We start from the raw sequence: 72,089 nt of genomic DNA, 5'->3' as shown, positions 1-72,089 counted from the left end.
CCATGTTGGAACCCATTGTGTCAATCCATACTGCAGAAGCCCTTCCTTTCTCACTGTCCCTCTTCTTTGCCATACTTGATGTTCTACTCCATGGCCAGGTCTCCCCCGAGAACATATCTAAAGCATGCGAGAGGAAGTCTCACTATCCTTGCTTCTAAGGAGCACTCTGCCTTTACTCTTCCCGAGAAGAAATTTTTTTGGTCTACTTTGCAGTCCATGATACATTCAATATCCATCACCAGCACAATAATTTGAATGCGTGATCTTTTTTTTTCTTAGTTATTCAATGCTCAACTTTCACATGCAGATGACATGAAGGAAAACCCCCTGAGTGTAGCAGGTATAACTCAGTTCTTAAAATGGCATCCTAGATCATCGCACTTTACAGAAGACTTGTGCAGGAAAATTTCCCTGTACAATATAAGTTCTTTGATATCTTGACAACTGTTCTCATAAGCACTAATTACGGATCCAAGCAAAATTAAATCCTTGACAACTTCACATTCTCTCCATTTATTATGATATTATTTATTGGGCCACTTCAGAAGGTTTGGGATTTCTTTATAATAAATTGCAATTCATATAGAAGGCAACTATCTTTTATTTTCATCAGCAAGCACTCAGGCCCTTCTCAGAATATGAGGTTTGGTAATCTGTGTATTTCAGTTGTTACTAAGCCTTCCTTCAATCCTGCAGTCTTACACTTCTTCATATTAGTCCATCATGGGGATTATATGCTCATTGTACAGATTGAATAAATACAGTGAAAAGGATCCGATGCTAACACACACTTCTCCTGATTTTGATTCACAAATTATACTTTTGTGTGGTTGTGTTCAAACTATTGCCTCTTCGTCTGTTTACGGCTTTCAGAGGAACACAATGAAAATTCTCTAGAATCCCCATTCTTCACAATGCTGTTCACATAATTTGGTATAGTCCATATAGTGCAATGACTTTGGACAGTCAATGTTACCTATAAATTGTGATGGTCCGTATAATTGAACGCCTTTGTATCATCAATGAAATAAAAGTAAATAAATATTGTTTTAGAATTTTCTACAATCAGCTAAGTTTCATCTAATGTCAGCTATGGTATGCTTTGTTTCACATCTTCTGAAGCTGGCTTGCATTTCTTCTAGATTCTTGTTGATGTACTATTACAACTGCCATTAAAATGTTCTGAGTAAGCTTTTACTTACATATGATATTGTTAGATAATTTCTGCATTCTGATTGGACACTTTTCTTTGAAATGGGCACAGATATGAATGTCTTCTAATGACTTGGCCAGATAGCTGTCTTACAGATTTCTTGGCATAAACACAGTGAGCGCTTACAGTACTTCAGCAGCTTGCTGGAACTTTTTACTTGTATTCCCTGAATTTCTGGAACCTTGTTTTTTGCTAAGCCCTCTGTGTAGCTTCTTCCGTCAATGCCGCTCATCCTTGACCTCTTGGAATTGTCGATGGTCCACACTGATTCTTTTTGGGAACTCTTCTGTGTATTCCTTCCATTTTCTTTTGATGCTTCCTGCATTGTTTCACAATTTCCCATAACATATTTCACTATTGCAACTAGAGGCTTGAACTTTTTCTTCAATTTTTCTTTTTTCTTCAATACTTAGTGTTTTCTTCCTTTATGAATTCCTAACTCTAGGTGTTTGCACAGTTCATTATAATACTTAACTGTCTTCTTAAACTGCCATTTAAATCTATTTCCATCCATTTTACTTCATCATTTCTTCCACTTGATTTGTTTAAAAGCAAGTTTTAATTCTGATATGTTTTTTCGTCTTTTCTTCTTTTTGTCCTTTTAAATGACTGTTATGTTCTGTATGTTTGGGGTTCTTCTCAGTGCACTTCCGAAGCCTTTTGTCATTATGGTTCAATATATCAAGTCTGCTCTTTAGAAAGTCTCAAATTCAGGCAGGATATGCTCAAGGCTTTATTTTTGTTGTTGGGGAGTATTTTAATTTTTCAACTTCATCCTGAACTTACATATGAGAAATTGACATTTTTACCCACAACCTTTGCCTTGTATTAGATTAGGTTAGGGTATTTAGCATCTCCATTGTCTGTTATGCAGTTAATTTGATTCCTCTGCATTCCACTCAGATAAATCCATGTCCATAATGGCTGCGTATGCTGTTGATATCTTTTTATTTTGTTGTTATATTTTCGTTCCAAGTTAGAATTCTAATAACCATAGTTATCAGTGCATCTGCACCACATATTTGATCAACATAGACTACAAATGCGAGTACAATCCTTCAATTTCTTGTCACTAACTTTTGTGGTTGTTGGACAAATTTGAATAATGGTAGGATTAACTGTACTTTCTTGTAATTGTATAGATATTATCCTATCATTGATAGCATTGTACTTCAAGATCAATATAAAACTATTCATTTTGATAAAACCAGTCCTCTTGAATTTCTCATTTTCAGCACAATTATTTATATACTTGCCCAACTCAAAATGACCAACACTAGTTGATTTCTGCTCACTAATGCCTAGATATATGTCTTTTATGCATTCTATCTCATTTTTATTATTTTCTAATTTTCCTGCATTCATATTTCTCACATTATACATTCTGATTATTAATAAAAATTATAGCTGATTTTTCTAAGTTTGGATCATGATCAATATTTAAATGAGGGTTCCAAAGGCTTTACACTATTCCTATCACTAAGGTTAACTCTAATTAAGGTCACTCTAAATCTGTTGTTCTGTTGACGTTCACAAATACTTCTGTAGCTAATCCTTCAGAAGTGTATGCCCAATTTCTTTTTGTAGTCTGCTATTAGTTTGGAATTTCCTATGAAACCTGTTCACATGGGTGACCTGATTGATAGTTAAAATACAAGTGACATACATTTGAAATGCATAGGGATTCTATAGTACAAGGCAGAACTGCCCTTGTGAGTTTCAAAGACTTTACATTAGTCTGGTAGTAGAAAGCCCTGTCTCTCTCCCTGGCAGTGGGTATTGAAATCAAACCTTGCTGTAAGCAGCACAAAGTATAATCAGACCCACCTACCCCCCTTTTTGCTCTTGTTAATCCCTCAGAAGTGGATGACCTGTTTCTTCTTCCGCTTGGACTCTCCTATAAAATCTAATTAAGAGAGTGACTCAGTTTGAATTCAGGTGGCACAGCTTCCAGCATAACAGTAATAGGGAAAGCAGCAAAGTATGACCCACTGGAGGATTAGTGGTAAAGCATTTTACATACAGATGAATAACTAAATAAATAAATACCTGAAGTGTCTCACAATGAAACACTTAATTAAAAATTTTTAAATACAAAAATTTTAGAATGCATCTAGTTGACATTTTAAAATTTCCTTTCTGTCTTCTAAATTTGGTCAGAGGTCAGGAGAACTCCTAGTATGTACAGAAAGAAAGATTCTAATTCTTGGAAATAATTATATTTGTAAAAAGCATCATACTTGATTTTGAAGATATTCAACAATTTAAAAGAAAAACTGTAGCAACTTAGTTATCAATTTGTTTTTGCATGTTTTTTTCCCAGAACATCATAACGAAATCATGATATCAAGTTAAATGGATTTTTAAAACACTTCAAGTCTTCATTTCTAAAACTTCCCTCTTGCTAAAGCACAGATCGGCAATTATAATTTCAGATTTTCCAGAATAATTTGAGATATTCAAATATGTGATCTGTAATTATTTTTTAATCTGTTCATTTTAAGCCCACTGAACAAAAGCCAAAAAAGTTACATTATTTTACTAATAGAGTGATGAATCAGATCTCATTTCTGCGAGTAGAGGTCTTGCTCTGGGAATGAGTATAAAGAAATACACTTGAAAAGTGAAATATGTAAGTACCAAAGAGGGCATCTAATTATTTGTGTGTAAAGAAATGATATACTGAAAGTCACTGAGTAAGATCAAAAATCAAGGTCATAGGCAGCCTAATCTTAATTACCAAGTCAAGGACAGAAGTGTAGAAGAAGAGAAATAATTGTAAAGCAGAGCTTAGCTAGAGAAGTGGAACAATTGTATCATGATTATTTTTTTATGAAGGTCAGTTTGAATCTACTCATCAAGGACCCTCAGGATGCTAGAGGAAGGTTTTTAGAACAAATTCACTGTCACCTAGGCATTTTAAGTAATAGTGACCCCACAGAACAGGACAGAACTACCCTGTGGATTTCTGAAACTGTACAGTCTTAAACACACAGAAAGCTTCATCTTTCAATAGCAGATTGACTGGGGGATTCAAACTGCTAAAATTATGATCAGCACCCAACTTGCAACACACAATGACACTTCCTCTCAGGAAGATTAGTCAACAAATGAAGTAATATATGAATAAAGGTAGATTACTCTGACTTAGTTGAGCAAAGAAGGACACATTTTAAAAGAAATCTTGATTTTTTTGTAAGAGACCAATGGGAGATACTTCTAATAGCATTGCAAAATATTTTCAATTAAAAGAGATGCACATAAGCGAATAAAATAATGAAAAGACACTGTCAAAAGCGAAGAAGCTAATAAATGAATTTGGTGAATGCATCCTTCTAGGCAGTAGGAGGATTAAGTTGGGGTAAAAGTTGCCTTGAATGAAGGACCCATTCATGATAGTAAAAAATGTGAGATGTTTGGTGTACATAAATAAATGTGTAGATTAAGGTGTAATCTTGCCTGTATCTTATTTATATCCTTGAGTAATGTTTGTGTTTACTTGGGACTATCATATTCTAGCTGCCAGTTGGGCAGTTTCATAAGCCCCACGTGTCTGGCACCATTTGTCTGACAGTTTGCTGTTTTGTGGTGATTGGAGTATTGCTGTGATGGTGAAATCTATGTCATTGGAATTCAAATACCGGCAAGCTTCAGCAGAGCTTCTGTACTAAAAACAAACTATCAGAAAGGAATAAACTATCCATGATAGAGAAAGTAGCTGTTGAAAATTTTATTGATAACATTGAAGAATTGTCAGATACTAAAAGCCTAATCAATAAAAGTAGAAAATTAGTAGAGCTGGTGCTAGGAGATGAGCGCCTAAGGTCACAAGACACTCAGAATATGACTGAGAAAGAGCTGTCTTCTCAATGTAGAATCAATCAGAATGACATGCACAGAGTAAGGCCTGTGTAGGGGAAGAAGTAAGCCTCCAGGACCTTTTTTTGCTGATGGGGCACAACTCAAAATGAGGACAAACAGGTGAAACTTGGAAAGTACTATGCATGCATCTAGGAAAAATGGAAGTTGTCAAAATTAAATGGAATGCATAAATTGGCATTCCAGATGTTAGTGAGCTAAAATTGATTGGTATTGGTCATTTTGATTCAGAAAATCATCTGACTTCCTGTGCTGGGAATAACGCAATCAAAAGGAATGACATGCCATTCATTTTTAAAAAGGACATTACAAGATCAATCACGAAGAACAATGTTCTCTGTAATAGGGTTATATCTATTGGTATTTAAGGATTATCTAATTGACATTATTATTTAAATTTATACACCAACAACCCAAACCAATAATACAAAAATCAAACAAATATACCAAATTATTCAGTATGATATTGAACAAATACACAATCAAGATGAATTCATCATTATTGGTGATTGGTATAGAAAATATGAAAACAAATAGGAAGTAAGAGTAGTTGGAAGACAGAGCCTGGTGATAGAAATGAAGCTGGAGAACTCATGATATAATTTTGCAAGACCAACAGTCTGTTCATTGCAAATTTTTTTTTAAACAACACAAATAGCTGCTATACACATGCCCTTCTCCACGGAGAAAACGTAGAAACCAATTCAACTGTGTACATGGCTAAAGAGGGAGTTCTGGTTGCACAGTGGTTAAGCATTGGGCTTCTAACTGGAGGGTCAGCAGTTCAAAAACAGGAGAAAGATGCCACTTTCTATGCCTGTAAACAGTCTCAGAAAGTCTCAGGGAAGTTTTATCCTGTCCTCTAGGGTCACTATAATTCCACCTAACTTGATAGCCATTGGGCTTGGCTTTCGTTTATGTGTTATGGGATTGTTTGGTAGGAAAAAAAAGGAGAAGCTTAAAAGCAGCAGCTAAAACGAGGCTAGGGGGTGCTTGGGGAACAGACTACTGCCAGATCAAATGTAAGATCAGGTTGAAGCTGGAGAAAATTAAAACAAGTGCATGAGAGTGAAAATATGACCTGGAGTGTACCCACCGGAATTTCAAGGACAGATTCCCTGCCTTGAACATTATTGACAGAACACCTGGTGAGCTGTGAATTTACAGCCTATTTAGAGAGATCATTTTAAAGAATTACAACACAGAACTTACTATTGAAGTTAAAAAAACTTGTGGAAGCCATTTACAACCCCTCCCAGATTGTGGGAAGGAATAGCGCCAAAGCACAGTATTTGAGACTGAAATCATACAATGAGGTAATTCCACTCATTTCACCATAAATTCACTTTTGATGACACTCAAAGCTTAAGTTCTGTTGCTAAGGTCGTAAGTGTGAAAGGAACAGTGGAATGGTTAAGGGCGTTGTCCAGAAATTTCCTAGCTTTTTTCCTTCCTGTTAAATAGTTGGAGGCAAGTGTGAGATTGCACATAGGGACTGTAAGAAAGAAGCCACTCTTTGTACCCTAGGACTACTCGACCTGTGTCTTTCCAAATCGGTGCTCCTTTGGAAAGGCGAGGCACTCATCCCGTGTAAGCATTAGGTGCTTTGCTCACAAAGACAGAGAACTACAGTTCAGTACACATTTTCATCTCAAAGCAGGACAATGAACAAGGCAGGGGAAACACAGGTAACGATACTGGGGAAACAAGTATATTAAAACACTCTTGAAAATAACAGTGTGTTGAGAGCGTAATTTGAGCAATTTGACAATCAAAATTAATGAACTAGTAATTAGGCAGTGATCAGATTCAAATAAAGCAACCACAGGTTCCAGTGTTAATGATCATTTCAACTAGATATAAAAAAGGTTATAAAATAATTATTTTATTATTTTATACAGTTAATACTTAAATGAATGAAAAAATAAACGATATCTGGCAAGTACCATAAAACTGTTATTTAAGACATTGCTTCTGATAGGCATCCTCACTTGCAACATTCTTCGCTTTTATTAGCATCATTGGCTATGGGATTTATCTTTAACCATTTTTCACTGTAGGAATAGGCTCCCATTCCTTTAGAGGTAGGCCAATTAGAGAATTAGACAATAGTCACTGTGTTTGACATGTTAGAAACAGGCTGTTTCTCTTCTCAATATTATGTTCATAAAAGAACCCCTTTCCCTTCTGCTGAACTTACAGCAATTGCTCTGACAATATTCTTAGTTCTTTGAACACTCAGGGATTACATAAGTCACTCATACTGTCTCATGGGAATCTGGAACATAACCAAAATCCCAAACGAATGACAAAGTGTCTCCTTCTGGGTTTTTTTGGTCATGTTTTTATGTTATATATTTGTTTAAAGTGAAGGAATAAAAATGTAATATTTCATCATAAGTATAATAATTTGATGAAATAAACATTACCAACATAATCCCATCTAACTTTTGATAACTCTTTAGGGAATAAAGTATTACTATGAGCGCTTGGAATACACTGTTGAGCAGATGAACTATGAACAACGGATCAAGGAAAGTCAACTTGTGATTTCCACACAGAGCAGTTGACCAGGCACCTGCTTCACAAAGAAACCTGATTACAATTGTGCTGTTTTAACAACCAGCTCACTGTGCTCATCAAAAAAAAAAAAAGATACCAGTTCTGCCAAACTACTGCTAACTGCCTGAATCCTATGACTCGTAAGAGGTCACAAAAAATATACTTAATAGGTCACTGGTTGAAGGAAATAGTTACATGTTCAACTAGTAACCCACAAGTCAGCAGTTCAAATCACCTAGAGGTATCTTAGAGGAAAGTCCTGCTGGTCTGCTTCTTCAGGGCATCACCTTGAAAAGTTTATGGGGCATTTCTATGCCACAAACACACGTTGTCCGGACTAGGAATGAACTCAACAGCAACTGGACTCAACTGCTACATAACAACAGTACATGCAAAATATGAAGCCACTGTACGTTGAGAGAACATTAGGTTCAACATCGTGCCTGAGCCTCATTGACTTCTATGCATTTGAGATTATCTCAATAGTTGGAAACAGATTTAACTTATATCTTTTTATATTTTAGAATATCCCCAACTCATAATCGCATTCTTTTGTTGTGTTTCACATTTGCCTATATAGTTTGAGGCATTATTATCCTTAGGGGAAGTCCACTTTCAAGTAACCAGGAGGACACTTCTTACACTGACATCCCTCTGAGATAAACGATCAAACCCTTCAAACAGGAAGATGGGATGCATTATGTCCCAATGTCAGTCGAGGTCATTGAGGGAAAAGAGAATCATCAGTTAATAGTGTAGCAAAGACTTAGCATCTCAAATGAAATAATATTTGAGTTTGGAAAGATATATTATTCCCATAGCTCTGCCAAACATGGTATCTACACAAATTATTATCTCTCTCTGAAGTGTCAGCCTTGTAACTTACAGTTCTCTAAGGGCAGCTTTAACTGCTCTCTTTTACTTAGAAATTTTCTCTATTTTACTTCCCTCGATCAAAATGACTTCAATTCTTACAATGACATGTCCTTACATTTCAGGAACTTGTGCTGAACAGCAGAATTTTCATCTGAGTATTTCAATTCTCTGCCTTCTCAGAAAATATAGGCACAGAACGAGTACCTTACATATAACATGTTAAAAATGGATGTTAAGTGTCAGTTACTACTGCATTCCAAAATTCTTTGTACAAAAATCTGATATCTTCTCTTTTAAAACTGTAAGTTTGCTGAATGCAACAAAAGTTTACTACATAGTAGATGCTGCTAACTGGTTTCCTTAGTACCATTGAGTTGACTCCCACTGATAGTGACCTATGTAGGAGGAGGGCTCCTGGGGGTTTCTGAGACTGTAACACTTCACCAGAGTAGAAACCTTCATCTTCTTCCCATGAAGCAGCTGGTGGTTTTCAAATGCAGATGTTGTAGTTAGCAATCCAACATATAACCAGGGCAATACCAGGACTCAGTCCCGCTAACTGGTACTAATCAATACTTAACATAAAATGTTATATGTGATATTTATTTCCTAGAATAAAAGAACAGTATTTATGATTCTTGTACTCTTATTTTATAAGGTCTGTTGATACTGTCCAGTAAGTACTGGACAGCTAATTGCAAGGTTTTTGGTTCAAAGCCATCAGCTGCCTGAGGAAGAAAGAGGGGTTTATCTGCTCTGTAAAGACACAATTTTAGCAACCCAGGACTTTTTTACTTCACAAATCATAAACTTCAATCTCTCAGTTATATTAACAGAATGTGTGCAGTCATACCACATTCAATTCAGAACAGTTTCTTCCCGTGTTCATTGTCATTAGTCTCTTATCTCCCTCGATGCCCCTACCATGATCCTAAGGGTCTTATCAATCTAGTTACTGTCTCTATAGATCTACCTGTCCTGGGATTCATATGGGGGGAGATCTTAGAACACATAAAAGGAAAGCAAACAAATAAACCAAAAAAATAGTGTAAGCACCAATAATGACTAGAAAAAAAACTGAATAAAATATAAAGCAGAAAATGTACAAACTGAAACAACTAAAATATGTCAAAGGGGACATTTGGTGACATTATCAAATGATAAAGTATTCCATTTTCTCCTAACTGCTTCTGCCATAATCAACTTCACACTGCTCTCTGTCTGATAACAAGGCTATTCACAGCTCTGTACTCTGGTCAGGGGTTCATCAAAGGGTTAATCCATCTGAAAATCCTGTAATGGACTCGGGACTTCTGTCATCCAAGCCTTCTGCAAACAGGGTGTTCACATTTTAACCTCTGATACTGTTCACTCATTCAGGTTTGGATTTTATGATTTACAGTCTTTAGATCACACAGGCTAATGCATCTCTCCCATGTGGGTTTAGCTGATGCCTCACTTCAGAAATTATTTTTTTCTGATAGACAGGCACTCTCTGGTTTCTTCACCGCACTCTGCTACAGCAAATAACTCCAGTAATTTCTTCATGAGGATAAGAATTGAGTAGGGCAATTGTGTTAGACAGAGTTCTCTAGAGAAACAAACCAGGAACTTATGAACATACAGAGAGAGAGAGAGAGAGAGAGAGAGAGAGAGACAGAGAGACAGAGAGACAGAGAGAGACAGAGGTTTATACAGTGAGAAGGAATTTAACAGCTAATTAGTCCACATAGCAATACAGAGGGCTCAGTTCAACTCACTTTTGTGGAACAGTTAATATATACTGAAGGTCCTTCAACTCATGGAGGGGTCAAGGAATCAGACAGCAAGGCTTCCCTCACGGAAAACAGGCAGAGTCTGCCCACATGGAGCATACAACCTGGTGGGTCAGCAACAGTTAGTAAAACAGGAGTTTAGCACAGCAGGCAGGGATGGGTTATCAAATTGACCTCCTACCCAACTGTGAGTGGATTAATCTCCACCCACATGTCCCTAATGGCTAGGTGGGCTAGAAATAATTGTGAACCCCAAATCCACTCTTTAAGTTTACATATGTCTGATTTCATATTAGAGATATTCTATCATTTTATGATAGAGAACATTATAAAACATCACGTTGGGGCATAAAGTATATTTATTCATAGATCATTAATTTAGCCAATGGTACAGAATTAAAAAAACTATTGAGGAAAGTAAATTACACACATACAGGCTGACATTAGAGAACAATACATGAATTGTTGGCTTCTACAGATTAAACTCTTAAGTAAACTACTTACACATAAAATTGGGGGTTGGTGATAGGGCAAAATATTCAAAAAACCCTCATGTACAAAGATAGAACCATGCCTACCAGATTAAAATGTTATAAGAAAACAAAGAGGGCATTAAAATAACAAATATATGGTAGTCCCTAGCAACTATTCATTGGAATGCCTTAAGTAAGAAATTCAAACCAAAGTTCAAAACCCACCAATTCCATGACCTTGAAATAACAGCAATCTGCTTCTTCTCACGCTAGGGTAAGAGGTCCAAGGTAGTATGTCAGTTCCTTAATTCTGTTACACGGGAGTTTGAAGTAAAGCCCATCCCATTCAGTCTGGTTTCCACATGGAATCTCTTAGATGCCTGTAGGTGGGCGCTTTGATATATGGATTATTGATCCTGTTTCACTGGTCTATGATTTTTTTTATTTATACCACTACCTGGCTATTTTGACTAGTGTAGTTGTGAATAGGTTTTGAGGAAGGGCAGGGCAAGATCCCCTGCTTAGTTTTTTTTTTTTTTTTGAAGGGAGGGGCAGGGGGCAAGTTCTTTGCTTGTTCTTGGAATTTTCCCTCTCCAAAAATGTTGGTACTTAATTTAGCCATTTCTTTAAAAATCTGGTTAGGATTTGGATCTAAATTGTTTTGTTTATAGATTGCTTTAAGTAGTATTGACTTTCCACAATATTAAGTCTTTGTATCCATAAACACAGTATATTCTTCTTTTTGTTTAAGTCTCGTTTGATTACTTGTAATAATATTCTGTAGTTTTCTTTGTACATGTCGTTTGTTTCTTTGGTTAAGTTATTTGCTGGGTAATTCATCTTTTGTGGTGCTTTTGTAAATGGTATTGTTTTCTTGATTTTTAGTTTGAAACTCACTTCACTGTTGTACAGGATTCTGACTAATTTCTGCATGTTAATCTATTTTGCTACTTTACCAAATCAATTCCTCAATTGTTTCAGATAGTTTGCACAAGAGTGTGTATTTATTGGAGTTCTCCCTATATAAAATCCTGTCACCTGGAAATAATGAGAGTTTCATTTCACTTTGTCAAATTTTATTTTACTTTCTTTTCCCCTGCTCTCTAATGGTTCTGGCTGTGACTTCCAGCATGCTGTGGAATAAGAATGGTGAAATGGGGCATGCTTGTCTAGTTCCCATTTTCAGAGGAAATATTTTCTGATTTTCCCCGTTGAGTGTATTGTTGAGGGATTTCCCTTATATTACTATTTTATTTAGTTTTTTAGTTAGAAATGACTATTGGGTATTGTAAAATGCTTTTATGCATCTATTGATATGATCATGTGGTTCTTATTCTTTTCTTGCTTGTGTGGTGAATTATATTGATTGTATCCTGTTATAAATATCATTTATAACTTTTTCTATCAACTATGCAAAAATTATCCAAAGGAAACAATCTATTAAATTCAGCCCAGGAATACTGGTGAATTTATTGAGAATACAATATGATTTCTATAAGAGTGCAGTTATATCTATTATGCACACACACATATACACATATATATATTTAGTATATATATTCTTAGTGTGTGTTAGCAGAATAGGTATGTTATTTGTTTAAATTTATATAAAATCCTTATATATTAACTAGATATGAGATCTAAGAAAACTCTTAAACAAATTTTCAAAACTACATCCAAAGTGACTTCACAAAGTCCAAAATATTGGGAGGCGCTCAAACCCAGACACCAGCATACATTTTACTTATCTTCATATAGGAAAAAGTTAACTTAGTGACAACTTATTAGTAAAAGAGTTGCTGGATTAAAATTACAAATTTATAATCCATTTCTGATATGACATGAAGATGGGGCTATCTATTAATTTAGTATTTCTCCCCTTTAAGTTTTGGAATTTGATTAACTTCTTCCATGTTTCAGAGATTCCTCGTAATTGTTACTTCACTGAGTGTTTTCAACATAAAAACTCTCAACATACCTAACTTGTGGTAGTTACATAACCTCATGTCAATTTGAGAAGATTAAAAGTGAATGGGTGGAGTCTGGCATGTCAATCAAGTTATAACCAATGAGATTTCTGTGTGGACATGACCTTCTCCTGATAATTCTGTGAATTCCAGAATTTTCCTCCTTGGAGAGATGGAAGACACTTCTCACTCTTGGCTCACTTCTTTGGAGACTCTCTTCTGACAAGGTTCTCCCACTTGGAGATGCTCTGCTGACAAGACACAAGGCACTATGCTGATAGATCCGTGCACTGGCAACAGGAGGAGCCATGTGGAGACCCCTGCCAATGCTGGGATGCTTACAACACCACTGGATCCAAAGACTTTCTACCCACTGGCCTGTGATGGACCTGAATTCAGGGTCATTGCATGTGTTTCATGAGTCTGAAGAGGAATTTACAGATTGGTATGGGACATGTGGACTAATATTAGACTTATGGGCTTTGACTGGACTGGGTTAGGGTGCTTTCTTAATGAACAATTACCCTTTATATAAGACACTCTTATATATACATCTGAATGATTATGATTTGTTTCTCTAGTCCAACCAGGCTAACACACTACCATCAATCATCAAAAATGAAGCAGTGTTGCATGAATGTTCAATTGCTGTTAGGTGCCCGTGAGTCAGGTCTGAGTCACAACAATCCTACGTACAAAGCAGAATGAATTATTTCCCTGTCATGTGCCACTCCCAATTGTTTTTATTTTTTACCTCATTGCTGCAGCCACAATGCCAGTCCATCTTCCTCCTTTCTGCTTTCTTTCTAGTATACCAAAACTGAAGTCCTTCTCCAGGGACTGGTCTTTCAAGGCAACATGTCCAAACTAAATAAGAACTCTTGCTTTCTTGCCTCTAAGGAGTCTGGTTATATGTCATACAACATAGATTTGTTTCTCTTTTGGCAGTCTATATTTCCTTCAATATTCATTACAAGCACCATAATTCAAATACATTGTTTTTACTTTGGTGTTTCTTACAACATGTCCAACTTCCTGAGTACAGGAGGTGATGGAAAATATCATGACTTGGGTCAGGTGCGCCTTAGTTCTCAGAGTAACAACCTTGCTTTTCAACACTTTAAAGAAATGTTTAAAAAGAGGGAGAGAGAGATCTTTTGAATCAAATTTACCCAGTGCAATGTTTGGTTTGATCTCTTGAGTGCTGCATCCACAAGCAGTGATTGTAGATACAAGCAAGACATAATTCTTGACAACATCAAACTTTACTCTATTTATCATGATGTTACTTATTGATTCAGTTGTGAGGATATTGGTCTTTATATTAAGTTGTAATCCATATTGAAGGCTGAAATCCTTGATGTTCATTAGCAAGCGACTTGAGTCCTTTTCACTTTCATCAGCCAAGATTTTGTCATCTGCATATCAAAGGCTGTTAATAAACCTTCCTCTAAGCTTGATGCCTCATTCCTCTTCATATAATCCAGTTTCTTTACTTGCTCAACATGCAGATTGAGTAAGTATGTTTAAAGGATACGACCCTGATGCACATCTTTCTTGATTTTACATCATGCAATATTCCCTCATCCATTTGATAAATGTACCTCCTAGTGTGTGGGTTATTGCCACATAAGTATAATGAAATTTGTCCGAATTTCCATTATTCTCAGAGCCATCCAAAGTTTACTATGATCCACACAGTCAATGAAACACAAGTAAACACCTCTGTGGAATTCTCTACTTTTAGCTAAGACATATCTGAGCTCAGCAACATTGTCCTTTGTTCCATGTCCCCTTCTGCATCGGGCCGAACATCTGGCAACTCCTTATCAATGTACTGCTGAAATTCTTGTTGGATGATCTTCAGCAGCATTTTACTGCTGTGTAATATGGATGGTATCTTCTGTAATTTGAGCATTCTCTTGCATCATCTTGCTTTGGAATTGTCCAAATATGTATCTCTTCCAGTCAGCTCGTCACGTAGCTGTTTTCCAAATTCTTGGCATAGAGGAGAGAATGCGTACAGAGCATTTTAGTTGGTAGTCCATCAGTCCCGGGAGCTTTGTTTTTGGCTAATGCTTTCAGTTAAGCTCGATCTTCTTTTAGTGTAGTTGGTTCTTGCTGATATGCTACTTCTTGATATGGTTGAATGTCGACTAGTTATTTGCGTAGAGTGACTCTATGCATTGTTTGATGCCCCCCGCATTGTTTAATATGTTACCCATCGACTCTATCAACCTTGCAACTCAAAGTTCATCTACAGCATTTCTTTAATCAAGCAAATGTGTGAAATCAAAGTTAAATGAAACTAATTTTGTTTTCTAAGACTTGTCCCATTTCATTTTAATTTGTTATTTTATTTACAGTACTTTGCTTAAATAAAAAAATATTATATTGAGTCCATTTAAATTTATACAAACCCCATGAGATAGAATAGAACTGCTCCCATGTTTTCTGACATTGAAAATATTTTGTCAAGCATCAGAAAGCCTCATCTTTCACCCAACAAACAGCTGGTGCATTAGAACTGTTACCTTTCAGTTAGCAACCCAATTCTTATCAAAAATAAATGTAAAAGGCATAAAATAAACTGTACAACACTCAGGTTTCTATTTCTGTGTATCTATTATCTTTTATAGTGAATATTTAAGAATGGATGAAACAAATCAAAATTGTAAAGCTGAAATTATTTGGTAGATAAAAGGTAAATGTTTTAAAATTTTATTTCCACGTTGACAGTTTTATTGTCACATAATTTAAATATCATTTGAATATAAAATTTAATAGTTAAATTATGTTAAGAAGAGTTATGAAGTCATCAGCACACTAGATTGTACTTGGTTATCAGAAGGACTAGTGTCTGGGATTTGAAAGGCTTATCTTCAAACAAGCATTCATCAAAGTGAGGTGTCAACAAAGTTCACATGGTAGAAGCACACCATCCTCTGTGACCTGGGGATGTAAATAATAAAATACAAATCTGAAGGAAGGAAATGTATCATAACTTAAATTGTGAACACTTCATTTACAGAAGGCTATAGATGACAGTAGAAGCCACAAACCCATTGTCAGTGTCTACTCATGGGTGACATTTAAGCAATATTTAGGAGAATAAACCACACCAGAAGGACTCAGTGTAGTGGGAACTAAATGAACCTGACTCTATGTCAAACCCACTGGTAGTCATTGAACTTAAGTGGGGAAACTCCCTTTTTATTATATGAACAGTGAGCAGAAGCAGTTGACTACTAGCTCAAGGGCAGAGAACTGACAGATTTTGGACTTTGGTTCAAATCTCTCTTTTCTTGAGGATTCTCAATGAATTTGAGGGTAGACTGGAACTACCATATAGTTACTATTTGAATGACTTCCTTGTTTCATTATGGCATGTTATGTGAGGTTCTATTATTGTGAATTAATATTTGCCCTATCACCAACCCTCCCCCATTTGTATAAATAGTGTCCAGCTACTTAAGAATTCAAACTATACAAATCCACAATTCACATATTGTGGTTCATAACTGGCTAATACTCATATAATCTTTTCTCAACAGTGTTATAAATTCGACACCATTGGCTAAACTAATCACACTAGTACCAAAAGAAGTATTGATTACCTTGGGCTGCTAACCACAAGGTCAGCAGTTCGAAATTACTAGGCAACTCTCTGGAGAAAGGGTGAGGTTTCCCACTCCTTTGAAGATTGGTAGGCTCAGAGACTCACAGAAACAGTTGCATCTTGCCCTATAGGGTTGCTGTGAGCCAGCATTGACTTAATGGCAGCGGAAGTGATGCCCCAAGGGGATTATTGATACTGTTTTCTAACATAGGTGACAATGAAACCTCTAAGGTGAAACAGCGCCAAAATAAACCATAGATGCGTGAGTGGATTTTGGACTAGCACTTATTTCTAGGCCCAATTTAAGAACAATTAGTTCTTATGACATGGCCATGCTTGATGCTCACACACATGAGATCACTGAAGATATGGCAATGCATGGTTAGGAAACTAGATGATGTCCAGCTATCCAAAATAAAAATGGCTGGGCTCTTAAAGATGTGTTTTCAAACATGCAGGCATCGAAGTAATGCAGTGTGTTAGATGGGTTGACTACAGAAAAATATACAGGGACACTCATATATGTATAAGAAAGAGCTTTATATCAAGAAGTAATTGTGTATTAAAAACCCAATCCAGTTCAAATCAAGTCCATAAGTTCAACATGAGGTCATAAATTTGATATTAAATCCCTCTTCGGACTCATGTCATCATATCCAATGACGCAGAATGCCAGAAGATCACAGGCATCGGCTGTGGTGCAAAGTTTTGTAGAGACATGGCAATGGCTGCATCTCCAGGGTGCTGACTGCTTCCCACGTGGCTCTGAGTAGCTCTTCAACAGGAAGGAGAAGCAGAGAGTGAAAGTGGCCATCCTTCAGTGAGCCGTTTATCTTGGTCTCCCTCCAATCAAGCTGTGACTTGATTAACAGGCTACACTCCACCCATATGTTCCTATAGGAGCCATGTTGATACAAAAAAATTATCACAATCATCAGCTAAATCCACATGGAAGAAGCATATGAGTATGTGTGTGTGATTCAAGGATTGAGGTTAATATAATTCTAGTCTAAAGTGGGAAATGAAATCAGAGGTTAAATTGTAAGCACCTGGTTTGTAGAAGACTGTGGATGACATTGGAAGCCAACAATCCATTTCCAGGATGCACACACGGATTAAGCCTTTGGCAGAAATAGTTAGTTCAAAATATAATAGCATCTCATCTGAGCTCTCTTTTGACCCAATTTTAAAGTTGCTTCATTTTTTTCCCATTATATTATTTTAAGTGAATGGGTAAATACATGCGAATTAAGATCCTGATAAATTCCCTCTGACCATGGGCCAGGGATGTGAATAACCTTTCTATCACAGTTAAGATAATATTTATCACCATACCATTTGATCTCCTCTATTATCCACTTAAATTTATTCTAGTTTTTTTTTCATGTTTTCTGCTTTCTTTCCAATTCAGGCTTTTACCTGAATTACTTTGTTAATGTTGTTAGTTTTTTAATATATTTTTTCTGTGTATAAAATCCAGGGAAGGTAAATCTATAAAGACAGTAACTAGAGTTATATGCCCTTGCAGGCATGGCAAAGAAGGTTGGAGGTAAATAGCGAGTTAATAATGATGAGTAAAACAGTGAAGAAAATGTTCGAAAACTGATTATGTTGATGATTGTAAAACTCTTCTTCATGTGTTTGTAAAATTGAATTGTATGTGATGTGAATTATATGACAGTAAAACTGTTAAAAATATAGATAAATATATATATGATCCATAGATATTCTAAGTATTTGAACATGTGAAAAGAAAGAGTGTGATAAGAAAAGTAATTTCTTTAACTTAAGAGGAAGCCAGAATCGTGTAGGTGAGGTCCTTATTGAGGAATGAATTTTAACAACCTTCTCAAAAGAATAGAGGAATAAATTCCATTGTTCTTATTTTCATGAAGGCTTTATACTACATGCAAGAAAGAATGAATACTTTAAAATATGCTTTACAAGAGCTTGAGTTTTGAAAAAAATCATAAAACATGTACTTGGTATTCACAACTGAGAATTCTTGGCAAATTTTAGTCTTTTTGAAGAAACATGTTTACAAACCATTTTTCCGAAGCTTGCAACGTGTTGTGCATATGGTGAAATGTCAACACGATCTCATGGATTAAGTTGGTGCATTGGAAACTGGAGTAGAGGATAGATATGGATGTTAAAGTCTGAATGTTGATTATATCAATAAGTTATCAGATTTTGCATACAATTTTGATTAGAAAAATAAATTATTTTATTGTATGTGTCCACTTCTATAAGGATGAACACCAATGTCGGCATTGTTTTGTTGTTTGCTTCCTGTTTGTTCTTTTTGATTTGATGTGTAGTATGAAATCCAGCAGAGTTAAAGTCTATAGACAATAGCTGGATTGATAATTACCTAGGGGTGTTGCAACAGAGGATGAGGGGAAATGAATAACTAATAGCGATGGGATTTTGTTGTTAGGCGGCATCTAGTCAATTTCAACCCATCGCCACCCTATGCACAACAGAGGGAAAGATTGCCTAGTGCTGCACTAGCTTCCCAGATGCTCTGCGTCATCCCACTGTTGTAACTGTGATGTCAATCCATCCCTTGAGGGCTTTCCTCTTTCTCACTGTCCCTCTACTTTAGAAAGCTTTATTTTACTTCTCTAGGGTCTGCTCGCTCTTGACAGTATGCCCAAAGTACATAAGACGAGGTATAATTCAATAGCTCATTTATTCAATCATATCAAGGAGACTCGTATGATAACCCCCACATCAATTTGATAGCATTAACACACAGTACTTGCCTATAAGAAGCAGTTTGAGAAGAACTCTGGCCTTACTCATTTCAAGATAGGTCAGTTTGTCAATATACATCTGCAGCACCACAATTAAAATCCATCCAGTCTTCTATAATTTTCTTTATTCAAATATCCACTTTTCCCATGCATATGAGGCAATTAAAAATACCATGGCTTGAATGGGTTTGGGGCTTGCATTAAATCCTAGCTCCAAATTAAGAACAATCAGTTTTTACATCATGGTTCTTCTTGATACTCACCTTCATTAAATGACCACTGAAGATAAGAGTGCTACAGCAAAGTGTGGTGAAGGAAGCATATGGTGCCTGGCTATCAATCAGAATAGTGTCTGGGATCTTAAAGCCTTGTATTCAAACAGACAGTCCTCTAAGCAAGCACATAGGCTGTGTGATCCAAAGAAGACAATTGAAAAATTCAAATATAGTGAGGAGAAAATCATCAGAGAAAAAATTATCAGCACCCAATTTGTGGAGGGCTATGGGGGACGGTGGGAACCCAAAACTCATCTGCAGAGTAACTAGTCAGACTGAGATACTGGCAGATCTGCTCTAGCCACAGGCAAGGGTGTCAAACAACCTGTTGTCAGACAAAGACCATTATAATTTTGATTATTCTGGATCAAATTCTATATTGGCCAGTTGAAACAACAATGCTGTTCTATAGTGTGAACATCCTGTTGGGCCACCGAGCTTTGGGATGGGTAAAAATGTGGATCCCTTCTAGTTCCTAAGTCACTATTGTCCAAACTTCCTGGCACATAGGAGTGAATGCGTCCAGTGCATGATAACTTGTTAAAATAATTGGTATTCCCTCAATTCTTGAAGCCTGATTTTATACTAAAGCTTTCATTAATGATACAGAAGACCTAATTCACGGTGGGAGGACATCAAAAACACAATTCCTGTAAAAATAATGGCCATTAACAAGGCAGAATAGAGGGAAACAATCAAATTCTACATCATAGGAGACACAGAAGCTTGCTCTGTAATCCTAGAACAGCCAAAACAAATGGAAGGAGAAATTTAGTCAAAGGACTGACTAGGTCTCATAGGGCAGCTCAAGAAGACAAAGTCAAATAGTATAAGAAAATGTGCAAAAACCTTGAGTTAGTAACCACTGTCCCCCCCAAAAAACATGCTTTAATATTGAAAGATTCTATGGAGAAAATATTGATGATTCAGGAAACAACAAAAGGAGATAGAAAGAATATTCTGTGTCATTATATCAAAAATAACTTGTTGCTATTCTAATAACAGAAGGTTATATATGAGCAGAAACCTATGTTGCAAATGGAAGAAGTTTCATATTTCAAGGTGCAATGAAAACAACAGGCAAGAGATTAAAATGCTCTGAAATTTATTGTGATACTTGTATAATTCTTCAAATAATTGACTGATTAAATTGTATGGCATGTGAATTATACAAACTTATCTAAAAAATAAGTAACATAATAGAATTGACCTGTTTAAGAATATTATATGAACCTTAATACTGTTGCCAAGGAAGAAGGAATCCTGAATTTAACTCTTCATCATGCATTATTCTGAAGACTAGTTTAAATGATTTTTCCTTGACATTCTTATTTTCTTATTCAGTGAAATGAATTTTAGCAGCATAAGTTTATTATTTAAATCCATAATAAGCCAGTAATCAGACCTCTTAAAGTGAGTTATGGCATTTAGGATCTCACGTGACTGAATCCACCACACATATTTTTATATTTTCAGCACTTATTTTGTCCTGCTGCCTAGGCAGCCAATAATGTTAGGGAATCATCACAGTAAAGATATTGTTCTTTAGGCCTCTCAAGTTCCTAATTTGTTCATTTTATGTGCTTTGGTCTTTAAAACTTTTTGCATGTCTCTATGGTCTATAGATATTTAAGGTAAAGCTACGATTTAGAAACACTGACAAACTCTTTTATGTCTTTTTTTTAGAATTGACAGTGACATATATTTGCAATATAATATACAGGATATATGAGAGCATGTCAAATATTACAATAGGATTTCAGTTCATACGTGCATGAGCTTATTAAAAATAAAAGCAAACACAGAACAAAAACCAGTGATGAAGAAGTTCAAGCATGGCTTGTGATGGATGATGACCACAGTCAAGTTGCCTCAGTAAAACTAACTTCTCTTCAAACAACAAGCTACATTATGTTCCTGTGGGCATGTGGGATATATGGGGAGAGGGGGTACGCCTATGATCAATTTTTAACAGAATTAAGTTAGTATCTTTTCAAATGATAGAAGTGTTTCAGGAAGATTACAGGACTGCTTTTCAACCAAAACCAGCATTGTTAGCTGGATCCAGGCATTCAGGAGCTCAGGACAAGCTCTGAGGTTTTCAGGCAAAGAGATCAGCCATTCAGCTGGGAGTCTAGAGTACTGCTGACACACTACCTTAAAGGATGCAGCAGGGCCTTCCTGGGGCTTCTTGGGAAGAAGTTAAAATGATATCTGTAGGAATATGATACCAAGTCTCTCTCTCTCTCTCTCTCTCTCGCCCATCACTGCAAAGAATCTGCTCAGTCTTTGAGGATGGCAAGGGTCCTACAAGAATTTAAATAAGAAACCCTACCCCCTCCAACCTATAGCTCTGATTTTGTCTTTTAGGATTTAGTTTTGTTCATAAAACCAAAAGAATGTTTCAAATAGGCATGTCAAGTCCCTAGAGGATGCTAAAACTCTTGTTTTGATGCACTGTAAATTAAAATGTAGCAGATTCTGCAAGTAAGGAAAATATATGGAAACAACATCTTTAAAAGTATATAGAATTGAATGATATGTTGAGATACAGTAACTTCATGTTCTGATGTTTTTGTTTAAGGAAAGTTTCTATATTTTACAGAAATTATTGCCTATTTACTTTTATATGGAAAATAATCTATGCTTTTATGTAATTAAAAATTCATGTCATTAGTTGGCTCTTGATATTAGTATAAGTATTATATTTTCTTTAATAATTACCCATGCTGCCTTAGTATGTTAGTCTGGGTACATTAGAGAAACAAATCCACAGAAATTCATATGTGTAAGGGAGAGTTTTATATAAAGGATAAGTATGCATTCAGAAAGCCCACAAATCCAACATTAGCCCATATGTCCAACACGAATCTACAAAGTCCTCCTTAGCCTTAATCTCACAAAACACACACAATGACGCAGACTGCAGGAGGAAATCCCAATCAATGAACATGTAAGCATCTCATTGTTGGCAGGGGTCTCCACATGGCCGCTCCAGCACCCAGGGCTGCATTGGGGTAGGTCCATGTTGATAGATGATAGATAGATAGAAATATATCAGTACAATTAGCTTATATTTGGGAAATAAAAATAATTTTCCAGATGAAAAGACATATTTATAGCTAGAATGTTTATAGGAAAGCTCACCCTCCACCTACCTAGAGGTTTTCCCTCTTGCTTTACAACATTTTCTTCATATTCATTAGTGCATATACTTTCAATGCATTGGTTTTAACTCTGGTCTCATCAAAAATTCGAAATCTACTTGAACAAAAGGTGGAAAAAGAGCAGCAGAGTTACTCTGTTTCCTCTTTCAGATGTGTTTTAAAGCGTACCCACGAGCGACTTGTTACATATTGTAATAGACAGGTTTTGCTTCACAGGGTGATTACTTTTATTGATTAACACTACAGTTGATTTACGGGCTTTTGCCTGCCTAGAGCAGGCTGACGATTTCTGGAATCAGGTGAAGCTTGTTGAAAAAGCACTCGGCAAGCTGTGTCCATTAGAGCATAGCCGGAAAGGGGCTGCTTTTCTTCTAGCTGAATAAAATTGAATGAACAGTTGGAGAAACAGCAATAAAAAAATTCTGCTCTGTATTTAGTGACTAAAGCAAAAGCTTAACCACGAGGTAATGAAAGAAGGAAAGGCTGTGTTAGTGATGCTTAGGGAGTTTGAAACAAAATCAATACCTGTGATAAATTGGGAAAATAACTATGTACATAAATGGCAGGTATTTTCTTCTATTTCTTGTTGCCAAAATTGCAGCTTCTATTGTTTTAAGTTCTTACATACTTTTCATTACATATTTTTAAAAAGAAGTATATACAATGATAACAACTTTTAAAATTTGATATTCTAATGCACCAATCAAATTTGCAATGATGTAATTACTATAAAACAAACTACACATTTCCGTCTAAAATAATTTTGGAAAAGGATATTAATTTTAGGAATACTACAGTAGTTTGGAAAAAGTCATAGAGATAGTAAATATATTGTTAATTAATGTTGACTTGGCTGGAACAGGATTCTCATTGGTTTGTACATGGTTGTCCCCAATGATGAGCTCTAGCATGATGAAATCACCGCTATGATGGGATCTGTGATAGCATGGGATCAATTGAAAGACATTTGGATGCGTTGCTTGCTTCCAATATGGAAACAACCTGATATTATACTGGATCTACATCCTACATCTGGTCGTGGTCCTATGTATGCCAATCATGGAAGTCAGCAGCAGCCTGCCATCTTTCCAGCCAACATTAGATTAAATTACTTCTGCCACCAATTTTGGATGAAATTACTTCTGACTTGCCAACTTCGGTTCAGCAAGTCCTGCATTTACTTTAGTCAAGAGAAACCTCCAGCTTGACATCTGCTTAACTGACTTGGAATTGTCTTCCTCCACCATTGTGTGAGTCCTCTCTCTCTCTCTCTCAATTTGCATCTGTAGATAACTCAGCCAAAGACCACCATGAAGCAATCTTCAAACATGGAAAGAAGCCTGGTTGCTAAAGCAGTTCTCTTGCAACAAAGCAGATTATTTTTGAAAGTGGTGTCATCCTCATATCTACACCTAACTTACCACTAGATAGGTACATGGTTGGAACTTTTTGCCTATTTTCTGGAGTAGTCGTTATTCATTTCTTTGTATTTGAGGAGCCCTGGTGGTGTAGTGGTTAAGTGCTGGGCTGTGGTCTACATGATCAGCAGTTCAAAACCACCAGTAGCTCTTCAGGAGAAAGATAGGGCTTTCGAATTCAGTAAACAGTTACAGCCTGTGAAACACACAAGGATTCCCCATGAGTCAGCATTCACCCAATGGCAGTGAGAATAGTACTTCTTTGCATTTAGTTTAATTACAAATCTGAAAAAAATCTAATTGATCAATAGAAACACATGAATGACAATATCATCTTCAAGTATATATTAAACGTGAAAGCCCTGGTAAGTGTGCTGAGGCAAATTGATTTAGAAGAAACTACATTCAGAAGGAGGGTGATATATAGTTATTTGGACGTGTAAGACTTTAGCCTGTGGCTAGAAGAAACAAATGATTACCTTCAGAAATTTTGGCACTGTGATTTTTGAAGAGGCTCATACTTTTAGAACTTTTTTTAACTACTATAATTTTCTAGATAGATGATGGTGGGGCTGAGTGCAAAGCGTATTTTTTAAATTATAATTCCCCTTAATTTTAAAATATTCTATTGAAATCATCTCATTCACTTATGTTGTCTAGAATTTCTATAATACGTTGCATAAAAGCTAATAAGGTTTTATTCTAATGAGTTGTTATAACTTTATTGTCTTAAATTGAATTTTAAAAAATATTTCAACAATAAATAACACACTTGCTAGAAGTTTTAGGTAGATTTTGTTCATTACAAAAATTCTAATATTTATTATCTAGAGAATTTTAACCATAGATATATATATTGTTGTTGCTAGGTGTCATTGAGTTGACTCTGACCCATCGTGACCCCACGCACAACAGAAGGAAACACTGCACGGTCCTGTGCCATCACCACAATGATCCCTGTGTCTGAGCCCAGTGATGTAGTCGCTGCGTCAGCCCATTTCCCTGAGGACCTTCCTCTCTTTGCTGCCTTTCCACTTTAATAAACATAATGACCTTGTGCAGGGATTGATCTCTCCTGACAATATGTCCAGAGTTTGTAACATGAAGTCCTGCTACCTTTGCCTCCAAGAAGCACCCTGACCTTACTTCTTCCGAAACAGATGTTTGTCCTTTTAGCTGTCCATGGTCCTTGCAATATTCTTCTCTAGCACCTCAATTCAAATGCATCTGTTCTTCCATGGTTTCCTTGTTCAATGTCCAACTTTCACATGCATAAGATGCAATAGATTTACCTAATGTAATATGTCTTTAATCTCTTGACTACTGTTTCCATGAGCATTGGTTGTGGATCCAAGCAAGACGAAATCCTTGGCAGCCTTTTTCAACCTTTTTTCCATTTAGCTACCTATTGGCTGAGTTGTGAGGATTTTGGTCTTCTTTTCATTGATTTGTAATCCATCCTGAAGGCTACAATCCTTGACCTTAATCAGCAAGTGCTTCACGTCCTCCCCTCTTTCAGCAAATGAGGCTGTGTCATTTGCAAATCTCAGGTGATTAATAAGTCTTCCTCCTATCCTGATACCACATTCTTCTTTAAGTAATTCAGTTTCTCTGATTATTCGTTCAGCATACAGGTTGATAACTATGGTGAAAGGACACAACGCTGACACACACCTTCCCTGAATTTAAACCTTACAGTATTCCCTACTTATCCTCCCCCAACCGCCTTTTGATCCATATGCAAGTTTCAAATGAGCACAATAATGTACTCTGCATCATTTCCGTTCTTTTCAAGATTATCCATTTTTATTATGGTCCACACAGGGAATGCCTTTGAAACACCAGTGAACACAATCTGGCTTGTTCTTCGGCAGCTCTGCTGCAACTCTTATCGGATGATCTTAATCAAATCTTAATATATATAGTAACATTAATTTAATGTTATATATAACTTATTATTTTCTTCAGGATTTTTTGGTTAATATTTTACTTGGAAATAACCTATGATTTAATTTACGCATAGATGAATGAAATAGTATTACCTCAGCAGCCACAGTGGTTGCAGCAACATTTTCACAGGGAACTGCTGGAAATTCGTGCTAGAATCAGAATACATCATGGAATAAGGGATATTGCTGCTGATATCAGGGGATCTCGGCTCAAAGTGGAGAATTCTAGAAAGATGTTTATTTGTGTTTCCTTGGCTATGAAAATGTAAAGTGTGTGGACCATAATAAATTGCATAATCATGAAAAGAATGGGAATTTTGGAACATTTCATTGTGTTCATTCGGAACTTGTATATAGATCAGGATGCAGTTGTAAGGACAAAACAAGGGAATACCATAAGTTTTAAAAATCAGGAAATGGGTGCATCGTGGTTGTATAATTCTACCATATTTGCTCAATCCATATGCTGAGCAAATCACCAGGAAATCTGGATTCTACAAAGAAGAATGGGGCATCAGAATTGGACAAAGACTTATTAACAACCTGTTGTATTTATATGACGCAGACTTGTTTACTGAGAGTGAGGAATTTTCCTTGGACCCACAGTCAATGTTCATGGAAGCAGCAGTCAAAAGAAGAGGTCCATTAGGTAAAACTGCTGTACAAGACATTTTTAGAGTATTTAAGAGCAAAGTTGTTACTTTGAGGATTACTGTGTGTCTGACCCAAACCAAGATATTCTCCATTATGTAATATCCACATTAAAGTTATGCATCGAATAAGGAAGACCATAGAATTATAGATGCATTTGAATTGTTCTGGAGAAGGATAGTGATATTACTATGGACTGCTAAAAGGACAAACAGATCTTGAACGGAAGAAGGAAAGTCAGAGTGATTCTTAGAGGCAAGGATGGCAAGACTTTTTCTGATGTACTTTGGTTATATTGTTATGTGAGAGCAGTTCCTGTAGAAAGATACCATGTTTGGCAAAGTGGAGGACAGAGAAAAAGAGGAAGGCCCTCGGGGAGATGGAGTGACACGGTGGACACAATAATGGGCGCAGGCATAAAAACAATTGTGGGGATGGCACAGGCTGTGTGTTGTTAGGGGTTGAATCGACTCAATGGTCTCGAACGAGAGCAGCCACAGCACCATTTCCCTGCGTCACTGTGATTCCCATGCACGGTTATTCTATGTGCACAGAGAGAGCGCTCCCTGGGGTTTCCAGGGTCTGATCTTCTGGAACCAGAATATCAGTATTGTCTTAGGAGGCACCCCTAGATACGTTTGAGCCTGCAACCATTCAGTTAGCAGTGAAGCACTAAACTGCTTGTACCACCCAGGAGACACCAATTTAAGCACACATATTTAAGTAAAGCACACATATAGATTTTTAACAGATATTTTGTGTAGATATTTTTGGGGAATTGATAATATTTCAAAAGATTTGGAGGATTTTTACCTTTCTTTAATCTTGGGGAAAAGGGTATTAGATAAAGTATATAACATATTTGAAGAATGGTGAAATTCACTGTAAAAGTATGACTCGTGTTCTTTGGGTGAACAAGTTTTATATCTCTCTAAACTACTTGATTGGTTAAAATTATTAATGTAATTTTGCTTTAATTTGGATGAATATATAGTTTCTTCTGTAAAATGTTTTTAATTGTTTTCACATATTATTCTGAAAATTAAGACTGTGATGTGTCAGCAAGTCATAGGCTAGCCACCCCTGCTTTAGGGAAAAAGTGTGAGGATGACCTTGAGGAAGTCACGAAGTGCTGGCAAAATGTAAGTATGTTTTAAGAAAAGAAAACCAACAAACACTCTCAGAGGATAGTTTCAGTGCATTTCTCGCTGGGACATTGTGGAAGCACATGCTAAAGGTTTTATTAATGATGTTGTGGGGACAAAAGTAAGAAAACATTTTATCGCAAGGCCATTGTTCATTAACATTAAAGAGTGAATTTACAATGTAAACACTCTCATTCTTTTCATTCTAAATTTAATACATAAAGATAGCATTTATTTGATTCTCTGTGAGTTATGTTTTAAAAGATATTACAATGTATTTTTAACTAAAAATTGTTTTTCTCAAAATATCTTTCATTTTTGCTAATGGCAGAAGAATGGCTTGCCCTTTTCCCATTATATGATTCATAACATTATCAATGGAAAATAAATAAGCCTTTTATCTTAAAACATTCTTTTAAGTAATTTTGAGCCACTGCATGGTTTACTCTTTAAGCAATAGTTCATCTAAAGATAATAGAAAATTTAATAAAATGCAAATCTTTACCAACATGCAAATATTTACTCACTTTTTAAAAATCTTATAGTTATTATATTTGCTGTTAAATCAGAACAAAAAGATAATGAAGATTTTAAAATTATATTAAACTATATTTTGACTATATTATAAAAAGATGTTTATTAAAAACTAACAAATTGTATTTTAAAATTCTGAGCATTGTGAGAATTGAATTATATGTTGTTAACCTTATTGTGCTTATAAGAAATGACACACAAATTATTAATAAAATATAGACATGACACAGTTAGAAATAAAAATATCTAAAATAATTCATTATTTAAAAATTGCTTTAGTGAATGTGTAGTTTGTATTAAATTCTGTACATGATGAATAGCTAAGCAATCTAAAAATATTTTCTAAGGTGATATTTTGGGACATTCATCAGTCTTATATAAAATATTTATTTTTTATCCCATTTCCCACCAACATGGGACCTGATTTTTACTATTATATCAAAATTCAGCTTTTGTCACTGGTGGGAAATCCTTGGACTGTTAACCATGAATTGGATGGCTTAAACCAGCTACTCGTGGGGCGACAGTAAGCCTGTTTGCACCACAGTAACCCAGAATAGGGTTGCTATGAATTGAAATGAATACAATAGCAGTCGGTTGGACTAGTATATAGATTTGGGAAGTTCATTTTGAAAGTTAACAATACAGTTTTATTTTATTCCTATATCATTGAACAATATAAGCAGTGATTTATAAATATCTAAGAAGTGATGTTTACACAAAAATCAGAAAAAATTTCTTTTTCGTAAGCCAATGAATTTATTTAAATATCTCAATAAAAATTACTGTAGACTATTTTGAGGTCACAAAAACATCTCACTGAAGTTGCTATTATTGTATAGAGATACTAAAAATAAAAGTTAATAATTTTAATATTTTGCTATAAAATGTATATTTACTGTTAATAAAATTTAAAATGATACTGCCATAGTTATCTACTGTTGTTAAAATACAAATCCCACAAGTGAATTACTTTAACAGAAATTTATTTTCTCTAAGTTTAAGGAAGATTGAATGCAAATCACGTGTTCGGAAGACTTTCTCTGGCAGTTAGTTCTAGTAGAGTCCTTACCTCTACAGTTTCACTTCCTGGCTCCTTGAGGATCTCCATGGATTTTCACATGTACTATGCCCAATCTCTCTCAGCTTGCTTGTTTGTCATTTTATACCTCAAAATGGATTGACTAAAATTTTGTTGCTAGGCATGTGTGTTAGACTGGGTTTTCTAGAGAAACATAAATATAAATGGAGAGACATTTATGTCAAGAAATTAACTCATACAAGTCTATGGATCTGAGATTGATAAGGTTTATTGTGCAAACCTGGCTGATAAACACATGTGGGATTAATTGAAGGGTGGAGAGATAAATGGCTCAGTGAGCCTCGCCTTTCTAGTTCTCAGGTCTCTTGCTTTCTGATGGTCTGACCAGGGTGCAGCTTCCTTAGCTAGTTCCCTGTTTCAGCTGGCAAGGCTCAGTTCCTGCAAAACATCCCTGAGGAGAAGCCACATGGACCTACCCTGATGAAGCCCTGGGTGCTGGAGCAGCCATGTGGAGACCTCTGCCAGTGCTGAGATGCTCACATATTCATTGATTTGGCTTTTCTCCTGAATTTGGCATTATTGCATATGTTTTATGTGATAGAGGAGGACTTTGTGGATTGGTGTTGGACATATGGGCTAACATTGGACTTTTGGACTTGGACAGCACTGGGTTGGGATGCTTTCCCTAATTTACCCAGGCTGACACAGGGTCAGAAGTTAAGCTGTGGGGCTGATGAAGCAGGAAGATGAAGTAGAGCGATCATGGACTGATGGATGTCAGCAGATCAGTCTTGTGGTTACAGAGTCTAGTGAATCAATGGTCACACTGTAGGTCAGGTGCAGGACACTCATTGACAAGTGACATGGTAGATTGCTGGATCCATAGAAGTATAGGTTAATGAAGTAGATGTAGGATCTGTATTCCATAGAAAACGGAACCTCTTCATAGTATCTACTTAAGTAGGCACAGGACACAGTACTAAATAAATTACATAATCTTTTTACAACTTGTTTTCTACTCACAACAAATCTAACTATGGAGTTAATTGTGTTATGTTAGATCACATGAAGGTAGAATTCTCACTTGCCAAATTATTGATGACTCTAGCGATTCCAGCCAAGTTGACAGAAAACCTAACTCTCACAGTCCATTTCTTTCTGACTTCACCCCTGTACACATCTCCTTAAATCACCAGTCTCCAAACAAAAGCAACAATGAGGTCATACTTGTGTCTAACATAATAAATTAACACACATATAACTGAAAGCATATTAACCCATTTAAATTTTATATCTCATATGTGAAAATATGAAAATATTTGATGCAAGCATAATAGAGGAAATGTTCACAGAAGTTACAGTCCTCATTTCTGCAGATGATCACATGTCCATGTTGTTGTCAAGTGCCATTGAGTCAGTTATGACCCATAGAGATTCTATGCACAACAGCACAAAACACTTCAGAGTTCTGCCTCCCCCTTAAAATTGTTCCTATGCCTGATCCTCTTGTTGCAGCAATCATATCAATCTATTTCATTGAGGGCCTTCCTCTTTTTCACTGCCTTTCCACTTTACCAAACATGATGTCCTTCTTCATGGATGGTCTCTCCTGACAATCTGTTAAAAATATGAAAAATGGAGTCTTTCCATTCTTGACTCTAAGTATCTTTCAGGCCATACTTCTTCCAAGACATATTTGTTTGTTTTTTAAGGATCCTTGGTCCTCTCACATGGCTATAGCTTGGATCTAGACATACCTTCATCCATAACTCGTTCCACACTCTCTTTTCCTTCACCTTTCTCTGGCATGGGCACAAATACAACTCGCTTTCAGTTTCTTGGCAAGGTGACTGTCACCCAAATTTCTTGAATTACAAGTGAATACTTCAACAGTGTTTGAGTTGATAAAAACATTTTAATTAATATTCCATCAATTACTGGAGCCTTGTTTTTCATTAATGCCTTCAATGAAGCTCATGTATCTTGAATTCAATCAGTTTTCTTTTTTAATTAGCTGTTTATAGTGAATTAGGTTAGAGTTTACAGAACAGATCATCCTTTTTGCAATCAATATATAACTAGATTTTTATTCAACTCATTCATTACAGTCCCTTCAACCTTCTCTTATCCTTTCCAACTTCAATATTTTCTCTCTTTCGTGATGTTGATTTTTATCCCAGCTGTGCAGATTTTTGTCCTCTTTTTATTGAGGCATAATCTATACTGAAGATTGTAGTCTTTGATCTCTTACGGCATCATTGCTCCAAGTCTTGCATCCATTGTGAAGTACGTCAATGGTATTCTACTAATACCTGGAACCTTGATTTTGATACCGCATACAGTGTAGTCTGAACTTCTTTCAATACCATTGGATCTTGAATATATTGTACTTCCTAAAGTGCTTGAACATTGACCAGTTTTTTTGGTGCAGTGACTGTGTATTTTTTCCATCTTTCCTTGATCTTCTTCGTAGAATCCTTCAATATTGGGACTGAAGAGTTGAGGGCTTTTCTCACTGTTTTACTGATTATGATATGTTGACTGTTCTCTTACTTTGTGGTTTCCTAACTTAGGTGTTTTCACATTTCAGTATAAAATTTGACTTTGTATTCTCAAGCTTCCCTTTGAAATAATATATCAAATTTTAATAATTTGTTTCCTTTCCCAAAGAATTTCTCATTATACATGTTTCATGAATATGTAAAATAAATGATTTATTTTAATTAATTCTGATAATTTCTTACTCCATTGTGTATCTTGTGAATTTCCACTGAAAATCATGCCATCTGCGTTAGGCCGGATTGGCTATAGAAACGGATCCAGTGACACTCATATATGTATAAGAAATAACTTCATATCAAGATGGTATCCCTGCCCAATCTAATTTAAGCCCATGGGCTCTGTGCTAGCTGGGGCCCTCTTCAGACTCCCATACTTACAGGCCAATGACGCAAAAATTAAAAACATGATGCTGGGAGATGACAGCCTGGTGGCTGTATAGTCACAGGGATCCAAAGTTGTAGGAATAACGACAGGGCACCAACAGCTCCTCGGTCGGCTCCTAGAATTAGTAGGCCACATGGGACCACCTGTGGAGACAGATACAGAATCCCAGCAAGGAAGAAGACAAAAAGGCACAGGGGAAGGAGAAGTTAGCATTGCTTTTATTATAGAAAAGGCCACACCAATAGAAATACCTTAGAAACCGCCCAAATCCCCATCAGTAGAAGAATGGATATATGAAAAACACTAATTTGTGTATAAACACACAATGGATATTATGCATCGCTAAAATCCAGTGGGGAAGCCATGGAACACCTCGTGGCATGGCAGGATCTGGAACCCCTTCTGCTGAGTGAAGCTAGTCGATCATACAAGGACAACTACTGTGTGAGTCCACTGCTGTAGCAGGTGCACCAGGACGAACTGGCTCAGGCTTTCAGCCTATCCGGGCTGCTTGCTGTGTAGACCGGCAAGCTTGGTCGCAAGCCAGGCTGGTGCCCACTAACTGTACATGATCCCCTCAACGTGGGCATCTTGAAGGCCACATTGGCAGAGGGGTCCTTAAGTCAGCCAGGATCTTTTTGGTAGATTTTCAAGAGAGTGCAAGATGAGAATGACAGACATTCTATCATAGTGGTGAGGGATACTGATGGGAAAATCAAGTCGGGAGGTGGGAACATGAGCATACACATCTTGGAAAACACAAGTTAATGTCTGTTGGTGGAGAAAGGGGGAGGAACAAATTCCTAGAAAGGGAGAACAAAGACTAATAATATTTTTAAAGATCCTAATGGTATTTACCAGGTATGCCTGGTAAAACATTTGTAATAAACCACATTGGTCCCAGTTTCTGTTCCCCCGTGGGGACCCATGCCATGTGTTAGGGAACACTGGGACATTTAGCCCTGGATCTTCAAGGCACACAACACACTGCAAAGGCCATATCAGAAGGATGCGATGTGGAATCCTCATTAACTGAACTAGACTCTACCTCAAACGCACCTGTAACCCGAGGGAGACAGTTGTACCAATGGTATTGCAAAATAACACCCACTTACTCCATGTCCTACTTCCTGTATTAGGATATGCATTATTCTGGCAGACATGTGGCTGATATTGTCCATGAAAATTAATTGTAAGTTTTGCCTGATCATCAACTCCTATTGGTTGTGCAAATAGCACGCAGTCACAAGGATTTATTCTGTACAAGTGAATAAGTCAAGTGTTATGACATGTAGTTGGCCTACACTGGTTCAATGACACCATACACAGAAGGTCTTCTTGCTGCAGGGAGATGGTCAGTCAGATTCTGCACCATAAAGTAACAAGGAAATCTCTATGGTGAACCAGAGGCAGATGAAAAACATAGATTCAGGAATGGATTTGGGACTCACCCTTAATCCTAGCTCCAATCTAAGAACAATCAGTTCTTACAACATGGCCCTGCTCAATACCTGCCCCTATGAAGGAAATACAGAAGATTGTTATCTATAACAAAGTGTAGTGAAGAAAATAGATGGTTCCCAGGTATCAGATATCAATAGCATCTGGGCTCTTACAGGTGTGTATCTAAACAAGCAGCCATTTACGTGAGACATCAACTAAACCCACATGGAAAAAGCACATCAACATCTGTGACCCAAGGATTGTAAATTACATAAATAAAATACAAAGGAGGGATTAGTATCAGATTTTGGAATGTGAAATTGTGGTGTACAGAAAGCTGTGGATAAAGTGGAAGTCCAAAATCCTTTTGTAGGATCTACACAGGTAATAAGCCTGTAATAATTCTCCTCAAACTATACTTGAGGGATGAAAATAACCTGGTTATCAGGCAGAGAGTATTAGAGAGATGACTACAGTAGATTAAAATGATAAATCTGACTTGAATGGTTAAAACTTTGTCGCTTGATCTCCCTTCTGATAAACTTTTAACTTGATTGGGTTTTTAATGTTTTCTGGGATTTTTTGTGTTTGTTTAGTTTTGTTTTTGCCTACTGAAGTTTTCTCTGTTTTAATTTGTCCTTGTGGGTAGACTTCTTGGCTCTCTTTTATGAATTTTTTATGTGTTTTGTGGTGTATGAAATCCAGGGAAGGTGAGTCTATAGAGAATAAAGATTCCTGGTGGGACAGTAAGTGTGAGCTGATATAAAAAAATTCACAAAGGGGAAAATGTTCTGAAACTGACTATGGTAACAATTGCACAATACTATGTGATAGGATTGGATTATGGAATGGTATGATGTGGATTATCTCCTCATAAAATCGTTGGGGGGAAAGAGAAATTAAGAAAGGCCACACTTTCAAGAGGCATCATCAGACTGTGATCTGATTGACAGTATGGGCTTCATGCCTTCCCTTCACACAGCTTCAAGTTCATGAAAACAAAGCACAAAGCACATAGTGCTAACCGTCACACCATCTCAGCATATGTGTAGCTTACTTCATCCACAGGTTCAACTTAAATAGTTTATGAAGCTCTCCTTTTAATCCATGTTTCTTGATAATCACTTGCCACTAGATGGTTTTTCCTGAAAAATTAAAAACAAAAAAATTGACCTGAAATCCATAATGCTTTTAAAGTTTTCTTGGGCAATTTTATTGTTACAAAATTATTGTTAATCAAATAAATCTACTTAGGTAGAATTTTTTTCACTGTCTTCATATTTAACAGAATATTCTATATTTGAAATATTTCTTTTTAGTGTTCCATCATATATATTCTAACCCATTGCCAATTTTGATTCTTGAAAATCCCTCCACAAACTTGCCAATATTTTCATCTTTTGGAAACATATTGTCACATATTTCTGTCATGGAATTATTGGTTGATTCAATATTTCTGATAACAGTCAAGCACTTAAGCACTGCATTACTAAAATTCATATACAATCTAGTTTACTTTTGTCATTGCTAATTTTGTTATGAATAGAAACCTATGTTTGAAAGTCAAAATGAAGGTTTTATGTGTAGTTTATTTGTCCATAAACTGTAGAGTTTGGTTCAATCCTTAGTCAGTATTTTCTTCCACCTCTAGATTGTCGGTGTGCCAGACTGTGGTGGATTTCATGTTCTTATGAGCCTGGAAGGTATGCTATTTAAATGCCAGCAGTTAGTGGTTTCAGCATTGCTTCTAGACAAAGGCAGACTAGGAAAAGGAACTTGGGGCTCAGCTTTTGAATACAGACAGCAGTGTAAGCCTTTGCATATAATAGCAGAGTATCGTCTTACATCGTGTCTTCAGATGCGCCATGCAGGTTGGACAACTGTCTAAATATGACCGAGGAAGCGCTTCTTCCTCAAATTAGCGTTGGCTTTAATGGCATGGAAGAGTAAAACTTTGAGGACCTTTATTACTGATGTGGCATTACTCAAACTAATGGGGTGAGAGTGGGGAAACTGAACATCTATTAGTAATCTAAATGGAAAGCATAAATCTAGGAAAATTGGAAGTTGTAAAAATTTGACTGGAATGCATAATTATTAATATTATATATCATTTAGCTGTAATGAAATGGTAATCATATGCCAAGAATGACAAATAGAAGAGGAATTGTGACATATTGTCAAAAGAACATTTCAAGATCTATATGGAAATATTTTATTTTCAGAGATAAGATTATATCCATATTCATAACAAAGAATACCAATTAATATAATCATTATTCATATTTATTCATGAACAAAAAAATGTCCGAGATGAAGAAAATGAAAACAATTTCCCAACTTCTCTCATCTGGAATTCATCACACATGCTATTAAGATGTATTTTTAATTACTGTTAATTAAGATGTGAAAGTTGGAAAAAAAAGGTAAGTAGTATTAGTAGATGAGAAATACTGCCTTAATGCTATAAAATATTCCAGAGATCAAATTATATACTTGCCATTGAAGCAGAATAAAATGAAAATCCATCCAAGAAAGTGAAAAAATGACCTCAAGCATGAACTACCTGAATTTACAGATATTATTAAAAATGAATTTGATAACTTGAATAGTAATGACTGAAAACCAACCAAATTATAGGATGTTATCAATGACCTCATACTTGAAGAAAGCAACCAACTCATCTTATTGTCAGTGAGCCTACTCTGACCCATACTGACCCTATAGGACAGAGTGGAACTGCCCCTATTGGGTTTTCAAGGCTGTAACTCTTCCTGGGAACTGACAGTCTCATACTTTTCCTGTGGAGTGGCTGTGGATTCAAACTGATACTGCTCATTATAAACAAAAACAAACAACCTTCTCCCATGGAAGAAAGAAGATGGAAAGAGGAAAAGACCAAGCAGATGACAGAAGAGACGCTGAACCTTCTCTTGAAAGCAGACTACCTAATTTGAATGGAAGAAATGAAAGAGTAAAATCAAATGATTAGAAAACTTTACACAAAATAATAATTTATAAATTTTCAAGGGTTCGTGAGGTGGTAGGAGTGAGGAGGGAGGGGGAAAATGAGGGGCTGATGCCAGGATCTTACATGGAGATCAAATGTTTTGATAAAATGAATGTACAAATGTGCTTTTTTTACAATTGATGTATGGATTGTGATAGAGTTGTATGAGTTCCCAATAAAATGATTTTTAAAAATAGTTAATAAATAAAAAAGAAAGAAAGAAATCTTTACAGGGCTTTTCTTGAAATGTATCTAGGAATGATGGACCGAGAAACAAGAAGACTCTTAAGTTGTCAGAGGTTAGGCAGATGAACCCAAAGAGAGCACCTCGGGCTGGTGACTTCTGTAGCTGCGCTGGATGATAAACCAGGAGGTAGGAAGAAGAGCCAGGCAGCAAATCAGACTTGAGGCTGCAGACTTGGATCCAGACCAGCTAGAGAGAGAGCCGAATGCCTCACACCATCAATGTAAGATTATGCCACTCCCTGGTGAAATGTTCTTCCGATTCTTTCATGGCTGTGACGATTAATGGGGTAGTAATTTACCCAAATTCCCACAAATACTTGGGCTGCTCACAGTAAAGTCTATTATGAAGCTGATGATATTATATTAAATCATATTGTGAGACAGACTCCAATGACCAATTTTAGCTTCCTGACCCAGACAATTTGGCACAAACCTAAATATCATAATATTATTAGCATTATATGCAAACAAATTTTGCTGCAGATAATTAAAAGAAATTATTTCAACGCAACAACAGAAAACTGCCAGAAATACAAGCAAGACTCAAATGAGGACAAAAAAAGTAGAGTACCATGGATGATATGAGGTTAGTGTGGCTGAAAGCAAGGACGATTAGGGGAAAAGGGTGTTGACTTGTGTATTTAAGAATAACAGGTATTCAGCTGTTTGGATCTTAAGATATTTTAAGTAACATTATGAAGAATTGAATTTCCTGAAATCTTAACTGTGCTCATGTGGAACTTTTACATGGATTAAGATACACTTAACCACACAGAAGAAAGAAAGGAGGTAAGTTATGTCAGTGTGAATTCTTTCATCACACATATTCAGTGTGTATGCACAGCAAATGATCCAAGAAATTGGATTCTATGAAGACACCAGCATCAATAGCTACCAGTGATATGTGGATGACACAATCTTACTTGCTGAAAGTGGAAAGAACTTGAAACATTTCCTAATGAAAATAAAATATTCAAGGCTTCATTATGAATTCATCAACATAAGGAAAACAAAACCTTCAAAACATAACCAATAAGGAGAAGGCTTCAGGATGGCACCCAGGTAAGAAGCCCATACGGGAGCTCTGGGGAGTCTGGTGTCTGGGAGGTCAGGTGTTCTGGTGAGGGGAAAAATCCCCACGAGAGACCCTTCCTGTCCGTAAGGTAGCCCTGCCCCCATCTGCTTTGTCTCAAGCCCCGGAGATCTGGGTCCATATACCAGGGATTTCCCACTGGCTGTGAGACCTCTGCGCCTAGGTCTCCACCAGCCAGTGCCCTTCCAATCCACACCCTGGCCTGGTCCCCAGGAACAGGACAGCTATCGTGTAGAGCTCCTCAAGGCCGGACCTGACCACCTCATAGCAGCTGTCCACTCGTAGCTCCCACATGGGGGAACTGCACCCGTCTCCCACGGCCCCCTCTATCCACCGGGCTGCTGGTCTCTCTCCATCCATGGGGCTAGCAACGGTTCTGCCTACAAGCTCTGGTCCCTCCCGGCAGCTTCCCAGCCCCACCCCCACCCCCAGCAAGTTTGACCACCTGCAACTGGGGGCACCCAGCACCAGCCCTGGGTCGCCTCCACCATCCACAAAATCGTTTCTGCCATGTCAATGGGGCATTGTCCCCGCCACTTCCAAGGCACTTAAGCTCATCACAAACCCAGCATCTCCCAGTTTACATGGAGTGGCACCCGAACTTCCCGCCCACCAGTTCCCCAGCACTGTGGCTTCTGGCAGCACCTACACCTCCTAGCCGGGGACACTGCACCACGTCCTACATCAACCTGAGCTGTGAGCAGTTGGAGTCACTGACCTGGGCCTTGAGGGCTCACCCAGGGAGCGCCCAGTCCCTGGGGCCTTGGATAGGTGCTGCCTGGGTCTATCCCAGTTCGGGGATCATCGCTGCATAGTCGCCTCCCAGCCCACGCAGTGAGTGAGCAGTGAAGATCACATCCCTGGTCCAGAGGGCATCGTTCTCCCAAATCTAGCCAAGCTCCGGAGCCCAGGGGACCAGAGATCCAGTTCTGAGAGCTCACCAGCTCACGCCAGTCACACCACCTTAGAACCCAATGGGGCCACCAGTCACCTATTGGCCCCTCTATACCCCTATCACTACCGGGAGCTATCCACCAGTCAAAATTAGTCCCCCACAGCTGTCCAAACAGTGCTTGCAACCTCTCATTGCTGTTGACCGCTGAGTCTCCCGGCACCTGCCTATGCAGCAGCCTGACCCACCTCCATAGTAGACCACAGGCAGCCCTTGAAATACACCGTTGCCTGTCATACCGACAACGAACACAGGGTCTCTTAGTCTCCCAGAAATATGGTGCCCGGCTCTTCAAAATCATCACGCAAACAACAGGACACTGTAACCCTCCCAACAAGAAATCAGGAAAGACAAACCACAAGAGTAGAGCTAAGGACACTTAGAGGAAGACTCTGATGTGGATGTGCCACAAAAAGAAATTTTCAGAAAACTGCTGGGAGTGATACAGGAGATGACTGAAGCTACTCAGACTAAGGATGCAATGATAGAGCGGATGAAGGCCACGTAAGGGAATGAAGTCTATGCAGCAGTGAGCATAACAAATAGATATGTGCCAAATGAGAGACCCACAAAACTCAGAAACTATTCAAAACATGAAAAAAGTTATCATAGATTCAACAAGTATAGTAGGGGAGTTTAATACACCACTTTCACAGAAAGGTAGACCATTGGGAAGGAAGCTCAGTAAAGAGACTATAGAACTGAACACTACAATTAGACAACTAGATCTGATAGACATTTTTAGAGCTTTCCATCCAAATGCAAATCTGGATTCACATTCTTCTTAAGCACATATGGTTCATTTTCAAAAATAGTCCACAAGATGGGACACAAGTCAAGCCTGAGTAAATTCAAAGACATGGAGACTACGCAGATGTCCTTCTCAGATTACCATGCCATAAAACTGGAGATCAAAGGACGAGCATAAAAACAAGGGAAAACTATTGGAGGATGATGAATAATAATCTTCTGAGTCATGAGTGGGCACTGACCCAGATTAGAGAGGAGATCAGAAAGTTTCTAGAAGCTAATGAGAATGAGAATACAACTATCAAAACCGATGAGATATGGCAAAAGCAGTCATCAGAGGTCGCTTAATAGCAAGAAGGGTATATATGAAAAAAGAAGAGAGACTTACGATGGATACACTCTCACAAAACCTTCAGCAACTAGAACAGAGTCAACAGAACAATCACTCCAATAGCAACAGAAAAGAAATAATAAAAATCAGGGCAGAGTCAAACCACTGGGAAGACAAAAGAACAAAGCTGAAGATTAACACAGCAAAAAGCTGGTTCTTTGAAAGGATCAAAGAATCAGCAGATCACTGGAAAGAAATGAAAGAACAAACAACAATACTCAGGATGAGGAATGAAATACGGGGCATCACAGCAGATCTTAATGAGAGTAAAAGGATAATCACAGAGTACTATGAAAGTCTGTACTCTAATGAAATCAACAATGTGGAAGACATGGACAAATACTTGGAAAAACAATCCCTCCCTAGAGTATCCCAGGTAGGGGGTCAAGAACCTAAACAAACCCATAGCAAAAGAAGAAATAGATATTATTATCAAGAAGCTACCAACAGTAAAAGCTCCTGGACCAGACAGCTTCACAGGAGAATTCCACAAAGCATTCAGGGAAGAGCTGACACTGATCCTCCACAAAATATTCCAGATTGTAGAAAAGGATGGCAAACTCCCAAACTTGTTTTACAAATCCGGGATAACTTTGATGCCCAAAGAGGGCAAGGATCCCACAGGAATAGAGAACTATAGACCGATATCTCTAGTGTACATAGATTCAAATATCTTCAACATGATATTGGCTAATTGAATACAAAAGTATATAAAATGCATCATCCATCAGGATCAGGTAGGATTCATCCCAGGGATGCAAGGATGGTTTAACATCTGAAAATCTATCAATATTATACACCACATTGATAAGAAAAATATAAGAACTACATAATAATATCTATAGATGCAGAAAAAGCATTTGACAACACCCAACACTTATTCCTAATTAAGATGCTCAAGAGGACAGGAATGGAAGGTCAATTCCTCAAGTAAATACAAGCTATCTATGACAGCTGTCAGCTAACATCATAGTCAATGGAGAAAAGATGAATATCAACTCCACTGAAAAAAGGGACCAGAAAGGATGTCCCTTGTCCCCACTTCTATTCAATATCATTCTGTAGATCCTAGCTAATAACATAAGACAATAGAAGGACTTCAAAGGTATCCAACTTGAAGAGGAGGAGGTGAAATTATTGCTATTTGCAGATGACTTGATTCTGTACATTGAAAATTCCAAAAGCTGGTTTTATATATATATATATATATATATATCTCGGACAAGACCATGGAAGAGGAGATCAAGAAGGCAGTACCCTTCACAATAGCCAAGAACAAAGTGAAATATCTACAGGAAACCAAAAGCAACCTCCACAAATGGAGGAATGCCCCATGCTCATGGACCACAAGACTCAATATAGTTAGGTTGTCTATCCTACCCAGGTTACTGTGTTAGTTTAATTCTATCCTGATTCAAAAAACCAACAACCTTCTTCAAAGAACTGGAAAAACTGACCACCAATTTCACGTGGAAAGGGAAGAAGCAGAATTAGCAGATAACTCGTCAAGAAGGACAAAGTCGGAGGATTCACTTTACCTGATTTTCACACCTATTACACAGCCACGGTGGTCTAAACAGTGTGGTGCTGGTTAATGACAGATACACAGACCAATGGAAAAGAACAGAAAACCCAGAAATAAAACCTTCAGTTTATGGGCAACTGATCTTCAACAAGAGTCCCAAAAACAGCAAGTGGGAGGGCAATGCCCTATTTAACAAGTGGTGCTGGAAACAATGGAAATCCACATGTAGAAAAATGAAATAGCATGTCTACCTCACCCCATGCACTAAGAACAAATCAAGGTAGATCATGGACCTATAAGTAAAACCCAAACCATCAGGACCATAAGCGAAGGAATGAGGACAAACATAAGAACTTTGGCCCAGGGAATACAATGCTAAGTACAATAGGGCAGGGTACATACACAGGGGAACCTGAAATCCGCAAGTGGGTTTTACTAAGGACAAAACACCTGTGTGGGTCAAAAGACTTTACCAAGAGGGTAACAGGCAACCCACAGACTGGGAGAGGATTTTATCAACAACACATCAGACAAAGAGCTTATTACAAAAATCTGTGACACCCTCCTTGTCTGCAAAAAGAGGAAAACAGTTAACCCCTTGAAGATGTGGGCAAAATAACTGAAAAGAAGTTTCACTAGCGAGGAGACCTGTGTGGCCAATAAAATTACGAGAAAATGCTCCAGATCATTAGCCATCAGTGAAATGCAAATCAAAACAACCATGAGATACCAACTAACACCCTTGAGGTTAGCCCAAATCAGCAAATCAGAGAGCAACAAATGCTGGAGGGGATGTGGCAAGATAGGAACTCCCCAATATTGCTGGGGGTCTTGTAGGTATGTACAGTCACTGCGGAAAATGATATGGAGATACTTTAAAAAAATGGAAATTGATCTACCTTATGACCCAGCCATCCTTCTACTGGGTATATTCCCAGAAGAGGTAAGAAATAAACCATCACCAGTCGTATGCACTCCCATGTTTATTGCAGTGCAATTCACAATCTCAAAGAGTTGGAAACAACCTAAATCTCCATCGGTAGATGATTGGATCAGTAGACTCTGGCACATACACACAATGGAGTACTATGCATCACTAAAAAGTACTGAGGAGCATATGCAACACATCTATTCATGCAATGAGTTAGAGGAAATTATGCTAAGCGAAGTCAGCCAATCACAAAAGGAGAAGTACAGCATGAATTCCCTCAGGTAACTATAATCAGCGTGGTAGCTATAGAAGAGAAGCCACCTGTATCACAACATTTGGGTTGAGGTACAGGGAGTTGGGAGGAGTTAGACCAAACCTCATTTTGGTACAACACAAAAATGGGGAAATGAAGGAGAGAGGAGGGAGAAATAGAAATAGAGTGAAATGATGACAGAGGGAGCAGGGCACTAATCCACCCAGGAGGAGAGTACTGGTCTTGTCTCCACAGGATTGGGAGTGGGGCACGCAGACCCTACCACGGTGCACCAAACCATAAGGACGTGGCCATGTGGAAGAACGCATGAAACGAGAGAGCCACAGACCTGGCCCCCACCAGAGCCAAACTGACCCACTCCCAGGAAGTGAGTGTGGCAGAGAGCAGCACTGAGATTACAGGTTGGGGAGAGGGTCAGCATGCTACGCCCACATGGAAGTAGACTGGGAGTGAAGAAGAGAAAGAGAGAGCCAGACTACACCCCATGCTGGGTCACCAGGCCCGGAGGATGACGTCCCTCCATGGAGCTAATGGGACACAGAAGGTACTGGTTGGATGACAATAGCTCGTGTCATTGTCCCCTTACTGGAGCAGACTGCGACAGAGAACATTTCTGGGGTCACATGTGGGGAGGTAGTGCAGTCTGAACCCCCCACAGTGGAGCGAACTAAGAAGAGAGTATACCAGACCAACAGTTGGAGCAAGGCAGAGCTACGAAGCCCCTGTGGGTGCTCCAGGCTGGGAGAGGCAGCTCCTGGACAGTCATGAAGGCCAGCGAACAGATATTGTATATTTATTTTTCTTTTTTCCCCTTTATTTTCTTTTCTCCGTTTTCTTTTTCTCCCAATTACTCCTCTTTTTTCTCTTTTCAATATTTCTTGCTTCCTTTCTTTTTTCTTTCTTTCTTTTTTTGATTCATTCATTCTTTCTTTCTTTTTTTCTTTAGTTTGGGCTATGTCATAGTGTGTCTACCGATATAGGATAGGCATGGGAGGCATGTTCAAGGAGAGCAGCAGGACCAATGGTCCTGGGGAGACCTGGGGGGAGGGTGGTGGAGGAAGGGGGCAGTGAGCAGGCGGCTCCATGGACAGGGGAAAAACTGGGGTGTTGAAGTCAATAACAAGAAGGAGATAGGGAACTGAGGGGGGCGGGTGTCAGAGCAACAGCAAACTAGCTAAGAGGAGGCACCAAGAGGCAGAAATAAGGGGAAAGTGATGGTGGGGGAGGAGGAAGGTAAAAGGAAACAGAGGAAGGACCAAGGAAGCAAAACAATGGATAGAGGTATAAACATAGTGGTGTCCATATGTAAATACATTAATCCACAAAAGCTGAGTTTTTCACCACAAAAAATGTGCTGAAAAACTGGGGTTCGTCTTATACATGGGTCAGTGGCATGAGTGGATGTCATCCGGTCAAGCCCGACTAACAAAAGGAGGAAATCTCATGAAGCCTGACATAGAGTTAATAGCAAAGTGGGTTCAAGATGCAGGGGAAGACATTCCAGAAGACATGGTGTGATGTGCCTTCCAGAAATGTAGTATTAGCAATGCTATGGATGGCAGTGAAGACTGAGCTTTGTATGAAAATGACAGCAGTGATGGTGATGATGGTGATCTCAGTGAGGACAGCGTCTGTAATGACCTCACACCAGCTGAAGCTCTGCATTGGGATACGGATGATGATGAGGAAGCCAGTTTTGAAAGATTTTAACTCTACATTTTAGCTTGGCTGCTGATTGAGCTCAGGGAATAGTACTCTTAAGGTTTCATTGTTGATACCTTATTGTTTTTGTTGAATCTATTTTCCACTTACTGTGCTGGCTTACTAATGTTAAATGACTTATTGTCCTTTTATTTATATTTTTATTTAAAATAGATATTTAAATACATTACCCCACTGATGTCTCAATTTTTAATAATTTTATTTTCATTTGTTATGATTTTTGAAACTCACCAATAGCTTCTGAATTTTCCACCCTAGGCTTATACTTACTCGAGTCAATCAGTTTTTCTGGCTTCCCAGGTAATAATTAGGTACTTCGGCTTATACTTGGGTTGGCTTATATTCGAGTATATACAGTAGATATTGACCATGTACATATATTTACATGGCAATACACTGTGGTAGGGGATGAACTTTGGGCCTCTGCTCATACCTTCCCTCAATACAAGAACACTTTATTCTAACCAATCGGCAGTCTGAGATGTTCACACTCCCAACACAATCGCTGAAGAAAAAACATGCATAAACAAATGTGGTGAAGAAGGCAGATGGTGATCAGCTATTAAAAGATATAGCATCTGGCGTCTCAAAGGCTTGAAGTTACACAAGTCGCCATTCAGGAGAGAAGCAACAAGTCCACACGGAAGAAGCACACCTTCAGTGCTTCTTCAGTGCTTCAGATCAGGAGAGTCATAGGGACCAGGTAGTAGGCATCAGCAGACACATAAAAACAAACAAAGGCATACTTTTGATAATGAGGAGGGTTGGAGCAGAGATCCAAAGTCCATCTGTAAAAAATGGAACAATCTCCCCATAGAGGGGCCACAGGGAAGGGATGAGTTACCAGGGTGCAATAAAGCATCGATGAAACACAATATTCCTCTGGTTCCTTGAGGCTTCCTCACCCCCCACAACCATGTCCCCAGTGCTGCTTTTCAATTCAGACTAACATGTACACAGGGATAGATAAGATATGGGAGCTCACGACACACAGAATCCAGGAACAGGAGTGGGAATAATGATACTATAAGGGTAGGGGGATGAGAGGGAGAGGAAGGGAGAAAGGGGGAGCCAATCAGAATGATTGACACATAACCATATACCCCTCTCCAGGGGGAAGAACAGCAGAAAATATGGGGGAGAGGAGGGAGACAGCAGTCAGTGTGAGACAGGAAAATAATAACAATGTACAATCTATCAAAGGATATGAGGGTGGGAGGGAGAGGAAAAAGTAGCTGATAACAAGGGTTCAATAGAAAGCAAATATATTGAAAAGAATGAAGGCAACACATGTACAAATGCGTCGGATGCAAGTGAGGTATGCTTTGTGACCACTTGTAAGAGTCCCCAATAAAATGGGGAAAAAAAATTCTTATAAACTGAAAAAAGACAGAAGTTGTTGATTTCATTTTGTTTGGATCCACAAGCAATGCCTATGGAAGAGTTAGTCAAGAAATCAAACAATGTATTAGACTGGACAAGTTTTCTGCAGAAGATCTTTAACAAAGAGTAGGGAGGATATTTAAATAATGTAGAGAGGCCTGACCCAAATCATAGTATTTTCAATTATCTTATAAGACTGTGAAAGTCGAACAATGGATAAAGAATTAATAATGAGATGAGGAATTTTAATTATGGCGTTACTGAAGAATATTAAAGGTATCATGATGGTTAGAACCATAAAATACCAGAAAGACTTACGCTTATTTGACGTGATGGTTGTTGTTTTATACTATGTTTGGCATTAAACTCTGCGAACCATAAACTATGGATAACTTTGGGTAAAATGCGAATTCCAGAACTCTGCATGGTTTAAAACAAGAAAGGTGTTAGGGTTATATGCTCTCACCATACTTGTTATATCTGTATGTAGAGGAAGTAATCAGAGAAGCTGGGATATATGAAGAAAAATGAGGCATCAAACTGGAAGAAGGCGTATTGCAACATGTGATGTGCAGATGACACCACCTTGCTTGTTGAAAGTGAGGAGCACTTGGAGCCCTCAGTGATGAAGATCGAGCACTGCAACCTTCAGTATGAATTACAACTCAGTGAAAAGAAGGCCAGAACCTGACAGCTTCACTAATCATTTAAATCATGAAAAATGGAGAAATGGTTAAGGTTGTCAACCTTTTGTCTTGCTTGGATCCACAATCGATGATCATGGAAGCAGTGATGAGTAGATCAAAGGGCACATTACAGTAGGTAAATCTGTTGCACAAGAATTTCTCAAAGTGCTGAAAAGCACTTGACCTAAGTCTTGATATTTTCGACTGTCTTAAATGTGTGGGCAGGTTATATATATTGAATAAGCAAAATCAAAGAAGAATTTACATGCATTTGAATTATTTTGTTAGAGATGATTATTGTAAATACCATGCACTGCCAAAAATAAAAAACCCAAACAGATCTGTCTTGTAAGAAGTGCCCCCAGAACTGTCCTCATTAACAATCTGACAAGACTTTATTTCCCATATTTTGAACTTACGCTCAGGAGGGACCAGAGCCTGGAGAAAGACATCAGGTATAACTAAGTAGAGGGTTAGTGCAAAGATCCTCAAGAAGATGAACTGGCACAGTGGCTCACATGGGCATCATCGGGACTGTGAGAAAGATACAGGAACCGGACATCTTTCATTCTGTTAGACATAGGCTAGAAATTAGTAGCAATCAACTCGATATCACCTAAAAACAGCTGCTAAAATCTGTGATAGCCAGAATTAATGCCAAATACTTCTTAATCATAAATTCTTCTTGTATCTTGGAGAACAACTTCTGATTAAGTATGTTTAATTTTTTTCTTACTATTCCAATTTATGATAATGGTGAAACAGAATGAATGTAATCTGAAAATTCTATTTTTAAAAGAATTGACAAGAAAATTGCCTGATAATATTTATAATGCTTAATTGTGCTTTTGGGGGTTTGTCAACATCCAATAACCTGTATTCCCTGATTTTGTGTAAAGACGGTTGTCCTTGTAAGCAAAGTGAAACTCTCATTTGCTAGGCCTCGGCTTTTATCTTTAATTCTCCCTCATGAGACCTTACTTTCTTATTTCGTGATAAGGCTGGAAAATAGAATGAGCCCAAGGGTATTTTTAATTACATGCTTTCTCAGCTAGAAATCAAATAGTTTATTTCTCTGAATGAAATCTTAATGATAAAGTAAGAAGGCATAAGACACATTATTAAAATAACAATATAATTTTAAATAAATCTGATGCAGGATACATTGGGATGCTTTCCTAGGTCTCCATAAGTAAGAGACACCTTTAGATTGTCTGCTCTAAGTCATAATGCCTGTTTTTTCTCAAAGCCACGATCCCTATCTCAATTCTCAGGGGCTGCATTACCCAGTGGTATTGTTGGTACAATGTGTCAATCCCAATGGTCACAAATAACTGCACAAGAAATGGTTAACTAACTCCTGGAGGTTTCTGAAACCGAGAACCTCTTTGGGAGTAGAAAGCCTTCCCTTTCTTCTGTCTAACAGCTGGTAGTTTCGAACCATTGTCATTTCTGTTAGTAGACAAATCATAACCCGCTACACTCTCAGAGCCCTTATTTTTATTGAATCTTCAAAATAAAGTCTTTCTTTTGTTAAACTCAAGTTGGTTTCTGTTATTTGCAAATAATAATACTTATTCAAGATCTGACTCATATGCAAGCACAGCCTTGGCTACAGCTGAATTATATCCAATGTAGGCTGTGTAAAAGCCCTTTTTAAGATGCAGAAAGTAGTGGTTCTATAATCCTAAAATAAACCAAATACATGGGTTCTCCAGGTCATAAACTGACAAAAATTTTCTCTAAAATATATATGAGGTTGTATTTCTGTTTTGTTTTCATAGGAATTTTAAGTGAGACACTGCTGTGGTGGTGAGGTGCCTTCAAGTCCATGCCAACCCATAGCAACCCTCTGTATCACAGCACAAACCTGCCCGCTCCTGCCTGTGCCTGCTGTTGTGATGCTGGAACTATGTCACTGGTGTTGCAAATGTCAGAAGGATTATCCAATGTGAATAGGTTTCAGCAAAGTTTCCTGACTAAGAACGGAGTATGAGAAAGGGATAGGCTGCCTACTTTTGAGGGATTAGCCACTGAAACCATATGGACGTCATAGAAACATGGTCAGACCCAGCCAGGTCCCCCTAAACAACAAATACCAAACATCTATTTTCTCACGGAAATTTCACATATCATTTGGTTAGCCTTTAATTTAGTTGAATCCGTGCCGTGTCTTCTTGGTGCTTTAAATAGCCTGATTATTTAAAATACACTGCATTAATTATATTTCATGTCTGTTTTCAGTTTAGCAATTTACTTCATACATTAATAGCCTGCAGGATATACATTCAGAACAAAACAAAATCCTGAGAGAGAATACCCCAAACAAACAAACAAAATATTTAAATATTTGGGTTTCTGAGGCTTTTAAATCTTTGTGGGAGCAAACAATCTCAACTTACTCCTTTAGAGAGGCTCCTGGCTGCAAACATCTGGCCTTGTGGTCAGCAGCTCAGTGTATAGCCCACTATGTTACCAGGGCTCCTTAAGAATAATATCAAACTCAGAAAAAAAACGTACTGCATTGAGTATGACTCAATTTGGACACATAAGGCAAGGTAGAAATGCGCCTGTGGATTTGTGAGAATGTCACTCTTTATGGGAGTAGTGAACACAATCATTCTCCTGTCGAGTGACTGGTGGCTTTGAACTGCTGACCTTGCGTATACTGGCCTGATGCATAACCACTATGTCATATACACATTTATAACACAAAGTAACAAGTGCACTGATAAAATAGTCTAGAATAAAATTGTGTTTCCCTGTGTATTTAAAATATAGAGGAACGTGATAGATAAATATAAGTTAAAGTTTAATGAAATAATCATAAAGTGTTGGTTTGAGTTAGAATTTTTAGGCACATATTTACTCAGCGTTTGAGGTAAACACATGTACAACTGCTGCATAAAATATATACTAACCACTGTTTTATGACTCGTCTCCATGGTATATTTTATTTATTATTTATTCACTTAGTTTCCATTCACAATATGAAAATATTTTCAATGGGCTTTCATTTTCTAAAACAATACTATATTTGCATAGCAAAATTTATCTTTTTAAAATAAACTTATTTACTAGCTAGTCTACCAAATATCAAGGAGGTAGTGCAAATCTCCCCATTTTAACATAGTGGCCCCTGGCTGCCAGTGTCAGGTAGTTTTATGTTCCATATGTTGGCTGAGAAAGAATATTTAAAGTGGTAAAGGTGGAAGCTGTACTACTTAGGATCTGACTTCAGCAGTTACACATGATCACTTCTGCCATATTCTAAAGTTAAGGTAGAGATTGGCACAGAGAACAAGGGAGAAAAAGATGACTTGATCACTCTATGATAGCTACGGCCAAGGGTTTATATTCATTTAATCCCCTGTTATTTCTGAATCTATAGGTCTTTATGTGTTATAAATCTATTTAGATTTATGGAGCTGTAGAGTCCATAGTACTATGGATGTATCTATCTATAGAATTGCATATTCATATATATGATTCATAGATTATAAATATATATATTTGATGTATGTCGAAAGATGGATATATAGATAGAGGGAGAGTCATATATTCATATATATGGTTCATAGAATTCATATGTGTGTATACATGCATACACATGTACATATGCATACATTATATATGAAGATGCATGTGTCCAAGTTGTGGTGGGTATATTTTCATTACTTCATAAGCATGTGAAAGTTGGACATTGGATAAAGAAGATCCAAGAAAAATGTACCCATTTGAATTGCGGTGCTGGTGAAGATTATGGAAAGTCCCATGGACTGCTGAAAGGATGAAGCAATCTGTTTTAGAAGAGGTTAGGCCGGAGTGCTCCTCAGGGGGAAAGATGGCAAGACTTTGACTTACATCCTTCGGCTATACTGCGGAAGGACATCATGCGTGGGAGAAAGCCGAGGCCGCGTGCAAGAGGAAGGCCCTGCAGAAGCTGGCTGCTCGCACGGCTGCAAGATGAGCTCAAGTCTCAGCAGGAGCGCGCCGTGCTTCACTTGGTTGTGCAGTGTCGGGTCACTGTGGGTTGGAACCAACTCGATGACAACTAATAACAACATCTACAAAGTTAATCCATTTTTTCTTTGATGAATTTTTATCCTTCCATGTTTTGCAATTAGCTCTGCAATTCTTCTTAATACAACAGAGATACGCTTATTGGTTCCCATTTTGTTTACTTGAGGTGCTCTCAAGATTCTTTCCTTGTAGAAAGTTTATGATATTTCTATTGCAGCCTGTCTTGGTTGGGCTTTGCTAAGCTTCTTGTATAAATATCCCATCTTTCATGATGTTAGGAAAGCCTCTCCTACCCCCCCCCCCCACATAAAAGTCTGCAACAATTTTACCTGTGATTTTTGTTGCCTCTTGTCATTCTAGAATTCAGATAACTGCAAGTTATTCCTCTTGATGGTGTTCCACAAGATTCGTAGACTTTACTGCAGCTTTAATGGCTGTCTTTTCGAATTGTTCTGGAATATTAATATTGAGTGATTTTTTTCCCAATCTCACTAATATGGCCTTCCATTGATTTAGTTCTACTCCTTAGCTCTTTCATATTATCTACTTTGGAAATCTTAGTATGCATAGCTTTCTGTTTTATACTTTTTTATGGCTTACAAGATTTCATTTACGTGTTCAATTTGTTCGGGTAGTGTTTTCCTGAATTCTCTAAAGATTGTTCCACGTGTTTCACATGCTTTTGTCTTTAGCTTTCTTAATCTTCCTCACAATCCTCTTCAGGAATCTAACTGCCATTCTTTTGAATTTGTTACTATAGTTATTTGCTTTTTAGTTTTAATATCATTTCTCCCTCAAAAAGGTCTCCCAACTCTGTATTTTGTCACATGTTTGAATGACTCTATCTTGTTTCTTCACGTGAACTGGAATCGCCTGTGTTCTCTGAGACATTGTGCTATAGTTGTATTTGTTTTCAAAATAATGATTTTGGGCTGGTGTCAGGTTAGGCACCTCCTACCTGTCTCTTGGCAGATTTACTAGAGAATGTGAACGTGCTCTTTGTTTTCTGCTTGTGTGGCAGAGTTAAGCCCAGGTTTAGTTATATTGGCTGCTTTCAATGATCAGGTGATAGAGGAAAATGAGACCTATTTCAGTAGGTGGAACTGCAGGAGTTTTCACTTTTAGCAGGCTTTATATGGGGTTTTATTGTAGATGTTGATGATCAATGAAACATCGTTCCTCTTAAACTTGTCGTTCTTCACATAGTAAACCATGTGATCCACCAATTCAAGTACCCAATACTAATTCATTTCAGCCCAATAGTGCCTAAGATATCAATCTTCATTTCTTCTGTTTTATTTTTAATGACTTATAATTTCCTAGATCCATTCTTCATACATTCCACATTCTTATTATTAATACAAACTTGCATCATTTTCTTCTCATTTTGTGCCAGACCCATCAACAAATGAAGGATCCCAAATGTTTGCCCCATAGCCCTGGTGTCATAGTGGTCATACATTGGCATGATAACCACCGAGTCACCATTTCAGGAGCACTAGCTGCTCCACAGGAGAAAGAGGAGACTTCTCTCCTATAAACCTTACCATCGTGAAACCCCCCTGAGGATGTTCCACCTTGTACTACCCAGTTGTGATGAGTTGAAATTACTCCATGGCAGGGAGTTCTTGGTGTTTGGTTTTTCATTTCACACCATTAAGATTGATTTTATTTTGAGTTCTGGTGGAACTGTGGCTAAGGCATTGAGCTAATAGCCACAAGGTTGGCAATCCAAACTCTAAAGTTATTTGTGAGGAAAGATGAGGCCATCATTTCCTGTTGAGGAGCCCTGGCAGTGTAGTGGTTACTCATTGGGCTGTGATCTGCATGATTGGCAGTTCGAACCCACCAGCAGCAGACTGTGCTTTCTGCTTCCATGAATACCTACACTCTTAGAGACCCAGAGGGGTGTCACCATGAGTCAGCACTGACTCATGACAGCGTTTCTTTGTTTGATCAGCCCCTGTTAAACTTACAGTCTTGACAATCCAATATAGGATTGCTAAATGCTGGAATTGACTCAGTGGCATTATTTGGCTGTTTTGTTGGTTTGGTTTTTAAGGAGTCGACACCTCACTTGCAGTTTGGTGTTTTTTAACCTGAGAGGCTCATCCACTGGCACTGGGTCAGACAATCTCCTCCTGCGATTGCAATGTCATTGCCAATGTTTACCTGGTTTTCTTATTTTGTCTTTTAATTTCATTCTAAAGAAAATGGTATCTACAAATTTAAAACAGAACATAAATAAAATCATATAAACGTTGACCATGGAATTATATTTCTACAGTTATTGAGCATTAACTACTTTTCAATGATAAACTAAGTCTCATTTACACCAAAAAGATGTGCCTCAGACAAGGCCACCCGTAAATCGTATGGTATCCGTAGGAAAGAAACTTACTTATCATGAGGAATAATTAATAAAATATTATTTATAGTGCTTATCAGGTATTGCAGTATGACTCCCTTTTGAATATCAGCCAAGACTCCTGTGATATCTAATAGAGGCCTTCTGACAGACATGATGGTCTTTTGGTAGGAACGCAGGCAGAATTTAAAAGTTCAACTATAAAAGTGTAGCTTTGTTTTCTCACTTTGTTGTGATTTATATTTCTGCAAGTTCCATGAGTATTGCGATGTCTGAGTCCCAGATGTAGTCAGATCAACCCAAGTCACAAGTCTTTCATAAAGGTCCTGACACTGGTCCACAAGCACGAGGCCCTTGGGAGCGTCATGTATGCTTTCACTGGGGTGCAGCTCCAGTGCCACGTGAAGCAAGGCCACTCTGACCGACTGTCCAGAGGACTTCTGTGATGCGTCCCTGGAGCCATTCGGCACAGATGTGCTGTCCTCAGAGGAGCCTGGGCTTTGGTTTTTCTCATCCAGTCCATCTTGGAAATACTGTTCATGCGCAAACTGAGAGTAGAAAGATTCCCTGCATACGCTGCCGTGGCACTGACGCGCTTCATAAGTTCTCACCCAGTCGGATAAATATTACTGCGTTCTACAGGGCATTTCCTCTGAACTAAACATATAGTCTGTGTTCATTTTGCCAGATTTGAAAATACAAATAACTCAGCATTCAGTGAGATATGCAGTTTGAATATGTGATAAAAAGTGTTAGAATTAAAAATGAAAGATACCGAATGATCCACATAACATCTTAATCACGATTTCTAAATATCAATCCAAGTAATTCAGACATTAAAATAGAAACAAATATATCGCTAAAGAAATTTAGAGAATGTCAAAACAAAAACACATCTTCAAAAATAAAGAAAAAGAACAGATGAATCTCAAATATTATTAACTAGCTATCTATTTTTAAAATGAATTGTATTCAATACATTCAACTAGATAAATAAGTGGAAATTATTGTATGGATTTTAAAATAATAAATATATAGATTCATTTATATGATTTTCTAGACATGAAAAGGATTAGCAATCAAAAGAAGCAAGTAACAGACAGTCACAAAAGTAGATATTTGAGCCAGTATTTGTTGCTAATGTTTGCTTTATGTTCAATGATCTTTCAAAGACACAAATATTAGGTGAAAATAGTGATCCATATTTTAACAGAAGCAGCATAGGCTAATAATACCTATGGACACTCACAAAGAATATCAAGCATTTAGACAGTATATTGACTGGTAAATTATGTCCCCCACCCAGCAATATTTATATCATTTTATAATAAAAGATTAATTTTTATCATTTAGCTATCATTTTATATGAATAAAAATACATATCTTCAAAATCTTTAGGAAGATTTCAGAAATATAAATATTTATTCATTGGCAACAGGGACCTAATTGATTTGATTGGTAATCAGGTAAAAATTCAAATAAAGCACTGTTTGAAACTAAAAGTAATTTTTCTTATCATTGTTCATGAGTATATCTATCAATTTATCATAACTTTAGCTCTAGAAAATGAACTTACCTCTTTTATATTTAGAAACTCACATGAAACATTTATTTCCAAAGAAACAAAAACCATGGAAAACATTTACGGGAAAAAAAACCAGGTGGCTAATTTCAACTAACTGAAAGAGTGTTTTTTGTCAACTAGCGTTGTACAATTACACTGTTGTAAAGCTTGGTAAGGACAGTATTCAATTGTATAGGAAACAGAACAGATTGAAAGGATGCAACTGAACACAAGTGTCATCAAAGTAATTTTGTTATCCAAATATTATAACACATTTTAATATATATGATAGTATACTGCAATATATCACATACAAGTAAAATTTTCCTGAAGCTCATCCAACACTGCTTGCAGTAGTCCATTGGCAGGGACCTACCACAGGTTCAGGCCAGATAAAGAAGAGGGTTGAATGGCACCTAACAACAATGATAGTTTGAATAAAATTTCAGCCACTGGAGTTAGTTCAGTTCTAAGCTTGATGGGTGATGTAGGACTGCAGCGTCTGAAGCTCCATCCTGTCTATCAGCCTGGTCTATCTGCCTGGTCTATCAGCCTGGTCTATCTGCCTGGTCTCTTTGTAATTTTGGAGTTTTACTCCACATTTTCCCTATGTTATCTAGGGTCTACTCTTGTAATTCCTTACAGAAAGATTGAAATTAGCAGCTGTTCCTTTTTTACTCGGGCTGGGGGATTCTGAAGTCTGAGTGATCCATTCATCCTCTGACGGACTTGTTTCAGGGCCTCCCTAACTTGCTTGCTTGCTTAAGAACACCCAGTGTTTTCACCTTAGATGGCCACTTCCCACCTTTTATGGGCCCAGTCACAACTCACCACAGCCCCTTTGTAGAAGATGTCAATTGTAAATATAAATTAAAATGTACTGGATTTTCTGCTGTACTGGATATAATTATTCAACATAATTTAACAAGACTGCATGCATCAGGAAGTTCTTTATTTCTCTATGGATAAGCAAGAATGTTGCTGAATATAAACGATCCTTGGTATGCAGAGAGAACAAGTGTCTAAAGTACGTCAGACCTAAAAAAAAAAAAGAGACCAATTATCATTAAAATAAGAGTTAGATCTTCAATAGAAACCATGTGTGGTGGTTAAATAATTTAATGTCAACTGGAAGATGTATAAAATTGTAGGGGTGAAACCAGACTATCAACCAGGTCACAACATGATGGTGCTTCTTGGGGAGTGTGGCCTTCTCTTAAGGAGGGACTTAGGCACCGCCTTTTCTTTTACACTCTTTACCTTTTCAGCCACTGATTCCAAGAGTTGTCACACCCTTGACATGCTTCCATTGACCTAGGATACACATGGCTTTGCCTCCACCAGCCTGTGAGTTTCCCTGAATTCTGCAGCATTTTATGAGGCTGCCTGACTCTGAAGAGGAACTTATGGACTAGTATTGGGCTGATGAAATTAAATTGTACTAGCCTGGGACCCTGGTGGCTTAATGGTTACTAGTTAGACTGGGATCCACAGGTCAGTAGTTCAAAACAACCAGACACTCTGATGAAGAAAGGCAAGACTCTTTACTCCTATAAGCAGTTACAGTCTCTGAAACACAGGTGCAGTTCTACCCTGTCCAAGGAGTCGCTATGAGTTGGCATCAACTCAATGGCCAAGACACTTTTTTGGCTAGGACATTTTTTTGATATATAATTACTTCTTGACATAAACCTCTTTCATATGTGACATATGAGTATAAGTGTATCACATAAATGAGTGACATAGATGAATATCACTGGTTTGTTTTTCAAATTAACCTTGCCTAACATACCAGGTAATGCTGATAATATAGATTTCTTTCAGCATGGTTTCTTGTCTCTCGGGCCCCCATTTTGGATTTGCTTGTGCCATCTTGGAAAAGACTTAGTCTAGAGGGCTTTAGCAAGTGTTCCATCTAGTCCATCTGTCAGGAAAAAACAAACAAACAAAACTGTAAACAGGCTAGAAAATAGCCTTGTATTATTTTATTAATAACATATTAATGAATAGGTCATTATCACTTACATCATATCATCTGCATACTTAATGTTGGCAACTCACATGTGGAAAACAAAGTCTCTGATAAATTTTTACCTGAGCACAGAAAAGCAAGAATCCCTTTAGACATCTTTTAGTTATTTATATATAATGAAAATTGAAATATGCTGAGACTTCATGTCCATTGTAAGTGTTCTAGCCTGCAGTTACAATCTAAATATTCCAGCTACAATCCAATAAGAGAGACCAAAATGGATGCAACAAAAGTGAATTGACTTTTCTGATGAAAGAATATTTCACTATGAAGATAGAAGTAATAACACATTTTAATGGACATATATTTTGACATTTAAAATGTCTTATAAAGTTGAATAGAAATAGTTCTGAGTATATAAATAATAAGTATAATATTTATTGAAATGTGATTGAATAAAAAATTACAGTTTTTGGTCAGTTGTAAATATATACAAATTAAAATAGCATTAAATTTTTTAGTTAAGTTCTGTAATTCTATTTCAAACCTGAATAACTTAAATAATTTGGCTTTATCTAAAGCCTTCCAAAAAGCTAAGATAATTTTTGAAGAAAATTTATCTCCTACACAATCTCTGGCAAGTAAAAACTTCACTTTATAGAATGCACAATCACTAATTGATAATAAGCATAATTTAATTATGTTCGTTTTGTAAATAAAATGTCCATTTTTATTCTTTGTTCTAAAAATCAAATAGTACAAAATTATGGCTTTATAGTACTATTGTCCTTGTTATGTTAATAATCCATTTAAATAAATATTATAAATTATTTGCTCATTGTTCACTCTTTGTAGACATTTCTATTTTGTGTTACTTAACAGTAAGAGTGAACATGTGAACTCTGATACACTGGAAGCCAATTACATTTCAGTAGAGTTCTTTACTTTGAATAGTAATTTTTGCTCACAATAATAATAATAATTAAGTTACAATGCTACTGCCAGAGAATTGTATTCATATAAACAACTTTCTCCAGATCTTTGGCAGGTAGGCATTTTTAAATTGAGGTAAACACTCCTAAAAAGTTCAGAATCAGACCAAATGCATTCTCACGCTTCAGATTACTTCTAGAAGAAAGTGTAGGATAATACACCAAGGTGTAACCAGATGGCTCCAGAATACAGATAGTGGAATAAGAAGACTCTAGAATTGATCGTTTATAAAAGACTATAATAAGAGTATTCTGGACCAAACAATTTCATAATCCATCATTTAAAGTTACCACATCTCAGATGTAAACTACTGAAGTGGTTAACCTATTTAAGCATCTTTTTGAAAAGTGTGTGTGTTTTGTTAAATAATGTATCATCTATCTATCTATCTATATACAGCAATCAAATAAAGGTAAAATTTATAAGACTAAAGAAAAGTAAATAAAAATTCTATTTAGAACTACCAAATTATAGGAATATATTATTTTTTCTTTATTCTAAGAGGTCTCGTGTGTATGTGTGTATACATGGACACACATATTTCACTTGTGTCACTATTCTTTTTTACTCTCTGGTGCATTAACTAATTGCTAGATTTTGGTTTGATAAGACAAATATACACCAAATTCAACTAAATTTAGGAATTGGACTAAACAAGATATGAAGGAAATTGAAAACATGGACAAATTATAAGAATCTGGTAAAGCAAGCATTTATGAAGGGATTTTATAAAATTCCTGGGAACATAGAGTTACAAGAAAATTAAATATGTAGAGAAAATTTTGAATCCCTATCAAAAGATAAAATCATGTTAGAATGTCAGGTCAGTTCGATCTCATAGTGGCTCTGCACAATGCAGCGAAGCACTGCTTAGTCCTGGACCCCTCCGATTGCGTTTGTCTTTCAGCCGCCCTTGCAACCACTCTGTCAATCGATCCCATTGCCATTTTTTTCTCTTTTTCACTGACCTTCTGCTTTACCAAGCATGATGATTTTCTAGACACTGATATCTCCAAACATATTCCAAACATGAAATCTCACTATCTTAATTCTAGAGCATTGTGGCTGTATTTCTCCTAAGACAAATTTGTGTTCTTTTATGAAAGTCCACAATGCAAATGTATCAATACTTCTGTTGCTTCCTTCCTCATTTCCCAACTTTCACTTGCATATGAGGTGGTTGAAAATATCCTGGGTTCAGCCAGACCAATCAGTCCTCAAAGAAACATGTTTGAAAGACTTTAAAGAGGTCTTGTGCAGCAGATTTGCCCAGTGAGATACCAGTTTATAATGGCAATGACAACTAGGTTCAGGAAACAGAAAATAACAACACCTAGAGAGGCTCAGGGAGAACACAGCATGTATACGTTGCTGGTGATATTGTCAATATACACAAAAACAATTCAAAGTGATATGCCACTATCTCAAACAACTTGGGGGCAGAAATTCCAAATGATCCAAACCACGGAGAATCACGACCTCGACAAGTTAACCCATATTTTGAGGAGGCATGAGTAAATCCACATGATATACTTACTTGATACCACATGCTATCCTTTAATTTTCCTTAAATTACAGCTCAAATTAAAACAACACATTATTCCTTCTAATTAAGATTCTATCCCATTTTGCTGTATCATTTTAACTGCATCTTCAGTAAATCTACAAATATTTATAAGAAGGAGCCAAGATTTTTGCAGTACTCTTTATTTCATGTTTTGGGAGGACACCAAGGCTTCAAGAATAAAATTTATGAAAAGATATCATTAAAAAGAAAGAAAAGATCAAAGTAAATGCCAGAAGAGATGCTGACACTTGATCATACTCTTAGCATAGCTGTGGCTAATGAAGAAATGATGAAGTCAAAGATCTGAACAGAAAACGTTCAAATCGCAGCTTGAAAAGACAAAGTCAAACATTCCAATAAAATATGCAAAGAACTACTTAGAAACCAAGAATCCACTCAGTATATCTTAACCTGAAAGAACTCAAAGAAAAAATGCGAACCTCAATTGAAATATTGAAAAATCCGACTGGCAAAGCTTTGAACGATGCAGGCAGCCTCCAGAGAAAATGGAAAGGGTACACAGAGTCACGGCTCCAAACAGAATGGGTCAACATCCCACCCTTTCAAGGGTTAGCATATGAGCCAGAGTCGATGGCACTGAAAGGACGTTCAAGCTGCACTGACCGATTAACCGAAACACAGCTCCAGGAATGGAACTGTTGCAAGCTGTTGCTGCACTGGAGAACTCATTCTGTCAGAGGTTCGGACCAAATGCTGAAGAGACTGTGGAACAACAATTATCACTGTTGTCACACGGATCTTGGCTGAAAGCAGAGAACGCAAGTAAGATGTTTACCCACGTTTTATTGACTATGCCAAGGTATAGCCTAACTAACTAAATTGAGAAGAGTGGGAATTCCAGAAGTCTTCATTGTGTTTATGCATAACTTGTATATGGATCAAGAGGTAGTTATGTGTAAAAAAAACATTGGCAAATAGAATAAAGGACGGCTGAATAGTTTAAAATCAGAAAAGGTGTGCATTGGGGTTGTAGCTTCTGACCATACTTATACAACCTGTATTTTAAACAATTAGATAATCTGAATTATATGAAGAAGAACATGGCATCAGAATTAGAGGAAGTCTTATCAACAACCTGTGATATGCAGATGACACATTCTTACTTGTCGAGAATAAGGAGGACTTGAAGCACTTGATGATGAAGATCAGGATTATAGCCTTCAGTATGGATTAAAACTCAATGTAAAGAAGGCCCTAATCCTCACAACTGGACTAATAGGTTATAACATAGAAAATGGAAAAAAGGTTGAAGTTCTCAAAGATGACTTCATCCTTGGTTCTACAGTCAATGCCCACAGAAGCAGCAGCAAAGATATCCAGTGACGCACTGCATTCAGTAAGTATTCGGACCAAGACCTCTTTGGAGTATGGAAGAGCACAAGTGTTATTTCAGGATGAAAGGGCAGCTAACCTGAGTCATGGTATATTCAGTTGCTTCATAAGTATCTAAAAATTGGTCATTGAGTATGGAAGGCCACAAAATAATCAAAGCTTTTGAATTAGAGTCTTGGTAAAGATATTGAAAGTACTATTGACTGCCAAATGATCAAATGAATTTATCTTGAAAGAAGCACCGTGAGAATGTTCCTTAGAAGCTAGGATAGAAAGACTTTGTCCTGCGTGCTTTGGACATTCAGAAGAGACCAGTCCTTGAAGAAGAACATCATGCTTGGGCAAGTAGAGGCACCCAACAATAGATGAAGGACCTGCACCAGATGGATTGACACAGGAGCTGCAACAAAGGCTCAAATATAGAGCATCTGCAAGGGCGGTGCTGGATGGGACAGTTTGGGGCTCTGTTGTACATTGGGTCAGGATGAGTCAGAACTGACTCAATGAGACCTAACAACTGACTCAATGAGACCTAACAATTGAGAACGGACTTAATGAGACCTAACCAATATATATATATATATATATATTTCATGCTGCACTTAGCAGCATGTTACAAGTAGTTCTAAGAAATAAATTCAGAGATATTTTTAAGTCCCATAATATTACAGACATAAAATCTACCGAGTAACATTTGGCATTGATTGAATATTTTATTTGATTTATAATGTCTAAATATTTACTCATTCAGTTTTTTTCTTAAAATTACAATTCATTTTTCACTAGATGTAGGATACATTATCCACATGTAATCTTTTATTGGATTAGAGCTTTTAATATTTTGTCAGGTTAAGTAAACGGCATGCCTACTTATAGAGAACATATTTCTAATATAAACAATTTCAGAATATTGAGAACACAACATTTCCAAATGAATTTATGAAAACAATAAAAATGGGTAAATAAAACTATTTGTAATTATTAATGAAAAGGCAAGTAATTTGCTTTTAATTGCATCAGGGCTATAGCTTCAGTAAAGTGGTTTCACTTCACCCTAATCTTACAGCTACGTGGCTACTCACAGAAGATCCCATTAAAGAGTCGATTATGATTCCACTCAGAAACTCAGAGGCCTGAACTGACAAACCACTGAATCCTGGTCCAGCCAATCTGTTAGCAGACCTATCATCACACACACTGCCACATTTGAAAAACAAGCTCAATCCCATTGAATTATTTCCTACAAGTAGCAACCCTATATGAGGTTTGCAAGACAGTAAATCTGAGAGCAGATCGCCACATCTCTATTCCACAGAGCAACTAGTAGCTTTGAACTACCAGACTTGCAGCTAGCAGCCATAAACCAAACCACAGTGTTACTAAGGCTCCTCATATATTGCCAGTGCATGCATTAAATGAAAAACAAACCCCAAAAAGACCAAAAAACCTTTGGAAGTCACTCTGAAAAACAAGTAAATATATGTTCAATTGCCTTCATATGCATGCAGAAATCTAGCAATGAAAATGAATTCCAAAGAAGAATGGAGGATTTTGAAATGTGGTGTTGGCATAGTATGCCAAATATACATTGCTAGATGAATGAACAACTAAGTTCTTGGAAAAGGGAGAAACAGAATGCTTCACAGAAATGAAGATGGTGAATTTTTCATCGTTCTTTTAGTCGGCATCGTGTTTGGTAGAGGACTAGTGTACAGAGAATGACTTTTAATAAAGTGAATTGACACAATGGCTGTACAACCTGCTTAAACATATCAAAACTTATGAGAACATCACAATATCAGGCTAATTTAATTCTGTTATACATAAGGTCACAAGAATTGAGGCAAATTTGATATCACCAAACAACAACCAGAATAGACCTTAACCATATGGATGAAGCACAACTTTCTGAACCTTATTTGTTGATTTGACGTAACTCAAAATGAGAAGAAACAGCAGCAAACATGTATTAATAATCAGAACACAGAGTGTAAGGAATCTGGTAATATATGAATGCTCTAAAAGGGAAACAGAACACATAAAGATAGCTGTCCTAGGTATTAGTGAGATAAACTGGACAGCTGTTGGCCATTTTCAATCATACAATGTTCCAAAGATGACATATTTATTATACTGACATATTTATTATACTGAGGATGACAAATTGAAGAAGAATGACTTCTCTTTCCTGCTTTAAAAGGAAATTTTGAAATCTATCTCAAAATATAATGCTGTCTTTACTAGGACCATATTCATATGCCTACAAGAAAAATTGGCTAATATGACTATTATTCCATTATCACACATCAAGCATTGAAGCTAATGATGCTGAAACTAAACACTTCTGCAACTTCTTCAGTCTGAAATTGAACAAACGTGCGATCAAGATGCATTGATAATTATTGATAATTGGAGAACAAAAATTTGCCACAAAAAGGAACATACATACATTGGAACATACATTGGAAAACAGGGCCTTGGTGTTACATAAAAGAGGACTAGAGGTCCCAGGAGAAGTGTTTGCAAGACCAATGACACCATTTAAAGAAGGGGCCAGTTAAAGTCTACGGTAGCATTTGTGAACTCCCATTCTTCCTAGTGCCTCCATTTGACCTAATGAGTGGCTGGACCTGGCTGGACCAGTACCTGGCCAATTGTAAAGAGAAAGATATTCGATGCTGTGTGCTGGTATAAAATGCTGCATTCTGATAGCTTTCCCTGGACTGTACTTGGTTTATGGATGTGGATGCACTAAGTGCCAACTGGAATGAAGATTCTCCCAAACAACAAATACACTTGTCTCCTCAGTATACTAGGCTAAGGATGGACAGTTTAGAAATTTGACATCCAAAATGGGAGGAAACAAAGGCAGGAGGTCAATGGCTTACAGACTTTCATTGATGTCTTTCATTTCAAATCACTGAAACTAAGCAGGTTTTCCACTGAGTACTTTTGTTTTGTTTTCCTGATAGGCAGTGAAAGAGAAGTTCAAGGAGGATTGGATAAGATCATATTATTCAGGTGTAAAGATCATATTATTCAGGTGTAAAGAACATATTATTCAGGTGTAAAGAACATATTATTCAGGTGTAAAGATCATATTATTCAGGTGTAAAGATCATATTATTCGGGTGTAAATGATTGTTATCAGGGCTATAAATTGTATTAGCATTTACTTTTGTATGTGTGCATCAAATATTTCTGTTTTGTTCATTTATAAAATAAAATGTATAGATGGATTAGTGCATTTTGGATGTATATGTGTTAGTTGTATCATGTTAGGGGTCAGTAATAACTTTCTTGTCTCTGTTTGGAGAATACGTATGATTAAAGAGATGAGTACAGGGACAAGTTGACAGGGATGGGCTGTGACATAACGTGATGTAAACAACTCTCGACTCTCCTGTGTAGCAAGGCAGCTCCTTTCTGTTTTCAGTCTGACGACCTTATGTACTTCACGTACATAAGTAAATGTGGAGAGCATTCTCCTATATTCCCTCTTCAACTTTTTCAAGTGAACACAGTGCTGAGCATATTAGCCATTTGTTATGATTTGTAGCACCCTATTGACTCAATGGTTGTGAGTGTTTAAGAAGGATTTCATAAATTCCTTTTTGTAAATGGAAGTTAAAAAGGAAATAAAAAACTAAAGTAGAATTTTACTTTATTGTGTTCAGAAGGAAATTGAGAAAAAGAGCAGAGTAAAATAATGAGTAGTCAAACAGATTTTGATTTGAAATTTATTATTTTATGTTTAATTTTATGCAAGTATATGACCACATTTTAAAAGAGATTCATTCAAATGAGGCATCATGGCAAACCCTCATGATAAATATGTCTCTGTAAACAATGTTATCTTTTCTGACTTTCTTTTTTAGATTGTTTAATATTAATGTACATCTTGCCATGTTCAAAAGCTTCATAAAGGGTTTAAAGGAATGTAAAGCCCCTGTACTAGTTTAAGGCATTTATCTTCTTAGTAACTACATGGGAATCCTCTAATTTATATTGTGCTAAGATAACAGGGAAATATTTAGAACCTGGCAAATACAATAAGACTATTTTATATTAGGTCTTGAGTTTTAATGTGAGTTAACCAAAACAACATATGTTTGCTGATGAGCAAACAACATATTGCATTAGATTTCCTCTAAATATTTTTAGCAACTGAAATATTGTGTCACCTAATTACCAGCAATAATTATTCTTTAGATAAACATTCTAAGCTGTGATATTAATTTTGAATATGTACTTACCTCCCAATTATTTCCTAGAAATGACTCAATAAAGCATTTACCCAAATTAGAATCTTCTCGGTTTTAATGGTATTATAGTCGTGTTTAAATTCAATTAACATATATTGTGCTATTGGAAAGTGGAGAGAATGAATCAAATGCTTTTGTATGCATTGATTCATTCATAGTTTTAGCAACTTAAAGTTCTTAAAACTATTGCAATTGGATATTAACTAGCAAAGGATATGGTTCAAGTCTCTCAGATAATGAAAGAATGTCATCAAGGTAGACCGATTTCGGTCTTCAGAAGATGATTTATTTTCATTCTTCTATATGTAAGGTGGTAGATATAGCTTAATAGTCTATATCAAGGCCTATTTTTCTTTACATATTTAAAGTTGTCATTGATCAGTATTCACCCAATTGGACACCACAATTTGCAAACATTTTACATCTAGATAGGATTTTCTTGTAAAGCAATATTACTTACTTATGTCTCTTCTATTCAAAATCTATTCTTCTCTTCAATATTGATTGAATGGGACCATACATATAGGGAGTGTGAGACACTAAGATGCTAGTTTGGCCATTTCCCTGGGCGTATGAATTCCACCTTAGAAGTAGAGGGAGAGAAACAAGCTCAGAACCATCAAGAATGAGGAGCCACCAGTGAAGCACATGTGTGATCCCTGTCTGAAACAGCAGAGGCACCAGAGACTGAAACACTGAGGTCCTAAGACAAAGACCATGAGGCCAACAGAGACCATGGGGCAGACAGAGACCATGAGGCAGACAGAGGAACAATGCTCAGATCATGAGACAAAGCAGAAGAGCAGCTTTGAGATGTGGAGCTGTAACAGCAGACTGCCTGGCCCAAGAACAAGACAGAAACAAAGGGGTGATGGGGCGAAGAAACATGTCTACAGGCATGGCTGAGCAAAGGGGTTGAGGACAAATAATTGTAACCTGTTCACAAACGAACAAAAAAGAACACAACTCATTGTCATCAAGTTGATTCCAGCTCAAAACCTGTTAGCTTCCCTAATGAACTCTGGGATTCTAAACATTGTCTGGGAGTTTGGTGTGAGCACACAAAGAATGATTGAATCTAGCAAAAAAGTAGAGTGCTGGGGAGGAGGGATAGATGGTGTCAAAACAGAGGAAATGAAACTGGAGGGTGGAGACCTGCCTCATAGAAATCCTTCTTGAGCAGAAGTTGGGTTGGAGTCCTCGTCCTTTGTGTATTCAAAAATGCCTTTTAAGTACATTCCCACGCAAATCCTGTATTTGTACACAATGGTTGATATATTTTATGTAACTACGTAAGGAGCCCTGGTGGTACACATAGTTAAGCACTCAGTTGCCTACAGGTTGGTGGTTCAAGCCGCTGGGTTGAAGTGCCGGCAATCTGCTTCCGTATGGATGATAGCCAAGAAAACCCAATGGGGCTCTTACATTCTGTCCCCTGCGGTTTTCATGAGTCACAATTCACCAAATGGACCAAAGGACAACAATGTATCTATTATATACTTACTGAAAAATCTCCCTGCCATTGAGCTGATTCAATTCTGACTCATAGAGACCCTATAGGACAGGGTAAAACTGCCCCTGTGAGTTTTCGAGCCTGTAACTTCTTAAAGGAGTAAAAAGCCACATCTGTCTCCCAAGGAGTGGCTGGTGGTCTCCACCTGCTAACCTTGTAGTTAACACCCCAATGTGTAACCACTATGGCGCCAGGACTACTTTCGTATGTTCTGAATGTTCATAAGCATTTATCAATAGGCTGTTTATTACTAAAATGATGTCATTCTATCCTCATTTTGTAAGTGAAGAAACATGAACTCCAGGTGTAAGATACTTGGCTCAACAAACCAGCTATATTGCTGCTACAACTGATTTCCCAAAACCTAGTTTCTTCAAACAACAGAAATTTAGTATCTAGTAGTGTTGTAGTTTATAAACCCAACACTGGCCTCAGTGGCCTAAAATTAGGAGTTGGTGAGCCACAGGAGCTCTCTGAAAGCAGTAAGGGAGAATCTATATCCTTTCCTTCTTGCTCAGTGTGTTTTTTAAGTTTAATTTGGTTTGGGTTAGGCTGTGATAGTAGTAAATTGATTTAGTGACTTTTCCACTTTATTTTCTACAAAACAGTATTCCCTGACATGTGCAGTGATGAAAACCCTTCATTTATTTTAGTGCTCAGTGACTTTTCTGACAACTTTTCTTGAAAGCCAGTGTTAGGTAACCAGAAAAGGGACAAAGGGGGTGGGGTTATCTCCCCAAATGCCTGCATAGGGTTACAATAAAGGGGAGGGAAAGAAATAAGGCACACTAATTAGACATCTATTGAAAGATCCAAATTGACCATGTGCAGACTAGCGCCCTCCAAGTACAGGTGAAGCTAATCTTGGCCATAACCTAGGCCCATGACATCACACAGGTAGACTTAAACTCAGCCAGGAAGGTTAGCCAGTATCCACAACCATGAGTCCCCCAGCAGGAGGGCGCTAGGGAATAAAAGCAGAGCTCACAGCGCCACATGCCCTCTTGGCCCCTGGGCTTTTCTGGTTTCCCAGGTGTGGTTTCGAACCCCGTTCCTGTCTTCTTTCCACGTGGTTTTCACGGTCAGCTGTGAACTCCTGCACAGCTCCCCCGCAGCCTTGTACGCTTCCCTGAAACAGTGTGTACTCTGAGAGTGTAACAACTGACACTTCGCTTTTCCTCATAAAAGTCACTTGGATTAGGAATGTGCTTTGTAACACTAAGAGTTAAGAAAAAAGAGATTAAAGGCACAAAACAAACACAACAGAAAATGAAAACACTTCTGCTTTTAGGGGTTAATTTATGGACTTTTAATTCAGTTTCATTGATTTAAAATGTCTATCTTTATGTCACTATCAAGCAATATTCCTGGTTATAGCTTTACAGTGAAGTTTAAAATTGGGAAGTATACGTACACAAATGTTTTTTAATCATTTTATTAGGTGCTCATATAACTCTTTTCACAATCCATGCATAATCATTTGTGTAAAGCACATTTGTACATTCATTGCCCTCATCATTCTCAAAACCTTTGCTTTCCACTTAAGCCCCTGGCATCAGCACCTCATTTTTTCCTTCCCTCCCCTCTCCCCCTCCCTCAGGAACCCTTGATAATTTATAGATTATTATTTTTGTCATATCTTCCATTGTCCAATGTCTCCCTTTACCCACTTTTCTGTTGTCCATCCCCCAGGGAGGTGGTCACATGTAGATCCTTGTAATCGGTTCCCTCTTTCCAACCCACCCTCCCTCCACCCTCCCAATATCATCACTTGCACCACTGGTCCTGAAGGGATCATCTTACCTGAATTCCCTGTGTTTCCAGTTCCTATCTGTAACAGTGTATATCCTCTGGTCTACCCAGATTAGTTCTGTGATGGGATTTTCCTTTAACAAATTTGAAAGTTTATTCTGTCCCTAGATATCCCAAACTTCAAACCCACTGTCATCAAGTGGATGCCAAAGCATGGAGAGTTCAAAGCGAGAATTTTCTCAGGACATTTCTGATGGTGAACCTTTCCCTGAATTTGTGTGTGGCTTCCTAATGCCACATCTGCCCAGGGTCACTTTCGAGTGCCCTAACATTCCAAAGAAATTTTCTCTTTGACTTTCTGCCCCTTTCCTTAACAATTCTGTTACATGTCTCATCACACCTTAAGCAGCTAAAATTTTTATATTTGCCTTAATGTATTTCGGACTATGCCTCTCACTTCCATGTTCTCTCTTCTTTCTGGAGCCAAACACCAGAGTTCCATTGGAATGAAGCAGCCACTGGAAGCTGGATGTTGTACCAAGGATGAAGTAAGGCCCAGTCTATCAAAATAAAAACAAAACCCCAAACCGAAGAGATCGACATTGCCTTGTAGTCCTTGTTCTTGATTCAGCACTCAGTCCCTGTGAAAGTGAGACTGTTTAACGGTGTTCTCAAAAGGTTTGTTTTGATAGTTTCTACTTTTTTCTACTTTTAATTTTCTGTCCAGGGAGGTTACTGTGGAACATAACTCCAATCTTTCTGAGAGGACTCCTTCTTTAGCCTTCTTGTGTTTGGTAAGTTTCCCTCATTCTTCCACTTTAACGTTAGTGACACTTCCTTCCTGGCCACAGTCTTAGAGTGAAATCTGCCCCTGATGCTTCTAGTCATCTTGTGTTTTGAAGGGGCCTTCTAAGCACAGTAGGAGCCCTGGGGTTGTTTACAAAAGGTTGGTATTTTCAACCTACAATCCCAACTGAGGGAGAAAAACCAGGCAAATGGCTTTCACAACAATGGAAACCCTATCCAACACTCTTCCTGTGTCCCATGTGGTTGCTACTAATCAGGATGAATTCACCACCAGCAGGTTAGCTTTCTTTGGTGTGGTGAGAGCATTGAATCCACTCTGATAATCCAGGACGATTTCTCAATTCAGAGTAAAATGTTTAGCAACTTTAATTTTGCCAGGAATTTTAATTCCTAGTGACATGAAAATCAAAATACTCATAAAAAGAACTCACTGCCTTTACGATGATTGCAACTTGAAGTAACTTTATAGGACAGGATAGAACTGCCTTTATAGGTTTGCAAGACTCTAACTCTTCATGAGAGCAGAAAGCCTAGGTTTTTCTCCTGAGAACAAGCCGGTAGTTTCAAACTGTTCATCTTGAAATTAGCAGCCCAATATATAACTACTTGGCCACCGTAGGTTCACAAATTGTGGTCGTTATTTGAACACACCAGGGGGCGATGAATGATTTAAGCACGGGTGTGTGCCAACATTTATTCAGTGTCTTGGCTGGACAAATGATCTGAAGAGTTGGATTATATAAAGAAGCATGTAGCATCAGAATTGGAGGGAATCTAATTAATGTTCTTCGATGTGTAGTCCCATAACTGCTTTCTGAAAATGAAGAAGACTAAAATCACTTACCAGTCTTCAAATACTATAAACCCTTCCATGACGATTACCCGTGAACATTCAAATGTCAAAATCTTCACAGATAGCTGATGAAAATTTCATGACAAAGAGATCATTTTTTTCAAGGATTGTGTTTAACTTGGATCCACAAACAATGCCCATAAAACAAGTAGTCAAGAAACGAAATGTTCTGTTTCAATGACCATCTCTTCTACAAAAAGCCTCTTTAAAAAGTGCTAAAAAGCAAAAATTTCCACCTGAGTACTAAATGGTACTATCTCAACCCGTGGCATTTCCCATCACCTCATAGACATGCAAAAGCTACAGGAGTGAGGAAAATTGAAAGCGGCTCAGTAGATTTGAACTATGGTGTTGGTGAAAAACTATTTAACTTGCAAGATACTTCCAGAAAAACAAAGACATTCATCTTGAAAGAAGAGGCAGGCAGACTGCTTTCTGAAAGCAAGGATGTGAAGACTTTGTTTCTTGTCCATGGGACATGTAAGCAGAAGGGTCTATTCTCCAGAGACCATCATGCTTGGAAAAGCAGAGTCGGCCAAAAACAGTAAGACCCTTAATGAGAGAGACTGACACAGTGGTTATTAAAATGCGGGCAATCCGTGTTGGGCCAGGCAGTGTCTTGTTCTGCTACATAGAAGGTCACCATGAGTCAGACGACTCCCGACAACCAATATTTGGGGAAATTTTATTGTCTATTACAGTCACAAAATAATGCTCTTGATCATTCCATATATTGTTTTATGAACCAACATAAGTGGAAATGATGACATTATATGAAATTAATTCAAGGAACCTTCCAGATAAGATGCTGTAAAATATGATAGACACTTGGTTGTCAGTGAGGGCGTTTTCATCTTTAGGTTTAGCCAATGTCAGCATACCTTATGTATTTTAAACTCTGTTTTGAAAGATCAACACCTTTCTTGCCTCGTGATAAGTGTAAAAAATGAAGGGGAGGGAAGGATGCTCATAGAATGATCCACGGCAGGAGGATTACTGTATAATTTTCAGTATCAATGAAGTGTCATTCCAAAGGAGAGAATCATTAAGGCTTCCTTTTTCTCATGCTCATGTTTAAAGTATCTGTGTAGACACTCTCTTACCAGAAGGTCAAATCAATATAAACACAAGCAGTAGGCAAACCTGTATGAATAAAAACACAAATCCATGTCATAGAGAGATGTGAACAAAGGAATCAGACAATTTTTTTTATTTTGCCATGATATTGGAGAGGAATGAGATTTGTGGAAATATATTGTGATATGAAAATAATCAAACTCTCTTAAAAGCAAATGGCATTTGAGTAGATATAGTCTATTTATATTAACTATAAATTTAAGAATATTTTATATTTATAAATATAAAGAATACTTTTGGTTTTTGTTGACATGCCGAGAGTGTGGATGTCACACCAGCCATTATCACAAAAAGAAAGAGAAAAGAAAAAAAACCCAAAACTCTGAGAAATGTTTACTTATAAAGTCATCAAAAGATTGAGGTTGCCAGGCAAACTATTGTCCAAAAACTAGAGTGGGAGAGATATAGGGAATCAACCTATCAGACTGAGAAGTTCATAAACTTGAACTCTCTGATGGAGTCAATACTGCTAAGAATTCTTACTGATAACTTAGTGAAGGCTTGGTGAGGACTAGTCTTAGAGGTAAAAATTCCTGGCTCTCAATTTTAGGGAGAGGCCCACATTATGAGTTTTACTACAGAAAATCCCAATATGCTCTCTTAGTAATGCCTAGAGAAAAAAATATACCCTTGTTTCAATAAAGGGAAGGAGAAAACTAGCTATTTTTAAATATACTTGAAGCACTTAGTTCTATTTAATAAAGGCCTATACTCAAGAGATAACTAGATACCAAATGTAACTAATGTGGGTTTTACGATAGCCTAATGAAAAGGAGATAAGAGAAACCTCTAACTCCCAAGTTCTTTAGACTTTCACTTGGAGGAGTGGAAACACACACTTTTAGTTTCTTTGGTCTTACTTATTTCATATGAAGAGGAGGGAAGTGGTATTAAAAAGCACATAGTAAAGTCATAGCTCAAAACCACAAACTTTCGAAAAGGCTGAGACCTAATCATGGGATTACCAATCCCTCCACTTCCCCACGCATTACTGACTATGTTCAGCTGGGTTCTCAGAGCTGCAAGACATACAGGAAGGGGTTTCAAAAATTTGTGGAAACATTCATTTTACTTTAGTTTTATTTTTCCACAAAAGTTTGAGGACCCTGCATGTTCTATATCTATCTATATCCATAGTCATATCTATACCTATCATCTATCTAGAGAGAGAGAGATTTAGCTCAAAAACCTGGTTAAAATAGTTCTAGTTAGTATCTGGAAAGTTCCAGTCATGGCTGTCATATGTCAAATTCAGAGCTGGAAGGG

Source organism: Tenrec ecaudatus, chromosome 2, assembly GCF_050624435.1.
Source record: "Tenrec ecaudatus isolate mTenEca1 chromosome 2, mTenEca1.hap1, whole genome shotgun sequence".
NCBI lineage: Eukaryota > Metazoa > Chordata > Mammalia > Afrosoricida > Tenrecidae > Tenrec > Tenrec ecaudatus.
Note: the sequence above shows the minus strand (reverse complement) of the source record.